Here is a 72,089-nt window from a genome sequence, read left to right as displayed (position 1 = left end):
ACTCAAAAGAGATTGATCCCAAGAAACTAGCAAAAGCTGCTGCCTCGTGGGTTGCCAACAGGGCTACTCACAAGGGTTCTGGGGCCACTCACAAAAAGGATGAGGGGAAACAGCACAAGAAAGATGACAACGAGAATTCAAAAAACTCCCATCCAAAAGAGGACAACAGACATAAGAAGGGTAAGTCATTTGGGAAAACAGGTGAGAATAGTGAAACGTCTGATGGCAAACCAGAGAGAGGTCAGCAGAAGCCCCCATTTGTCAAAACATTTGGAAAATGTTATGCTTGTGGGTCAACTGACCATGTGAAAGGGGATCCCAGATGCAAGGGTAAATCTTCAGGGGTCCACACTGCCTCCTTAGCCTTCATCCCTGAGGGAGAAGTACGTATGGCTAGTGGAAACTTTCAACTGTTGGCTGAAGAGACCATTGGAGTCTCTGTCAGTGTTTCTTTAGTGCCCCTGGATCTGTGGGAACAGCAGAATGTAGATGTGTATAACTCTATACCTGATAACACAAAAGAACAGTGTCCTTGTGAATGGTCAGGAGACCCCTGCCGTTAGAGACACTGGGGCCAGCATTACAGTGGTGGATGAAACTTTTTTCAAACCTGGGGATGTTGCTAAGGCACCCAAAGGCCTGCTGGGCAATGACTTAAACATTCTTCTAGTTGTATCAAGCACCCCCAGGCCTCCCAGTAAAGGAAGCAGGAGCAGACTAGGAGACCAGAGAGCTCACTTTAAATGACTCTCAATGGTTTGTTACAGAGGAAATTCTAACACCCAGTCCACAGGAAGAACAAACTTCTATTTCCAGGAGGAAAGAGACAAAGGGGAAACCCAAAGTCTCAGGAAACAAGAAAGATGGCCCTCCTGTGCATCAAACCTGGACATCCATGAGAGGACAGTCCAGAGGCACACCTATGACTACTCCACCAGCTGAGGCTGTGTGTGAGGTCCAACCAGAAGAGGTTTAATCAGGTATTGATGACACAGAGCTGGAAGAAGACCTTCCTCCTTTTGGAGATCCGAATCCTAAAGACCATCCTGAACTGCAGACTTTGCTTGGAGAAGATGGCCCTGTAGGGCAGTCTTCAGCAGACGTCAAAGAGAGTGTCCTACAGCTGGAAGGGCTAGAGCCAGGGAAGCACAGGGTGTACTGTAAGGATGGCCTCCTCTACAGTGAACCTATTGAGTCTACCCCAGGAGACTACAGAAGACTTGTAGTGCCCCAGGAGGTGAGACCTCAGTTCTTACAGTTAGCCCATGAGATTCCTTTAGCTGGTCACTTTGCTTTAAGAAGACAAAGGAAAGGATTTCTCTTTATTTCTACTGGCCTAAAATGGGGTCTGATGTAGATACGTTCTGTAGAAGCTGTCACAGTTGTCAGACTTCTGGCAAGAGTGGGGCCAAGAATGTGGCACCATTGGTGCCTCTCCCAGTGGTGGAAGTCCCTTTTGAGAGGGTAGCAATCAATATTGTTGGTCCCTTAGATGCTCCCACATCTTCAGGCAACTGATTTATATTGGTTGTGGTAGACCATGCTACCAGGTATCCTGAAGCCATACCTATGAGGACTGTTACTCCTCAGGCAGTGGCTAATGCCCTACTTGGTATTTGTACCAGATTAGGTTTTCCTAAGGAGGTTATCTCTGACAGGGAATCCAAATTTATGTCCCTGTACATGCAAACCATGTGGAAAATCTGTGAGTGAACTACACATTCTCAACAGACTACCATAACCAAACCAATGGGTTGGTGAAGAGGTATAACATAACTGTGAAGAGCACGATAGGTGCTTTAGAAGAACCCCTTAAAAGAAAGTGGAACTTTATACTCTTAGCTACTTACTTACTTACTTCTTCAGTCTCAAGCCTCCCATCCTCGTCAGATTTTTCAAACTCTTTCCCGCCTTCTCTCTCCTCCTACTCCTGATCCCTCATCCAATTCCACACTTTCTCCCTCTGACCTTGCCAACTTCTTTTCCTCCAAAATCATCACACTCAGACAAAAAATTAACTCCCTCTCTGACACCCTCTCTCCTCCTCCCCCCTCTCCCCCCTCTTCCATTATGTCTGTCTTCTCATCTGTTTCCCCTTCTGATGTCTCCTCCCTTCTATCCAAAGCCCACCCCACATCCGCCCCTGCTGACCCTCTCCCCTGCGTTCTCATCCCTAAGATCTATCCTCTTCTTATCCCTTACCTTACCACTTTCTTCAACTCCTGCCTCTCCTCATCTACCTTTCCCTCTGCTTTCAAACATGCAACGATTATTCCTATTCTTAAGAAACCCTCTGCTGATCCACTGCTCACTGCTAACTACAGACCTATCTCTCTTCTGCCTTTCCTTTCTAAACTCCTTGAACGCCTTGCCTACTCTCAACTCTCTTCCTTTGTCCCTACTTCCTCTCTCCTTCCTCCTTTCCAATCTGGCTTCCGTCCCAAACATTCCATTGAAACTGCTCTCACCTCTATTCTCAACTCGCTCCTCTCTGCTCGTCATGCCAAGCAATCCTCGATCCTTATCCTCCTTGATCTCTCTGCAGCTTTTGACATTGTCGATCACCCACTCCTGCTCCACACTCTCTCCTCCTTCAGGTTCAAAGGCCTTGTTCTAAAATGGCTATCTTCTTACCTTTCCTCCCGTTCCTTTGCTGTTTCATGGGGAAGCCAGACCTCTCCTTCCTTCCCTCTTACTTACGGTGTTCCTCAAGGCTCTGTACTTGGTCCTTTCCTCTTCTCTCTCTACACCTCCCTCGCTGCCCCTGTGATCTCCTCCTTTGGCATCTCCCATCATTTCTATGCAGACGATACTCAACTCTTTCTCTCTTTCTCCTCCTTCACACCTGACCTCCACCTTAAACTCTCCTCTTGTCTCACAGCCATCAAGAACTGGATGTCCTCTCGCTTTCTCTCTCTTAACACTGATAAAACCGAAGTCCTTTTCTTCCCCTCTAATACTATTCCCCCTCCCCCTCCTCCCCCTTTCATCCACTTTCCTCCCTCCAATCTCCCTATCTCCACCCATGCTCGCAATCTAGGCGTTCTATTTGACTCCTCTCTCACCTTCTCGCAACACATTTCACTCACCTCCCGCTCCTTCCGATACCACCTCTACAATATTCGCAAAATCTGTCCCTCCCTCACATTCCAAGCTACCAAACTCTTAATCTCCTCTCTCATCTTTTCCCGCCTCTTCTACTGCTCCTCTCTAATCTTCGGACTTCCCGCATCTCAGCTTGCCCCTCTTAAATCCAAATACCACTCTGCTATTCGTACCCTTTGTCTCCTTACCTCCCGTGACTCCATCTCCTCCTCGCTCTTTCACCTTTGCTGGCTACCTTTCCACTTACAACTAAAATTCCACTTTCTCTGCCTTGTTTTCAAATCCCTCCGTGATCTTGCTCCTCCTTATCTCTCCTCCATTCTCTCCTTCTACTCCCACTCTCGCTCCCTTCGTTCCGCTGACCACTTCATTCTCACTGTACCTCCTTCCCCCTGCGCTTCCTCCAGGTTCCGCTCCTTCCAACTACTTGCTCCTCTGCACTGGAACACACTCCCCCTCTCAATCCGCTCTTCCACTACCCTCACCCCATTTCGCACTTCCCTTAAATCCCTCCTCCTCCATCCCCCACCTTAAAGACCCCCCTACCCTCTCTAGTCCCCCCTGTTTTCCCCTCTTCTAATTCCTCTCTCCCCTCTCCCACTACACCTCTCTCCCTTCCTTTTACACTCATTCAATCCTTCTCCTGCCTCCCTCAACACTCCTATTCCCACTCCACTTCCCCCCTCTCAGTTAATTGCTCTTTGCACTGTTTTGTTGAATGATTCAAGTTGTAATTTTTCTCCCAATGTTATTTGTTGCTATTACTCTGTATTTTGTTGTTCCATTGTACAGCGCCTTGGTGTAAAGCGCTCTATAAATAAACAAATCAATCAATCAATACTGCCATGCCTTCTCTTTGCTTAAAGAAAAGTCCCTGAAGAAGGGGTTGGATTCAGTCCCTTTGAGCTTCTCTATGGTCATCCGGTTAGAGGTCCCCTGGCCCTAATCAAGGAGGGGTTGGAGAGTACTCCTTCCCACAAGCCAGTGAGAGTAACTGACTATGTGTTAGGTCTCCAAAGGAGAATGACACACATGATGACAGAAGCTTCAGGTAACTTGAAAGCAGGTCAGGCTCTGGTGAACAATTGGCATGACCAGAAGGCCAACATGGTTCAGTTTACTCAAGACCAGCTAGTTCTAGTTATGGTACCTAAAAGGCAGAGGGCCTTACAGGACACATGGATTGGACCCTTCAAGGTGGTGGGAAAACTTGGAGAGGTCAAATATTTGGTGGACTTAGGCAATCCTAAGGAAGCACCTAAAGGTCTATGTCTTTAGACCAGAACTGCGAGCTTTGCTTTTAGCCTCTGCTCAAGAGGAGGAGGAGAGTGAACCTCTACCTGACCTCCTCAGGGGACAACCTTTAGATGGAAAGATAGAAGGAGTCGATCTCTCTTCTGATCTGACACTGGAACAACAGGAGGACTGCAAAATTCTGTTAAATCAGTTTGCCCCTCTGTTTTCACTATCACCAGGCTTGACCCCTTGGGGCCAGCATGTGATTCTCACTGGTGACTGTTTACCTGTTAAATGCAGAGGTTACCGGATGTCAGACCATGTAAGAACCCACATAAAGGAAGAGGTCAACAAGATGCTTGATCTCGGGGTAATAGAGCCATCTACAAGTCAATGGTCTAGTCCAGTTGTGCTAGTACCAAAGGCAGGATCTAAGGAGTTGAGATTCTATGTGGACTATAGAGCACTTAATGCAGTCACCACGACTGATGCTCATCCTTTACCTATGAATGATGAGCCGGTGGACAAGCTTGGTTCAGCCAAGTACCTCAGTACATTTGACCTAACATCAGGCTATTGGCAAATAGCTCTGACAGTCCATTCCAAGGAGAAAACTGCATTTTCAACCCCTGGAGGCCTCTCCCAGTTTAAGGGTATGCCTTTTGGACTAAAGAATGCCCCTGCTACATTCCAAAGGATGGTGAATCATGTTCTGAATGTGATGGGGGACTTCTGCATGGCATACTTGGATGACTTCCAGTGTTCAGCCCTACTTGGAAGGAACATATTGACCACTTAGGATATGTATTGCATGCTCTTGAGCAGGCCAATCGGCCATAAAAGCAAGTGCATGTCAGATTGGTCAGAGTAAAGTGGTCTACCTTGGACATGAGGTAGGAGGATGTGAAATAAGGTCATTGCCTAGCAAGGTACACACTGTACAGGACTGGGCCACCCCAACCACTCAAACCCAAGTGAGAGCCTTTTTAGGTCTCACAGGTTACTATAGGAACTTCATTGAGAACTATGGAACCATAGCTTCTGCCTTGAATGTGATCTCCTCACCCAAATCCCCCAAGAAGGTCAGATGAAATAAGGAGTGCACTAAGGCATTTGAAGGACTTGAAAGCCCTTTGTCAAGCTCCAGTCCTAAGAGCTCCTGACTACAACCAATCCTTTATTGTACAAACAGATGCTTCCAATGTTTGCTTATGTTTATGAATTTATAGAGCGCACCTGGTACCCAAAGGTTTACGGGCGCTAACATACATACATTGATGTCGGGAATAGGGTTTGGGGCATCAAAAGACTCTGAATCGGGAGAAAGTAGTATTGGAACTACAATTCCCAGCAGCCTCTGGGCCTGGAGTAGTTTAGGAGCTCGCGCAGTATCAGCAGTGTGTGAGAGTCTGGGCTATTAATGACTGTTGGCCACCCCTGCTCAGGTGCGGATAATTGAAGATTCAGCACGGGCGGTCACGGTGTGTGTTACGTGAAGCTCTGGTGGGTTACGATGCAGAAGGAATGCTTAAAACTATGCCCGGGCGGCGGTGGTGACCCAAAGCAGCAGCAGTTCTTGTAATCTCCGGGTTGGAGAGTTATGAGGCTTTTTCCCAGGCCGTGGCGGGGAGCAGCATTGGTCCTGTCCGCGATAAGGAGCCAGTTCTACAGCACCTGAGTGTCATTACGAGGCACTCAGGCAAGCAGATAAGTGAGTTGTTAATGCTTGTGATCACAGTTTATTTGTACGCTCAGTCTGTTATGAGGAAAAACCGGCAATGTAGCTTTTTGGATCGAGAACTTATGGCAGTACTCACGCATCAAGGAGTTTATAATCCTACCATGCCTTTATGCTTTTGATGTCAAAACTGGGAATAGTATATGTTCCCCCATGATTTGAGAACCCAGACAGCAAGTGGATGGATGCATGTATCGCCTAATCAGAACCTGCTGAATAGGGGTGTTTCCTCTTGGGGAGTGTGTCAGGAAACGCTGCTAAAGGTTTTGTTCTATGGTGTTTTGTTGCTAGCCCCGTGGGCCTGGTGTACTGTCTTTTCATGACAGGGAGCTTCCCTTGTATGTATCATTTTGCTTACAGTTCCACATGTGTTTTTTTGTTGTGCATGTTATCAGTTATACGTTGGGCAACCTATGGCACTCTGTGCCCAAGAGTCAAAGTCATGGTATATGTGCATTTATGTTTGAACACTCTAGAGCAAGGATGCAATATGAGTAGGGGTGATATCAGGTGATGGGTTTAGTGTTGCAGGCAGATTACTAGGTGTAGGAAGGTTTTGGTATAGGATTACAGGTTAACAAGTAGCCTGTTTAGTATATGGTGATATGTATGTACTTGATGTTTTGTCCTCACCTTTCCGTTATTGGTCCACACCCTTTCCCTAACTTCCTTCTTCCCCCTTTGGCTGCCGCGTGGTGACCTGTGATATATATATTCGGGTGCCTGTGCCAACCACAGTGGGAGGGTCGAACTATTTTACTTCTGTGGTTCGGGAGAGGGGGTTGACACCCCTTGATCCCTTTAAGATTTGACAATTGAACTGAACAAAACACATACGTCTGAGAGAGGCGGGGATCACAAGGGCAAAATAATAATCTCAGTGGGGGGCTAAAAGAGGTTCATCAGGGGGGAAGGTCTTAAGAGAAAAGTACTGTCTTAAGCTTTTTCTTGTAAACCTCTGTCGAGGATATAGTTCTTAGTGAGGGCATTATAGCGTTCCATGCCAAGGGGGCCGCTAAACCAAAGGCACCATTCCTTGCCTTCTTGGTCTTACACCGAGTGGTGGTGAGAATATTATAATCATCTTATCTGAGGGATCTGGAGCTATGTTTTTATTATAACGGCTTCCTTGAGGTAGGCGGGCATTTGGCCCTGCACGCATTTGTGGGTCATAAGAAGCCACCCGAAGGAAACACTGGGCTGGATTGGGAGCCAGTGGAGACTTCTTCTAGCTTCTGATACATGATCTCTTTTCTTAAGACATTTAACTACCCTCACTGCTCCATTTTGGATTACCTGCAGACAGTGGAAGTTAGATAGGGGAATGCCCACCAAAAGGCCACAACAATAGTCCAATTTGGATCCTATTATGGCTCTGGCTAGTGTCTCTGAGTTTTTTTTTGGAGATAAAGGGTCGTAGATGGCAAAACAGTTTGATAAAATAAGAGGAGGAAGAAATAAAACTGTTAACCTAGGCTTTCATATTCAGATTTTTGTCTAAATAGATGCCCAGGGTCTTCACCTTACTCATGACCTCAATATTGCAATTGTCTATATTGAAGTTGTTGTATGTCGGTCCCAGTTTCTCAAGTTTAGCCTCTGACCCGACTAATAGAAGCTTGGTTTTTGAGCTGTTGATGGCCAAACCATTTGCCACCATCCAGTGTTGAATCTTTTGACAGACTTTATTAAAGAGTATTTCATCCTCCTGGTGTGAACCTGACATAGGTATGACGCATTGTGTGTTGTCAGCGTAATTCGCAAAATATGATCTCTTCCTATTCAAGCATGTGAAAGAACGGGATCATAAAAATATTATAGATGCATGGCGAAACACATGCTCCTTGCAGGACTCCATACATGAGGGTTGTGGGATTGGCTTTTGCGAGGTCTCGTGCGACTCTTACTTGCCTACCCTTCAAAAAATAGGAGATCCATTTGGTCACCTGCAGAAAAAACTTGGCATTGTTCCTTAACCTGGTGGACAGAATGGTATGGTCCACCAGGTCAAAGGCCGATGAGAGGTCAAGAATCATAAGTAGGGAGATTTGCCCCTTGTCCATACTCTGAAAGAGATGGGATTTTAAGGGTAGGAGAGCCATCTCGGTTCCGTGATTAATTTGAAAGCCTGATTGATAGTTATGAAGGATATGATTCTGCTCTAAAAATATTGAGATTTGATTGTAAGCCACTCGGTCCAAGATTTTCAACAGAAAGGTGGTATTTGTAATAGGTCTGTAATTAGATGGTGTTAGTGGACAGAGATTGGGCTTCTTCAAGAGTGGTGTAATCCAGATATTTTTTATGTTGTCTGGAACCCTATTTAGAGCGAAAGAGGCATTAACGAATTTGTTCAATGCTGAAATGAGAATAGGGGAGCACTCCTTTATCATAATGGAGGAGCAGGGGTCACCCTTGCAGCTCGTGCTTTTGAGTTGGGCGATGGTTTTGGACAAATCTTCTTCCGAGATGGGCAAGAAGTTGAAAATAGGCTGTTATAGGTATAGGTGAAGTTCTGAGTCAGCTGGATGAAAAAGGCAGGGAACACCCAATCTAATTCATCAGTACAAAACTGAAGGACCTTGAAACAATGTGGGCAACCATAGAACATGAATGTGTTGCCATTTTGTGGTCTTTGAAGAAGTTTAGAACATACTTGTATGGATCTTCTTTTGTGATTCAAACAGACTACCAACTCTTGAGATGGTTAATGCAGATGATGGGGGGGGGGAGGGAATCCTAAATTGTTAAGATGGTCAAGGAGCCTACAGGGGTTTGATTTTACCATTGAACACAGGTCAGGGAGTAATCGCCAAAATGTTGATGGTCTCTCCAGAAAGTATGACCGACTGTAGTAAGGAGATTCATCCAGGGGTGGATTCAATCCTACTGTACCTTAGTCTGGGGGGGGACGAGTATTAGGGCGAATTCTCAAAAATGTGCTAATTCCCTCTACCTTAGAGACCCCGGGCAACTTTGCTGGATATTGAGGACTTTATTTTTTATACCTATAGAGAGTGAGACCCTTTTTTCCCACTCTCTCATGTATTTTAATGTGATTTCTGAACTTTGTGTTTCTTTAGGTTATGGAGCCTGACAAAACTCCATAGGCATCATCTTTTACATTGTGTCACACAGCACCTTCAGTGCAGTGGCACATGGAAGTATTTCAAATTTCCCAAAGGTTTAAATACCTTCTCTGGGATAAACTACTGTTTCCCAGACCAGTAAAGTGAAATTGGCTTTACTTACATGTGTAACTTTCTTGACCCAGCACACACTATCTTAAAATAGGGGGCTGGAGGGGTTACCTAGTATCCCCTTTGTCTAGCTTCTCATGTAACATTTGTAATGTTACCCTTTCCTCACTGAATGGCTGGTGGCAGTGGTTTACTTTTAACTACCGTAGTGTGCATTTACTGCGGCCTGCGTTCGCAGCTGCACTAAAGCACCCAAGGGTACCATTTTTGTCAAAATGGCCCCAGTCTTCTTTTTTCGCCATTTCTTTGTGCAAAGGTCTTTCTTGAGATTTACTCTGCATGCCAAACCCGGTTTGGTCCCTTTGTTCACTTTGCCTTTGGCGGGATTCACGAGTGAAGCCTGCCTATGGCTCCAGGGTGTCTGGGGTGGGTAGGAAGTGAGGGAGGTGCCCAAAACTCTCTGTGCTTAGTCTCCTAGGAGACCCAAATGCACTATGTAATGATTGGCTGGCTGACCAATCAACTCCAACGTAAGCCACCTGGTCATTCTCTCAGAGCTGGTTGATTTTCCACAGAGTTGCTGCTGGAAACCGAAACACCAGGGAGAGGAACACAAGATTGTGTGCGTTGCTTTTTAGCTGGCCAAGAGCTCCAGGACGATCCTCTGGACTCCCAGGAAGCACGACTGACTGACCCTGAGCCCCCTCAACAGAGTGTGGGACGCCAGAAGCAAGGAAAGCCTATCTCGACAGCCAGGAACCGCAGTGTTGCTATTTGCGGTAGACACAAGGGGCTGAAATACTGAACAGCCACTTGTTTGAAGATTGCCGGTTGCGAGCGGTGACCATCCCATTGCAGTGCAGGATTCCCCAGAAGTCCTCCCTCTTGTCCCCACGTCTGAGGGCCAGGAACAGTGAGATCTGCATAGCTGCTCAGGAACAGAAGTCATCTGCTGCACTTTTTTTTCAATACAAAGGTACTGTAAAAGTCTGAGAGGACGTACCTCTTGCTGTAGAGTTGCTTGCATCTTCTACTACTCCAAGTTTAACAGCTTGTGGCCCTACATTGATTCTTCTTTTTCTTCAAAGACGTTTAAAACATTATGCAAATACTTTTCTTACTTTGCTGCAAAGAAGTACTTCAGCTCAGATCGACTTTTGCCCATTGACTTTGGCTTAACCTGTTCTAATGGATGACTCTTATTGGGGATCTGAAAGTATTTGCCTTCTTAAGAATATTTGTGGTGGACTGCAAATGCGCGCGCGACGCATGCGGACCTAACCGCACCAGCTCCTGGCGGCCGCGGCAAATATCCTACAATTTATCCCTCTTTTGCCAGAAAGGAACACCCCAGCGGCACATAGGAGGCGGCAGACACAACAGGGAAGCAGTCGCCACATCCCGAGGCGAATCGGTGCAGGGGATGCGAGAATCGACCTAAATTCGTCAGGCGGCGATCCGCAGCCATTGTGGAGCGGGTGAAGCGACCGCCCACCCCTCCCCCACTCCGCGGCACGGCGGACACTAGTGATTCCGAAAGCGGGGACGAGGGCACATGCTCGGCTGGGCTGACTGCAGGGCCCGGCAGTTACCCAACGACACAGTCGGAGAGCCAACAGCGGTTCCCTGCATCTAACCCCGGTGAAATCTGCAGAGGATGTGAACCGTAGCAACTGAGGCCATCTGAGACATCACCTTTCCCACCTCCGAAAGCACTGCGAGCGAGCGGACCCAGGAAGCAGCGTTAAGAGGCGGGCGGAATAACGCGCCATACTCCCTCCACGAACTTGGACGCCAACCTGCCTGTTGACCCGTGCCCCCCGGAGATCCGACCTCCCCCCATCAGCGAGATGGCAATGCGTGGGGTCGAGCTGCAGCACCACAGGAAGGACCGTGTGCTGGGCTCCCCTGTGGATGGAAGTTACGCTGCACACGTGCCCAGCAGTAACCAGGTACGAGAGTGAATGAGGTGGGGGAATCACCATATCTCCCCCCCCTGGCCCCTTATACACTTGGGACAACAATAATACGGCTCTCCCCACGTGGCCTACGTACAGCGGAGCCGTACTTGAAGTGTGGCGGCGGGAGGCACCTCTCCCCATGAACAACAGAGCCACCTGCCCACGGTGGGCCCCCTCAGACTCTTCTCCCTTGCGGTGCAACGACCGCAACTAGGGTAGACATGCAGCAGAACGACCCCCACGGGGCACCAACAACACGGGGCTGAGTCCCGCCCACGCTGCCCCACCCTCCTCCCCACACATCTGGCAGCTTTCGTGGAAAGGCCCATACCCACAGAGACTACGCTCCTTCCCACAGGGGAGCAACCACGAACACCCCCCCCCCAACGGACTCCTGTTCCTCCAACAGGCGCACCAGACCAGCCAGAACAGGGGATCGACAAACACCGATCCACATAGCCCCGCTGAGGCCCGGGGCCGAAGACAAAGTGGTGGAAGATAGACGCCCGGCAAGCCCACCTCACCCTGGTTTCCACGTCAATCCCCGTGGGGCACCCACACGACCCACCCGGGCCCAAATCCTCATACTAATTACCGACTCGACCATGGGCAAGGACAAGACCAAGAGGCAAACCCTGCAGAGTAAAATGGGCCTGTACACAGTGGAGGCCCCCCCTCGCCAGGAGACACAAAGCTTGGCAGAAGCAAGTGTCGGAGTTGAAACTCAGGACCCCAACTCTCCTTGAATGACCTAATGAAGGCAATTGGGGACTCGAGAACATCGCTAGAACTCAAGATAGGTGTAGTCTCCACGGAAGTATCTCTCCTACGCCAGGATCTCCGCAACCTATCGTCTAGGGTCGGAGAAGTGGAACAAAGAATGTCGGACACAGAAGATAACGTCCGCCAGTTGGAACAACAACTCGCCATAATTGCCCATAAAGTTCAACCAACTCGAATACCGAGCCGAAGACAGTGATGGCAGGGCATGACGCAATAACCTCAGGATTCTCGGGATCCCGGAGAAATAGGACGGCCCCAGTGTGAAACTTTTCCTAAAAGACTGGCTGACTCACATCTTTGCCCCCAAGAAACTGTCGAAATTCTTCTCTATTGAAAGAGCACATAGGGTACCCACTGGGCGACCTACCCCAGGAGCCCTGCCCAGAACTATAATTGCACGCCTCCTTAATTACCGGGACCGAGACGCCATCCTCCAGATGGCACGGGCCTCCGGCCCAATGACATACAACGGCTACAAAGTGGGGTTCTACCCGGACTATACTAAAGAGGTCCAGAAGGCCCGCCAGTCGTTTGACTCTGTTAAGAGGAAACTTCACTCTCTGTCAATTAAGTTCGCACTCTTCTTCCCGGCGTTGCTCAAGGTCCACCATGAGGGTACGACACAGTTATTCCACAACCCCAAAGAAGCATGGAATTGGCTCGAAACACAGATCCTCAATGGGCCTGCGGCCCGACGCTCGCCCTCTGGACCGTCCGCTCGCAAACCCGGGCCCGGGCAGAACTCGCCACCTATCACTCCGACAGACCCCGAAACAGAATCACCAAGGCGTCCCTCCAGGAATACCACAGAGAACCGATGAGGCCTGGGCATCACAGCACTGAATTCCCTACGGGACACCATTGAAACTACATCACTCCGGCCGCCACCGCCTGGGCATCGCAGTTTCAGGCACAGTCCAGGTAACTCCACTGGAGCTACCACCCTAGGTCGGATCATCCGGACGAAGTTTAAGTTCACCAAGTTATAAGTTCAATGTTTGGGCGACAGGTGCTCCCAGTTGGGGGGGAAGTACAGGGTGGGGGGAGTTTTGGGGATTCGAGGAAACAGAATCACGAGAAAAGAAAGCTGGAAACCGACGAGAGCAGGCAAGACAAACAAACACTGTTTTGGGCCAGGACCAGAGACACAAGTATCAGCCAGTCTTCAGGCACTCCAGTGCGAGGCAGCCCCCGGATGTCCCCCCCTGAGAGGAAAATGACATACGCCCCCGGGAAAAATGCAACGGCCACTAATCCTCCCAGATATCCCAACAAATAGACTCACGCAGACAGGATGAACTCCAATAAGGTGACAATACTGTCCTAGAACGTCAATGGCCTCGGCTCCAGCATAAAGTGGAGACTGGTGCTCCAGTACCTAAACCGACATTCACCGGACATTGTCCTCTTAAATGAAATGCACTTGATAGGCACAAACACCAACTTTTTCAAAAGATCTAATTACTCGAATGTCTACCATGCCGGATTCACGAAAGGAGCTAGGGGCACAATGATACTTGTCCACAAGAGAGTCCCTCTTCAGGTTAGGAAGATCAGGGCGGACCCCCGGGGCAGCTATGTACTGATGCTGGCGGACATCTGGGGCGAGACATGGGGCCTGGCAGCAATCTATGCCCCCCCACGCTGAGGAAAGAACTGCTCGCCGAGCTACAGAGCTTGCTTCTGGAGGAGGAGGCTGTTATGTGGGTGCTCAGAGGGGACTTTAACGAAGTAATGGACATCACAGTCGACAGAACCTATAGGAGAGCTGGAACACGCCCCACCTTCAAGCCGCTCGCCACGTTCGCCGAGACCTCAGGAATGGTGGACGCATGGCGCACACTTCATGGAGACGAGGCAGGGTTCTCCTTCTACTCGGGTGTCCACAAATCATTCTCCAGGATCGATTACACCTTCATCCCCCGCAACATAACCCACAGGCTTCTCGATGCTGCATTCCTCGCAAGAAGAATTTCGGACCACTCCCCGCTTCTTTTAACTCTCAAGAACCCCTCCTGCCGCCCGGATCGTAATTGGCACCTAAATACATACCATCTCCGTCTTCCTGAAATTGCGGAGGAGCTAGAAAAGAGGACAACAGAATATTTTGAACTTAATGAGGGCTCGGTGGACTGCCCGATTTCGATCTGGGAGGCATACAAAAAAGTCCTACGAGGGGAGGTTATTTCCACGGTTTCCGCCTACCAACAACGCCAAGTCCAGAAGGTCAGGGAAGCAGAAGCACGCGTCTTGGAGTGTGAGCGACAAATCCTTATACAAAACACCCAAGAAGCAAAGGAAGCGATGCTCACGGCGCAAGACGCCCTCAGTAACCTGTCCCTAGACAATGCACAAACTGCTCACCAATTAGTCCGAAGCCAAATATATGAAAGGGGCGACAAAGCTAACAAGACCTTGGCCTGGTTGGAGAGACGCGTGCAAAGCAGGGGACACGTAAGGGCAATCAGATCTCCGGATGGGACATTATTGACAGAAGACTCGGATATTGTCGAGGCATTCGCCACCTATTACAAAAATCTCTATACCCCACCCATTGGGAACCCATCAGTCGAACCCTCTCGATACCTCGACCACATCGAGATTCCGATACTCCTGCAGCACCAATCGGATCTCCTGAATGCTGACATCACTGACACCGAGGTGCAAGATGCACTGGTACAACTCCAACCCGGGAAAACTCCGGGCCCCAATGGATTCCCAACAGAAACGTGGAAATGCCTCGGTAGCACGCTACCTACCCACATGCACCGCATGTTTCTACGCCGCAGGGAACTAGCAGTACTCCCCCCAGACCTCAGGAAGGCATGCATAGTTGTCACACATATGCCCGGGAAACCCCCTGGAGGAATGCGCCTCCTATCGTCCAATATCCTTGATCAATGGCGAAGCGAAGGTTCTCGCCAAAACACACACTAACAGACTATTGCAAGTGATTGAGACCCTCGTCCACCCAGACCAATGTGGTTTTATGCCCAATAAATCAACTCGGATGAACTTACGCAGAGTCCAATTGGCGCTGTCCAGGGCAAAGGAAATACCAGCCCCACTCGCCCTCCTGGCGGTGGACTTCGAAAATGTGTTTGACTCTGTGGGGTGGGATGCCTTGTGGGAGATCATGGCTAGGATGAACCTGGGGCAGACATTTATATCCTGGGTAAAACTTCTATATGCAGCCCCGGAGACCACGGTGAGGGTGAACGGCAGGTCCTCCAAATCATTCCCCCTGGGCCGGGGCACGAGACAGAGATGCCCGCTGTCTCCACTCCTCTTCCTCCTGGCCATCGAGCCACTAGCGATTGAGCTTAGAGCTAACACCAACTGGACCGGTTTCGTCTGGCCGGGAGGAGGAGAAGACCGCCTTTCGCTCTATGCGGATGACCTGCTCATATACCTCAGTAACCCGAGTATCTTGTGCCCGGTGGTCTCCCTCATACTCAGGGAATATCAGCACTTTGCAAGCCTAAAGGTTAATGATGCCAAAACCATTTTCTTCCCGATTCAGGGTGGCGAGTCTGCGATCCCGGAGACCTGTCCATATCACGTCTCTATCAGGGAACTCAAATACCTGGGTATACGGCTCGACCCGACGCTTGATGGGTTCCCCCGACTTAATATACAACCAGTAATAGAGCGGTTTAACAGAGACACCCCCCATTGGCAATCTCTTCCCCTATCACTAATGGGCCGGGCCGCACTATTCAAAATGATGACCCTTCCCAGACTGTTGTATGTCCTCCAGAACGCCCCATTCCCCATCCCCCGAGAAACCTTTGCACTCATTGACAAGAACCTGCGCACACTGCTATGGGGCGGGAAACAATCCAGGATCGCCCTTGACACGCTCCAGAGATCGGTGTGGGAGGGAGGCATCGGTTTACCCTGCATACGCACCTATTACCTGGCCACACAGATAGGAGTAGTGAATGACTGGATGCACGCAGACCCCACACTGCCACACAACCGTAGAGAGCTAGAGACCATGTCCCGCTAACACCGCTCCAAATCCTCTATGCCACCCACGATCAACTCCCGGTGCTGCCCAAAATGACCCACCACATCTGGCACGCTTGGCGGGCCGCACACAAACTAATCGGCTGGGAAGGACAGCCAACACTTTCGTAACCCATATGGCATGATGCGCTCCTCCCGGAACTAGTAGAAATGGGCTCCTTCGGTCACTGGCTGGCAAAGGGAATACACACATTGGCACACATGATACAAGAGGGTCGCCTCCTGAGCTTTGAGACCATGCGCGAACAATTCGACCTGGCACCCATCGAAGGTTTCGGCATGCGCAACTGTCCCACGCCATCCGCACCCAATTCCCCGACACGACGGTCATACCCCCCTGCTCTCCCATCGAGACCAATATTCTCCCGCAGCACATCCCTTCTAGGGTCACTTCCACTCTCTATCAGGCCCTTAACTCATTCGGGGCTGCACAACTCGACGGGCTAAAGGCAAAGTGGGAAAGGGATCTGGGCCCCTTGGAACCTGAAGATTGGGTGGAGGCGTTAATGTCCCCAGGAGAAATCGGTATAGAATCCAAGCTCAGACTAATACAGCTGAGGATCCTCCATCGTTCATACCACTCACGCACGGCAATGGCCAGATGGGGCAGAATAGCAGACGGGACATGTGTTCGATGCAAAACTGAACCCGCCACCTTCTACCATATGATCTGGGACTGTCAGGCGATACAGGCCTTCTGGGTGGACTGTGTCAACACAATCTCAGCCGCTCTGGCGACACCAATCCCTAGGGACCCCGAGATGGTACTCTTGGGCATTGGGGGTGAAGTAGACCTGTCCAAATATGAGAAAATGTTTTTGGCAATTGCGTTGGGGGCAGGCCAATTGGGGATCTGCCGATCCACTGAGCCTGAACCAGTGGAGTAATGAGCTGGACAGGTGCGCAACCTTAGAGCGCCGGATCTATAATGCAAGGGGGTAAATGGCTGGATGCTCAATGAGCCCTGCGGGCGGGGGTACATCGGTAACGCTGCTAGCATTGTTTGCCTGCCTTGGCCTATTGATGTCTTACGGTCCTTGGCCCCGCGGGCCCTGTTGTTATGGTTAATTGCCTTCAAAATGTGTACCGCTGATCCATGTCTTATTCATGTGCGTTTCTTTATGTTATGTTGTTTAAAACAATAAACACAGTTATAAAAAAAATATATATATTTGTGGTCTCTTGGATGTTCTAATAACCTTTTCCGTTTACTTACTCCTAAATGATTCTAAATGCAACAGTGATATATTAATGTCCCCAGCACCCTAGCTACTGAAGTCACCTGAGGGTGTAGGTTGTGTCTGTGGGCCATCCCAAAAGGGTACTCACTGCTTTAGAGATATTAAGAGTGTGTATTTTGTGAAGTATATTTGAGAGTTACTGTTATATTGCCCCCTTCTGAAGAAGGCTTATTCTAACTGACTGATAAATAAATTCATATTTTTTTATTTATTTTTATTTTTACTAACCACACCATCACACTTCACCTTATCTACAGGCCTCCGGGACCTATATCTACATTTGCAGAAGACATCTCTTACATCCTCGCTGACAATACAAAAACTAAATCGCAAATTATCATATTAGGTGATTTTATCCTTGGTTTCCAAGATCCTAATGATGCCACATCACGAGATATCACTAATTCGCTCTCAAACCTAGGCTTTACTCAACGTATCAGGGAACTTACACACATCAAGGGAAGAACTCTTGACTGGTTAGTAGACTTAAATTGCGAAATCAATATTGAATCTAACCAACCGTGTGCCTGGACTGATCACCACTTAATTACTTTCAACATCCTAGCTAACAACATCTGTGCTACGCAGGACATCGCACCTGCAATTTGCACAAGAAATAAGAGAGACATAACATGCAAAAAATTGCTCCGACTTCTCCTCCCAGCTCTCAACGAACTCTCCTCCTCATGCACCAATCCAACTGTTTTGGTAGACACGTTTAACAAGACTATGCTGAAAGCTCTCAACCTTATTGCACCTATTAAATCTAAGAAACCCAAACACGTGCTCACCTCAACTCTTGGTTTACACCGCAGTTGAGAGTCCTACGTAAAGAAAAATGTAATTTAGAAGCGCGATGGAAAAGCAATCCTACGGAAATGAATAAAGCTAGCCTGGCCTTCGCCTCCTTGAACTATAAAGACGCCATCCTCCAGGCCAAAAAAGACACATACAAACAGCGAGTCCTACAAGCTGAATCAAACATTAAGAAATTGTTCAAGATTCTAAAAGAATTGGAATCCCCTTCAGTCCCTTTGGATACATGTATTAAAGATAGTAAATGGTGCACCAATATACAGAAAGCACTCCTTGGTAAAATAGCCACACTCCAAGCCAAAATTAACGATCAAAAAATGTGCCTCCAAATTTACCCTCAATGCAATTCCCAGCATGACAGATCCAAACCTAGCACTCACGCACATAAACCATTCCGTTTTACACATCTCTCGACTACTCAGGTTGAAAATATCACCAATTATCTAAAACCCTCCAATTGCTAGGGTGATTCTTGCCCAGCCCCCATTATCAAGGAGACATCACACAAACTAGCCCCCTTCATTACCGCCTTTATAAACTCCTCATTTAACACTGGTATTGTCCCAGATAACTTAAAGGATGCTTGGGTTATCCCACTTCTTAAAAAACCCACACTGGATGCAAGCATACCTACTAACTATAGGCCTATCACTACTGTGCCTTTCCTGCTTAAAGTTTTGGATCGTGCAGCCTACCTGCAGATCCAAGACTACCTGGAAACTAACAAACTCCTAGGCCTTAGACAATCGTGCTTTTGACCCCGTCACTGAACCAAAACTGCCCTTCTCGACCTTAAAACCCAAATTGAAGACTTGAAAGGCAAGGGGAAGCTGGCCCTATTACTCCTTCTAGATTTATCGGCAGCTTTCGACTTGGTAAACCACCAAATCCTTTGTCGACACCTTAAATTAGCTGCACATTTCTCAGACAAAGCTACCTCATGGATCAGCTAATTCTTGGATGACAGATCCATGAGGGTCTTCTCGCCCACTGCTGCCGCTGAACCCTCACCAGTTCCCTGTGGAGTACCCGAAGGATCGTGCGTCCCCCCCCACACTCTACAATGTGTTTACAAAAGTATGTCTGTGTCTCTCTTCAATCCTTTGTGATGTCGGGTAACACTTGTCTCCAGCCAGGCAGCTCCCAGAAGGAACCTCCTGACAAACACAATTCAAAGGGAGGTGAGCCTGCTAAGGAAAACCCTTCATAGGAGGTCTGGAAAAGCGGGACCTCACTGGGAGTGACTCGTGTAAGGGAAGCATGGTATCTAAAGCAAGACAGACACAAAAGATACAATTGGAAAACATTCATTGTTCTAAAGAAAAAGGGGGTGGAAGAATGCCTATCTTGGCCTACGTCTAGGATGGGAGCACACTTGACCATCAAATAATAAATAACACAGTCCTAGTGGAGTCTGTCAAAATGAGATGGCCTATGCTAACACAACCTAATGCCAGCCTTCACTCTAATGTTACAAAATTTGTGTTGAAAAAAATGTGTGTGCAAAATTATAAAAAATCAAGGTGGCTGAGTCAGCTCTCCTCCCCATGTTGGACGGCAAGGGGAAAGGCGGTCCCCTTAGAGAGGATGACACACTCTGGCTCAGGTTCTTAGTACAATAAACAGTTCCAAAATGTGGATTGAGGCCCGCCTGGCCTTCCACGCTAAGGTCCGCTTTCCATCTTCAATATATCATTTTTAAAAAAGGTTCACACCAGTCTACCTCAGTCGGGCTCAGACCGTTTCAAAATACAAAGTTCAGATAGGTCTCTCTCAGTCGGGCACAGACCTTTCAAAGTACAAAGTTCACATGAATTCCCCTCTGTCGGGCTCAGACCCCTTCAACAACAAAAAAATCAACATTGTTCCCCCTCTGCCAGGCTCAGACCTATCACAGTTCAACAACACTAAGCGGGGCTCCCTTCCCCAAGATTTTTACACTTCGGTTCTCCCTCAATCGGGCTCAGACCGCTTTTGTGTGTCGAAGACTTTCAAATGTGTGTGGCTTCTTTACAGACCACTTCAGGACCACTTTGACTCAGAATTCAATGTTCAGCTTTTCCTCTCCCCTTCTCTCAGGATTAACTTTGTTCACTGTTCACTTTTACAGTTCATTCACTTTTATCACTACAAACAATGTGCTTTTCATAAAGACTTTCGAGTAGGCTACTTCTCTTCGACGGACAAATCTGTTACCCAGTATCGCTGATACCACAGCTTTCCTTGCCTTAAAGTTCACTCATATGTATGCCTTTCCTCACGTCTCATCCTCACGCATGCAGCCTTCACTTGCAATATATTGTTGAAAACTTCAATCTTTCTTAGCTCACCAGCTGTGTGCTTCTTCCCGCTTGTTTCTGCAGTTTTCCACAAGTCAAGTGAATCACCACTCGCCTCTCCAACTCTGCCATTCACGCGGGAGGGTCACTGGCGTCCTTGAAAGCCAATGCAGTTTCCTTGTTTTCGCCAGGAGTCTCCCTCAATCAGGCTCAGACCCCCTGCTTAAAGTTCACAGATGGGTCTCCTTCACGCTTCACTGTTCACTTTTACAGTTCATTCACTTTTATCGCTACAAACAATGTGCTTTTCATAAAGACTTTCGAGTAGGCTACTTCTCTTCGACGGACAAATCTGTTACCCAGTATCGCTGATACCACAGCTTTCCTTGCCTTAAAGTTCACTCATATGTATGCCTTTCCTCACGTCTCATCCTCACGCATGCAGCCTTCACTTGCAATATATTGTTGAAAACTTCAATCTTTCTTAGCTCACCAGCTGTGTGCTTCTTCCCGCTTGTTTCTGCAGTTTTCCACAAGTCAAGTGTATCACCACTCGCCTCTCCAACTCTGCCATTCACGCGGGAGGGTCACTGGCGTCCTTGAAAGCCAATGCAGTTTCCTTGTTTTCGCCAGGAGTCTCCCTCAATCAGGCTCAGACCCCCTGCTTAAAGTTCACAGATGGGTCTCCTTCACGCTTCACTGTTCACTTTTACAGTTCATTCACTTTTATCGCTACAAACAATGTGCTTTTCATAAAGACTTTCGAGTAGGCTACTTCTCTTCGACGGACAAATCTGTTACCCAGTATCGCTGATACCACAGCTTTCCTTGCCTTAAAGTTCACTCATATGTATGCCTTTCCTCACGTCTCATCCTCACGCATGCAACCTTCACTTGCAATATATTGTTGAAAACTTCAATCTTTCTTAGCTCACCAGCTGTGTGCTTCTTCCCGCTTGTTTCTGCAGTTTTCCACAAGTCAAGTGTATCACCACTCGCCTCTCCAACTCTGCCATTCACACGGGAGGGTCACTGGCGTCCTTGAAAGCCAATGCAGTTTCCTTGTTTTCGCCAGGGGTCTCCCTCAATCAGGCTCAGACCCCCTGCTTAAAGTTCACAGATGGGTCTCCTTCAGTCGGGCTCGGACCTCTTTAACAGTTCACAGATGGGTCTCCCTCAGTCGGGCTGGGACCCCTCTTAAAGTTCACTAAATAAATGTCCTTGGATTTCCAGTCCCAAAATCCTTCATTCATATTTTGCTCCCACTTTTGGCACTCTGGTGATTTTGGAAGCTGTAGGAGTTTATGGGGATTCATGTTGAGGTCAGGGTCTCTCCACCTACCCCTCAAAGGCCTTGGCTTGCCTGTTTTGCCCAGGGGAGGAGATCTGGTGTGGGCACTGCCAGGTAACCACAACTGCTTTTGATTTGGCTTCCTGGTGGTACAGTTTCCTTTCCACACTGCAGCCTCCCCTGTACTCAGAGGCCCAGCAATCAGGCAGTCCTTCCTCCTCCAGGCCTTCCATGGTCTCTGCAGCTCCAGTTTTCTCCCTCTGGCTTTTATGTACCATCCAGCATCCCCAGCTTGCTCAGAGTGTGCATGTGTGCTCTGCCTTTTATAGTGAGGGGAGGCTTAATAGGTCTCATGGGATACTGATTGTCAAGGGAGGCCTGACCGTGCCTGTCCTTGTTAGGGGGACAGTCTGTTGTTAAAAGGGAAGAGTCTGTCTTCTGTGGCTGAGTGTGTTTCTTCTCAGTAATCTTCATTCTCTCAATCCCTCTATTGTTCGTCTCAGTGTTTGTATAGAAAAGTGGGGGTGGGGGGGTAGTTGGGATGTCATAGTGTTTTCTGGAAAATTGGGTTTAACATATCCTGTGTATACAGTGTGTCAAAAGGTGGGGGGGATACTGCGTCTCTCCCGAGGGCATTCCTCCTGCAGTCTCCAAGGACCCCTTGCCCAGGTGATCCTCCCGCACTGGTCCACCCCCACGGTCTGGCTCCAAAGGTGATGGCCGTGCCCTGGTCACCTGAACAAAAGATCCTGAGGGTCTATCCATGAGAATACCCTCAGGTTTCTCACACTCCCCTCTTGTGGACAAGGTCTCCCATTCTGATAAAGCATTACCAGTCCAACGTACAGTATCTGCCTATATGGGAACTGGAAAGACTGTTTTACTTCTGTTTTGAAACCAGAAAACAGTGACACTTCTTCTGTCTCTTTGGCTTCAGGCAATTCTGGATCTCACCAGAACTCCACAGTCAAAGAGCATCAGCATAACCCTCTTACCTGTGATATTATTCTGGATTCACTGATTAGTGATGTTTCCTCAAACTCTTTGACTTCAGGCAATGCTGGAACTCACCTGAATGCCACAGTCAAAGGACACACTCTTTTTGTTTGTGATGGTCTATATAAAAGCACAAAGAACTTTGAATCAGAGAGAAACTGCTATGCATGGAGAGTCACTGCTAGGCAGAAATGAGCCTCTGATGAGAAGACGTCCTATAGAGGTGGAGCCATGCTAGACCGCTGAGCCAGCAGTGGGATGCAGAGTGAGCAAATCACAAGCCGGATGCTGGAAGGTTGTCGTCCTTACCGACCAGGAAGCCAAGGTCGGGAAAGAGACAGAGACAGAGAAGCAACCATCTCATCTGGTGGCGCAACCACAGTGGAGCATGGTAGGTCTGGAGCCCAGTAAATGATGCAGAGAGCAGACTGCTGGACGGAGCCCGGATCCCCGAGCTCGGCACGAGAGGTGCATTTGAAGCTGAGGAGAGCGACCGATGGGAAGCGAAAGCTCCCGAGGATGGAATTCAATTGAGAAGTACGAACACTGATAATCAAGGCTGGGGAAGTCAACAAGGTTAGGTCATCCTGATCAACCGGCGCAGAAAGAATGCAAGCCTAGCAGAGGGGCATAGGGCTTCAGAGATCGCCGACAGACTAAGAGACTTTCAGGACTGGGGAAGCCGATAAGGTTATGAGAGCCTGACAAACCCAAGCAGAAAGAGAGGAAGCCTTACAGAGGGCCATCGAACTTCGAATCTCCCTGAGAAACTAAGAGACTGTTATGGCTGGGGAAACCAGCATGGTTACGGGTGCGTCATAAAACTGAGGGGGCAGGGACCCTATTTAAACTAGATTGCAACCAGGCTAATAGAAGGCCATAGGACTTTGGGGAGTCCTGGCAAACAAATAGATTGTAACATTTGAGGCTGGGATACCCATCAGAGTTGCGAGAACTGAGCAAACCCGAACAGGCTGAGGACCCACCGAGAAAGTGAAAGAATGACAGCAGAACCTAAAGAGAGGTTATGAACTGTATTTTGGAACATTGACTTTGCCGAACTTTGAACTGTGTTTTGACACATTGACAATCGTTGTACTTGAGGAAAAGAGATGCAAGGGAATGTGCCAGGCAGAAGCCAAAGATGAAGGCCATTACTCCAGCCTCCTTCTTTCTGTTGTTTATCCTAAGTGGTAGGGCCAGCTCCCTTCTAGGATTTGGATTCAGGACTACGTATTTTGGACATTGACGAGTATTCTTAGCTTTTATTTATTCATCTTTATTGTGTTGCGGTTTCATGTAAAAACCTTTCACACATATTACAATAAAATAGAAAAAACTAATATCACATAACACAATGTTTAAACAACAATCATAAACATTAAAAGAGAAAAACACATTTTTTTAATTTGTAAGACGGAACACTCAAATCATTAATATATGTAAAATAGATATTATTAGATTAAAAGCCTATACTCAACAATCACAGAAGCTCAGAAGTTCCTTTGAAAGAGCAGAAATATCGCCAAGAGGTTCAGAAATCTCAGTTAAAAAAGCAAATAAGGCAATACAATAAGATACATTCTTAGTGCTCATCAACCTACACCGCAGATTCACAGGAAAAACTGTATCAGTGAAATTAAAATATTCTCCTAAGCCACAGTACCTCCCATTTTAGAATCAAATGGTGCAGAGATTCTATCTCCTTGGATTTACAAATCCTACAGGTCATACTGGGATAAGGCAAGCCATTTCGGGACCCCAACAGCTCTAGGGTATTTTAACAATTCAGCCGAAATCTTAAAAGCGTAGATCTAAACCAACGGGATGGTGCCTTAAGTATAAATGGTTGTGTCGAATAATCAAAAATTATCCTTCATACTATTAACATATATCTTGTACAACTTTACTTGTCTTAAATGGTCCAAGGTTTCAATTCATTCAGTCCCAAACGCTTAATGTTTTCTTTATGGATGGAGAATCCCACTGAAGTGGTATGTCTTCCTCAGTGAGAAACTGTCGACAAGTCATCATGAAATCTAACAAGGCCTTATCTGACTTTACCTTAAAGGCATTCCCTAGTTTTGAAAATAATGTATGGACTCCATCTTCATTAATTTTAGAATAAAGGCATAATTTTTTCCATTAATATAGGGACCAGCTCGATCAAAGACCCAATTCCAACTGAATTGCCTAGAAAGGGACAGACGAGGACAGATTCAAAATCTTATGCCAACTTTTACCGTTGTAGATCTTTAGATCCATTTTCTTAAGGAGGGCGGAAGCATTTCAGTTCATTTACAATTGCTGGTGTAACTTTAGCCTTATAAAATGGTATGAATGGGGACAAGGATACAAGCAAAACTTCCTCTGAATCATCCTCATTTGTGTAGTAAAAGCATCAGCTTTAGCATCAAGGTTATCCTTCACATAATTAAAGTGTTTTCAAGAAGCAAAAAGAAACCCCAAGTAAACTAATTTCTCAACCATTTCATTTTTCTTATCATTAATAAACCAGGCTACTGTGTTACTTTTTTGGGAAGAGATAAAACACATAACACACAATTTCTCCAGATTAAAGACAAGGTTGTTATCCTGAAAATAGGCCGCCGTTCTCTCCAATCTTCTTTGCAACCCAATGGGTGCTAAGTCTATTGGAACAAGGTTGTTAGCGTAAGCTAACCAGCCCACTTCTAATGACCCTATTGTAGGAGTACAAAAAGGAGTCAGGTAAAATGCAAGAGGTAAATACAAGATATACAAATTAAATAAAAAAGTGTCTGCACACACCCCTGTCTTAAGCCAGTATCGACCGAAACTTCCCTAGATAAAAGTCTGAGTTAAGACTCACCCTTAGTTTATTATCAGAGTGAAACAAGAGAAGCATATTCAGTAAACCCAATGGGATACGCCACTTTTTAGTTTACACCACAAAGGACCTCAATAAACTTTATCAAAGGCTGAGGACATATAGAGGCCGGCGATAAAAAGTGATTTCTTCCTATCCAAGTTACAATTAGTTTGTAATAGGGATATGTGAGAAACCAAAGGGCGTCTCACCCGTTAGTCCTCGGAGACTTGTCATCCAGGTGGCCTAGACATGGCCATCGCTTTTGGATCCTGTTCCTGGGAGTGGACCAGTGCAGGAGGATCAGCTGGGTGATGGGTCTTCACGGACTGTGGGTGAGAAAGCTGATGGTGACACGTGGTATTCCCCCTTTTTTTGTTAATCTACCCCACGGGTGCACACATACGGCCCGCGGGCCAGTTGCGGCCCGCCATGCTCTTTTGTCCGGCCCGCGAGGCACAAAGACTTTCCTAATGGAGGGCGGCCCGCGGCCGCCCTCCATTAGGAAAGTCTTTGTTGTCTTCCAGGCCGGACAAAACACTGGCCCTCATTGGCTCAGCACACACACGCACCACGTTGCTCCTACGAGCCACGTAATGCGTGTGTGCTGCACCAATGGAGGGCCAGCACTATGGCTGGCGTGGTCCATAAGGCTTGATGCCGGAAGGCATTTCAGCCTTGGACCACGCCAGCCGTAGTACGATTCCAGCTTACCTGCCTGCCTTCCAGCACGTCTCCGGTAAGTGGTCTGTTTGTGTTTGTGTGTCGGGTTTGTTTTGCTTTATGTTTGTGTGTATATGTTGCGATGAGGATGGGGGGGATGCGGGGGTGGGGGGGTGTGTCGGATGTGTATGAATGTTTGGATTTGAATGTATTTTTTGTGTATGTTGAGATGCGGGGGTGGGGGTGTGTGTCGGATGTGTATGAATGTTTGGATTTGCATGTATTTTGTGTGTATGTTGAGATGCGGGGTGGGGGGTGTGTCGGATGTGTTTGAATGTTTGGATTTGAATGTATTTGTGTGTATGTTGAGATGCGGGGGTGGGGGGGTGTGTCGGATGTGTATGAATGTTTGGATTTGAATGTATTTTGTGTGTATGTTGAGATGCGGGGGTGGGGGTGTGTTGGGTGTGTATGAATGTTTGGATTTTAATGTTTTTTGTGTGTATGTTGAGATGCGGTGGGGGGTGTCGGATGTGTATGAATGTTTGGATTTTAATGTGTTTTGTGTGTATGTTGAGATGCGGCGGTGGGGGGGTTGTCGGATGTGCATGAATGTTTTGATTTGAATGTTTTTTGTGTGCTGAGTTGGGGGGTGGGGGTTCTGGTCTGTATGGGTGCATGCTTGAGAGTGTGTGTGCTGGGGTGCGGGGTTTGGAGTTGGAGGGTGGGGAGTTTGGGTCTTTATGGGTGCATGTTTGTGTGTGTGCTGAGTTGGGGGGTGGGGGTTCGGGTCTGTATGGGTGCTTGTTTGAGAGTGTGCTGATTTTTCAGGTCTGTATGGGTGCATGTTTGTGTGTGTGCTGAGTTGGGGGGTGGGGGGTTCAGGTCTGTATGGGTGCATGCTTGAGAGTATGCTGAGTTGGGGGGTTTGGAGTTGGGGGGTGGGGGGTTCGGGTCTTTATGGGTGCATGTTTGTGTGTGTGCTGAGTTGGGGGTGGGGGTTCGGGTCTGTATGAGTGCTTGTTTGAGAGTGTGCTGATTTGGCGGGGTGGGGGGTTCGGGTCTGTATGGGTGCATGTTTGTGTGTGTGCTGAGTTGGGGGGTGGGGGTTCAGGTCTGTATGGGACCATGCTTGAGAGTGTCTGTGCTGAGTTGGGGGGTGGGGATTTGGAGTTGGGGGGGTTCTGGTCTTTATGGGTGTATGTTTGTGTGTGTGCTGAGTTGGGGGGTGGGGGTTTGGGTCTGTATGGGTGCTTGTTTGAGAGTGTGCTGATTTGGGGGGGTGGGGGGTTCGGGTCTGTATGGGTGCATGTTTGTGTGTGTGCTGAGTTGGGGGTGGGGGGTTTGGGTCTATATGGGTGCATGCTTGAGTGTGTGTGCTGAGTTGGGGGGTGGGGGTTTGGAGTTGGGGGCGTGGGGGGTTCGGGTCTTTTTGGGTGCATGTTTGTGTGTGTGCTGAGTTGGGGGGTGGGGGTTCGGGTCTGTATGGGTGCTTGTTTGAGAGTGTGCTGATTTGGAGGGGTGGGGGGTTCGGGTCTGTATGGGTGCATGTTTGTGTGTGTGCTGAGTTGGGGGGTGTGGGGTTCAGGTCTGTATGGGTGCATGCTTGAGAGTGTGTGTGCTGAGTTGGGGGGTGGGGGTTTGGAGTTGGGGGGGCGGGGGGGTTTGGGTCTTTATGGGTGCATGTTTGTGAGTGTGCTGAGTTGGGGGGTGGGGGTTCGGGTCTGTATGGGTGCTTGTTTGAGAGTGTGCTGATTTGGGGGGTGGGGGGTTCGGGTCTGTATGGGTGCATGTTTGTGTGTGTGCTGAGTTGGGGGGTGGGGGGTTTGGAGTTGGGGGCGTGGGGGGTTCGGGTCTGTATTGGTGCTGGTTTGTGTGTGCTGATTTGGGGGGTGGGGGGTTTGGTTGGGGGTGAGGATGCCATGGGGTGGGGGTTTGGTTGGGGGCGAGGGGGGCATGGGGCATAGTGTTTGGTTGGCGGTGAGGGTGCCATGGGGCATAGTGTTTGGTTGGGTGTGAGGGGCCCATGGGGCATAGTGTTTGGTTGGGGGTGAGGGGGCCATGGGGCATTGTGCTTGGTTGGGGGTGAGGGACATGGGGCATAGTGTTTGGTTGGGGGTGAGGGGGCCATAGGGCATAGTGTTTGGTTGGGGGTGAGGGGGCCATAGGGCATTGTGTTTGGTTGGGTGTGAGGGGGCCATGGGTCATAGTGTTTGGTTGGGTGTGAGGGGGCCATGGGGCATAGTGTTTGGTTGGGGCTGAGGGGGCCATAGGGCAGTGTGTTTGGTTGGGTGTAAGGGGCCATGGGGCATAGTGTTTGGTTGGGGGTGAAGGACATGGGGCATAGTGTTTGGTTGGGGCGAGGGGGCCATGTGGCATAGTGTTTGGTTGGGGGTGAGGGGGCCATGGGGCATAGTGTTTGGTTGGGGGTAAAGGGGCCCTGGGGCATAGTGTTTGGTTGGGGGTGAGGGGGCCATGGGGCATAGTGTTTGGTTGGGGGTGAGGGTGCCATGGGGCATAATGTTTGGTTGGGTGTAAGGGGGCCATGGGGCATAGTGTTTGGTTGGGGGTGAGGGACATGGGGCATTGTGTTTGGTTGGGGATGAGGGGGCCATGGGGCATAGTGTTTGGTTGGGGGTGAGGGGGGCATGGGGCATTGTGTTTGGTTGGGGGTGAGGGAGATGGGGCATAGTGTTTGGTTGTGGGTGAGGGGGCCATGGGGCATAGTGTTTGGTTGGGGGTGAGGGGGCCATAGGGCATTGTGTTTGGTTGGGTGTGAGGGGGCCATTGGGCATAGTGTTTGGTTGGGGGTGAGGGGGCCATGGGGTAGTGTTTGGTTGGGGGTGAAGGGGCCATGGGGCATTGTGTTTGGTTGGGGGTGAGGGGGCCATGGGGCATTGTGTTTGGTTGGGGGTGAGAGGGCCATGGGGCATGGTGTTTGGTTGGGGGTGAGTGGGCCATGGGGCATAGTGTTTGGTTGGGGGTGAGGGACATGGGGCATAGTGTTTGGTTGGGGGTGAGGGGGCCATGGGGCATAGTGTTTGGTTGGGGGTGAGGGACATGGGGCATAGTGTTTGGTTGGGGGTGAGGGGGCCATGGGGCATAGTGTTGCACTCCAAGAGTGAACCCAATAATAAAGCTAAAACAGGCACAGTTAGGAGATGTTCATCTTTGGCTTTTTGAGGAAACCTGACTCAACGAAGGCCATACTCCTCTTGGGCAACCCAAATAGCAAACTGTAGCAGTCCAAAATGACAGCATGTACAATCTAGGGTCAATAAAATATATATATAAGTTAATTAAACAGGCGAGATACAATAACTAAATAGAAATAAATTATAACAATGGAAAATGTGTAGTACAAAATGTAAGTTTGAAATGCAATAAAAATCTTTACCCCTCAAAAACATTCTTTTTCCATGTGTTTAGTACAAATTGGGGGTTTAAAAAGCCTCCTGCCACGCCCCGCCTACCACCACGCCCACATTTACTTTTCGGCCGTCTATAGCCCTCATGTAAGGTACTTTCGGCCCTCTGTCAAAATCAGTTGTGCACCCCTGATCTACCCCATCATATTTTGTAGGATTTTCCGAAGTCTCAACTCCCCCCCTTTACACAAAAACTGGACCAAGGAAGTGGGTGACTGAGAGTAACCAGAATAGCTCCCTCACATCGTACTGGACATGTCCCATTAATCGGGTCAGGCAAAGTCAGGCACTTTACACTAGGGGTGTAACGGTATACCGGTACACCAGTATAATTATGGTGAACTCCTTCATTTAGTTGCAAAAACCGAGACCTTTCTATACCAGTTTACCGTGAATTGTCAATATCTAAGCATAAAGTCTGTTTAGAGGCTGCCGCGATGGCACAGTGGCTTTGACCTTGCAGCTTGAGAGGCAGAACGAATGTGCTCAGATTTCCTTGTCTGGCAGGTGAATATGTGGGAGACAGGAGAGAAGAGTAAAGCATCATCGCCCAGGGCTCCACTCGCAGAGTCATAGTTCTGAACTCTTTACTTTTTGTTCAACTTGCCTGCAGCTGCCCCCACCCTCTAGTACTGATTTGTTATCTTTCAGATGAAAGTTAAAAAAATAAAAATAAACACTTTTCTTGAAAGAAGACTACATGGGCATTGCAAAAAAGGTTGTCACGAGGAGGGATGTACACGGTATGGACAATTCTGTTTGGAGTGGACCAGTGTAAAGAGAACGTTATATTTTTGTGTAATGTTTTCTTCCACAGTAAAGTGAAACAAAATATTATGTGAGAGACATTGGACTCTTAATAACAGCCTGCCCACCGGTGAGTCTATGGACTGCCGACAAACCTAGAAGTGGCTGTTCACCTCCCTTCAACGGACCAGTACGTTGTAGTATAATGTAATGGAGTGGGGAGCTCTGAGCAGGCTGTTAAGAGTTAACACCAATCAGAAAAATCCATTCCTATTGACAAAGGCTTTTTTAACCAACAAACGACAGTTATATGGTAAGTGTCTGTTTTTTTTTACATGGAATGTGTCTGCGTTTCTTTTTTTAATTCCTGAGTTGTTTCTAAACTTACACTCGCGGCATGCATTCTGTCTGCATGATGCTTGGGGATCCATTTCAAAACGTTAGAGCACCCATAGGCTACAGCTTCAAAAACCCACCTGCATATGTCAACAAATATCTAGTCTTAGTTTATGGTTTCAAATGCAAAAGGGCAGTGTTAGTGAATGGTTTTCAAATGCAAAAGAGCAGTGGAAAAAATGTTAAGTATTTTCGTTTTTGGTGCAAGCAGTTTCAGGTGGCGCAGTTTTATATCCCGGAAGGACATACGTGAAGGGTCTGCAAATGGCAGCCCGACTGATGTTTTACTACGACGGTACAACCCCCACCCCTCACCATTGACCTGGCTGACTAAAGCCGATAGGTGTTGTAGTCCAAAACATCTGGAGAGGCAAACGTAAACCCCTAACAGACCTTATCACAAAATCAATAGATTATAAGGAAAAGAAATAAGTCGCTCGGAGCAACAAAGGTAAAGGACTTTTGTGCCTCTGTGTGGTTTGAAAATGATCATGTATCATACTACAGATTGTAATTAATTATAATGGAGAAGGTGTAGCCTAAGGCATATTGAAATGAGCAATATCTGTGGTTTAATCACTGAATTTGCATACTGTGAGCCAAACCTACTCACTGCCCCACCAAACCAAGTAGCTGAAAGCATGGCCAAAATGGTCTGTGATTATTGAGCACCTATGAGAGAGGTCTAAGTTTGGATTAAAAGAAAAAAAGACACATTGTAAGTAACACAGCCTTTAGTTTGTGAAGATAGATGCTTCCTTAGGAAATGCATACCACCGGTCTCCGCTTAGGTCTTGATTCCATACTGTGGAGATAAACAAAGGATATGCTTACTATCATCTGCACTGCAACAAAAAAGGAAGACAGCAATCAGTGGTACAGGGTGGGGAGGGAAGGAGGTCTGCAACCCTAAAGGACCACGTAAGCAACACTAATTCGCTTTCTTTGTCAGAGGAACAGGGCCCTGAAAGGCTCTGAGGACCATTTCTATTGAAAGGGTTAAAGTTTCTGTCCACATTCGCCCAGACTTACTTTTGTCCAGCATGGGTATAGGGCTTCTTTCCTCTTGTGATGTGTGCAGTCACTGTTCACTCTGGAAAGCAAGAAGCATGTTTTCTGAGGGACAAGCTGCCCACTTTTGTTACATGTACTAAAACGCATTTATATAAAAAAGGCAACTTGGTGTCGTTTGTGTATGTAACAATTTGACTTTTCTTAACAAACTATTATTATGTAAGATAATTAAAATGTGTGCTATACTGCGATAACCATGGTATACTGTCATTTGGCAAGAGGGTTATCATACCATCAGAAAATCCATACCATGACATCCCTACTTTACACTAAGTGCATACGCCTGATACCAGTTAGCCCTCCTCACACTGTGGGGTGAAATGAGCCTTAGATGCCATAAACAAAAGGCCAGAGTCAGTGGGGGACATGCCCCTAGGTAAAAGGCCTGCCCTGAACTCATGTGAAAAATGGGGCAAGGAAATCAAAGCGAGAAGGAGTGAAATCAAGCCTCCAAACGTCATAACATTTAAGAATTCCAATTGCCTGGCATAAGGGAAAGACATGAGAATAGGTTTGCCAAAGTTTTGGAGCGCTGAAATAACAGTCTCAGAGCCCACGGTACACAGAACCCTCAAAGGGATGTCAGCATTGAGTGCTGCAGCTGCAGTGGAGCAGATTGCTTCTGTCATGAACATTAAATAAAATGAATCATTCCTTTTTTTTCCCTTTAAACTAAAGTACAGCTTATCAAAATGTCTGCAAGATTTTTAAGATATGAACTCAGTTTCTGTCCATCATGAGCCCATCACAGAGGAAACAACAGTGTACAGAATCCATCAGGTGATGTTGAACTACAGTAGAATGAATGCCTTTCCACGGCTGAAACTAACAGTGACGTTTCGATTGTTGCCTCTAAACTGACACTATGCCCAGCAACACCTAAAGACACACTCTGAGCAAGGCGGAACACAAGTACGAGCAGAACTTCTGGGACAAAGGCACACCCATTGGAGCAGAGCAACGGACCAAGGGACGATAGCAGTGGGCCGAAAACCCCAAGGATTCCCTACTGGAGGTTGTTACCTCCGACAGACTGCGAAAGATAAGTGGAGAAGGCCAGATCTCACAAGTGAGCATTGTATTGTATTTCAAGGATGCCAGAGACCCTCCCGTGGGAACGGCAGAGATGACGAGGCCAGGCCAAGCTTGTGTTACTAACCTTGACTCATGAATTGGAAATAGCAAAACAAGAAAGAAGCGCACACAGCCAGTGAGTTGGCAAGCGACCTGAGAGACCGGTGTGTGTTAAATCAAATGAAGTAGGAACATTATATCACAAGTGAAGGCTGTGACCATGTGGATGAGATGCAAAGAAAGGCAGACCTGTGATCTGACTTTTGAAGTAAATTGCAGCTGTAAGATCAGCGATACTAACTAACTAAGTGGTCCAGTGAAACAAAGAAGTCCATTCAAAAGTCTCTGTGAAAGGTATACTGTTTGAGGTTAGAAAGCCAACTAACAGCAAAAGTGAGTTAGCCGAGAGTAAACGTGAACTTTGAGTCAAAGTGGTCCTGCGGTGGTCAGTAAAGCATAAACCACATTTGAAAGTCTTCGACATCAGAAAGGGGTCCGAGCCGGAGTGAGGAAGACCCGAAGTACAATAGGCTTGGGGCAGGGAATTCCCCGGCAAGTTTGTGTTGAATTGTGACGTGTAAGGTCCGAGCTCGGCATAGGTTGACCTTCGTGAACTGTGTGCTGTAAGGTCTGAGCCTGGCAGAGGGGGAACTTTGTGAACTTTACATTGAAAATACAATTTTGGAATGCAAGAAAAAGACTTTAACGTGAATGCCAGGTGGGCCTCAATCCACGGTTTGGAACTGCTTAAAGTGTTAGAAACCAAGCCAGAGTATATCATCCTGCCTTCAGGGACAGCCTTACGTAACGTGAGGAGGAGAGCTGGTTCAACTACCTTTATTCTTTTGAACACTGATTTTTCCTTTTGCATACATTTCTCCTCTTACACTTTTTGTGCAAGAGATAGGGCAGGCATTAGGTTTTGTTAGCATAGGCCATTTTGATTTGACCGACTCCACTAGGACTGTTTTGCTTATCGTTTGATGGTCGAGACTACTCCCATCTTAGTTATATGGCAAATTAGGAGTTTCTTTGACCCCAGCATTTTTCAATAAAAGTTTTACAAATTGTATCCATTGTGTTAGTGTCATACTTGTGATACCATGCCGCCCCAACAGATAGAATGAGTCCATTCAGGGGGGTACCTAAACCCTTTCTAAAACAATTCTGGAAAATACGTACTCTATCGGACTGCTCAGCCCACTGTACTGTACTAAGTCTTTTAATACGCCAAGACCTTGGAAGATGAATCAATTAGAGAAATTGGGCCTCATTACAGGTCGGGCGTTCCGGAATTAACAGTGGCGGTAAACCCGCCGCCACTGTTAATTCCAGACCGCCCGATCCCGACTCCTGCAGGCGGGAGGTGATGTTCCCGCCAGGTCTGACCTGGCGGGTTTAACACCGCCCGCCTGCAGGCGGACGTGGAAACACCAGTACCATCACAAGATGGTGCCGGTGTTTCCACTTCCCCATTCCCATTGAGTCCTATGGGACTCAATGGGAATGGGGATTAACCGAATTCCGCCTCCGGAATTCCCGGGACACCAGGGTCGTAATGCCCTGGTATTTCCGGGAGTCACGGAGGCGGAATGGTAACGTGTGAGTGAAATAATAATTGCCATATACATTTGCATACATTTGTAAAACTAAACTGCTAGCCTTTTAAGTGTGCAGGAAATTCGAAATTGCTAAGCATTGCATCCATAATTGTTTTCTTTTTTTGTTTATTGGTCAGTTTAATTATTTCTTGAAGTGAAATTTGTAGAATTAAAAGAATTGTAATTTGTGTGATGTATTTGTGTAACAAGAAGATAACTGTGAGCCACAAAGAAGGTGGTGTGTGTTGGTTGTGGTGACTTCTATTACTTCTAATTTAAGTAAATACAAATATATGTCCTATACCCGGCCTGTTTCTTGGGTCACTCTGGGCACGGGGCGGGGGAAGGGCGGAGGGTAGAGAGATGTGTGTGACTCTGAGTTTTGAGTAAGGCCAGCGCTAAAAAACATGAGCGAGTATTGCAGGGATCCTTGATATTGGGGGTGGGAAGGAACTCTGCAGGTTAAGGATGGTCTCAATATAACGTGACAGGTACTCATATTGTCTTAGCCAATAGAATACCCCTAACCAGGTATATAACAGGAGCAGGTCAGAGTTAATAACTTCTTTGTGAATCGAATAGCCCTATCCAGTCCTATGCACGGTATAAGTCAGAGCACTTCTTTGTGACTCAAAACCCTCTCCAAGTTTAAGCCAGGAGTAAGTCAGAGTTACTTATAGTAAAATCCGTTTGAATCTGCCCCATAGGGCGCTCCCCATTTGCAAATGCCCTACAAACAATTACAATAGAGAACTGGTACATAAAGATAGGATTAAAAGCTTTCGATATAAATTGGAGTATAAAATGCCTGGGGGCGAGGTGGGAAGTTTTCACCATGAAGAGCCATGCAGGATATCATTGTGACGGAACCCACTTCGATGTCTGGGGCCAAGGGGTCCAGGTCACAGTTACCTCAGGTAACGTAAACTTTTGTTTCTAATGGAACTAGAATGAGAGGATATTTGATACTGCCTTGCTGGCAATTGGTTGAATTCCTTGGCATGTAAGAACTATCCTGGCAGTGTAGGCTCTGGATTGGCTGTGCAGAGGTAGTGGGAATGATGGCAATCAAACAGCTCTACTCAATTTCCCAAGCACCGTTAATACGCATTGAGTGAAGACTCGTAACTATAATGCAACATGTTCCTCTAAGGCTTTCCCGTTAACCCTGTCACTGCTGGGGCCTCGATGATTTCCTAAGGCAATTAACACGAATATACTGTATATAGGTGACGAATGGCTATGGCAAAGGTGATGTGCAGCTTCTGGGAGAAAAGAAAAGGTTCCGTTTTTATTTTCCATGCAACCGGTGGCCCTGCAACCGAGCCAATGCTACCAATAATGACTGGTGCAAAATAGCATATAAACAAGCATTTTGTTTTTGAAAATGCGTATATTTTAAAATAATTATTTTTGCGTAAGTTCAAATGCTTGGTACCAAAACTGTGCGAGATGGAGTTTTTAGGGTCTTTTTTGATGACTGTGCTCTCGGGCATGCCACCCCAAAGAGGAGGGCAAGCCTTGTAAGTGGGGAGCCCGTTCAGAGCCCGTGAAGGGCGTCACTGCAGCAGTAGCCCGGGCAGAAGCCGCCCCGCGGATCAGCAGGTTTGTGCCAGGGGGTAACTGGCTTTAGCGCCACTGTGACTACTACTTCGACTACTGGGGAAGTGGCACCTTCGTCACCGTCACCTCAGGTAGGTGCAGTTACCGTTTTTCATGTATTCGGAGAATGTTCTTACAGTGTGCGAATATGAGCGACTATTGTAACTTTCAAAAGAAAAGCAGCTGCGAAATGTTACATTTAAAATAAGTTGAATAACGTTGCAGACCATCCCCAGCTCAAAGGAACTATTCTCCATCGGGTGCCCCTGGTCGCATGCTGGCACTTTAAAGCGGAATGGCAGGCCTAAATAGTGATTTCCCCCTAACGGAATGGCGGAGAGTATAGATGGGACAGGTTGTAGTATAATTTGGCACAAGTCATGTTCTCGTACAAACGTGGGCACGTTTTTGACGCGCCGGGTTGCGGTTCAAAACCAGTGTGTATTATGATTACTTCGATGTTTGGGGCCAGGGGACCCAGGTCACCGTCACTGCAGGTGAGGGACTTTTTGATATTTTAATGATGTTTCTTTCTGTTTTATCATAAAGTGTGTTAAATGGTGAACAATCTGTATTTGGCGGTGTGACAAAATTGCCATGGTGTCCTTGATGGCGAATTAACAATGACGAGTTGGTGGGTAACACGAGTGAGGGTAGTTCATATAGCACCTAGAACTTTGATGAACCCGACATGAAGTTCCACGTCGATCACCAAATGATTGAGTGCAGTCCTCGGTCTGTGTTCAGCTTTAGCGAGGTAGGTTTTGTTATATTGCCCAGTCCATATATCAGTATGAAACAAGAGCAACGTGCTAACCCAGATAACAGGTCCCGTGTCTGCAGGGAGACCGCCAGCATAACAGCCCGGCGTACATAGCTAGCCGGGAGGTCTGTGTCCTGCACATGTGAGTGTCCATTCCCAGCCTGTCTAAGGTGTGGGTCTTCCAGAAGTCTAGGGGTAGGCTGGGCTTCACGGGCCATGGTTAAGGGTAAATTACACCGGCTGGATTTGGCAGAGGGGACGAGGGCGAGGGGGGGTCTGAGCACCCAATGTACCCCAGACCTGGCGGTCGGCGAGGAGGGACGGGTGAGGTGTTGGCGCCACTGCCAGTGTGGTCGCTGGCTCGTGTTACCAGAACGATCACTTCTAGATTGCGTGGGTCCGTCTTCTAAGTCATTGATGGGGCGGCTCGCGATCGTTATTGAACGGCGGGAGTGGGGGGATGTAACAGGGTGTAGCGGAGCCTTCGACTACTGGGGACAAGGGACCCTGGTGACCGTCACTTCAGGTACATTTTACTCCTAATTATGATGCATGTGCTGCTTTATGTCTACAATATTTTCGTGGTCTCTGTAATCCGTGCGCACGGAAGCATGAATGAATCAACGTCACGTTGTGTATAGCGCCCAGAGTTAATTTAGTGCGCAGAGTGCGCTATGAATAAATTAACGTTCATTGTTATTCGAACATGAGAAACTCTTAATCGCTCAAGCGCCGAGCAGGTTTGCCTCGTCTTTCAAGGACCCCAAGGCGCTCTGTGCAATGCTAGAGACCCGCAGCTGGTGATGTGCCCAGGGCGGTGCGTGGGGTCACATTCGGATTATGAGGCGCTTGGGGTAAACCATTCCTGCTGCTAAGAGGGTGAATTAGCTCAGGGATGCTGAGCGTGCAGTGGTGAGTTTTAGAACACCGAGGATAAAAGCATGTGCCACAGTGCTTACAGTGCTTTCGATTACTGGGGACCAGGCGTGCTTGTGACAGTGACCGCAGGTAAGAAAACCTTCTTCTTTTAATAAGTATCTCTAAAATGGGGCACTATGCAACACATTGTATTGTTATTTATATAGCACTATTTCCCCATTTCTATGGCCTCAATGCGCTTTATGGGGAATCCTTATGTGGAATGCTATACGTTTTTGGAAGTAACAACTTTCTCCAGAGTAACCAAGTGAGTAATAATAATGATAAAAATCGTGAATAATGAAGTGCCTATTGACCTGGTCCAGCGGCTTCCCGGCGCTATAGATGGACTTGATTTTGGCAGCTCCTGTGCAAATGTACATGCATGATCCATGCATGGTGTATGCGCCTGTGTGGGCTGGTGAGGACAGGGCCATGTTTGTCACCATCTTGTTCCATTAGATTATCTCACTCGCAAAAACACAGCTGCCTCTTGAATCAAAATGTCGCCTGGTTCTGCCTTTGGTGTATTGGGGGCCGGCGGCCCTACTAGAGGGAACACCACCCCCAACTCCTGGTGCCTCCTGCGAAGAGGACACTCCTTGATACAAACTGTAAAAGTACCCCCCTCCCCACCCTCCCACCTAGCATAAAAGCATGAATCCGCGGGTGAACCATAAATGCATTTTTTTGCAATCTACCGGGCTCTCTTTATATTGGGGTTACCTAATTCTCACGAAAAAGGGGGTTCACTTATAATTCGGCCACACGGTTCCCTTTGTTTTCACCTATGATTGTCCAGATTTGCCATTCCAATACATTAAAAAAAAGTGGCTTGTCCAACACAGCTGGTTCCCAAACCACGAAGGGTGACATAACGTGACCCTGGGGTGCTTTGGTCGCCTGGGGGCGTCATTGCCGGCCTGTGGCAGAGAGGACGCGCGTCCCACTGCAGCAGGGGCCGCTGCCCGCGGCAGCAGGAGCGGCGGGCCGGGTTTTTGTAGTGCAGGGGCCCCGCAGAAGGCATTGTGCTAATTACGGATTCGACTACTGGGGACAAGGCACCTACGTCGAAGTCACTTCAGGTAAAAGCGATTTTATTGTCTTCCCCTACTGCCGTGTTATGTCCCCCCATCGACACCACACCCGACCCCCTGACCCCTCCACCCCATGGTGACCCCTTGGTTATTGTACGACAAGGTCGGGCTTTTAAAACGTGGTGATTATTATGGCCTCGATTACTGGGGACAAGGGACTCTGGTAACTGTCACGGCAGGTAAGAAATACCTTTTCCTCTCTCCAATCTTCCCTTTTTAAAATGTATTTTTTAAAGTGTTCCCTTTGATTTGAGCTGTCAGAAAAACCGCTGGCAATTTTAAATATGTTTTTAAAAAATGTAAGAATAGTTAAAAGACAGCCTTTGATATGTTCCGGTAATCATACCATATGCCCTTTGCAGACAAATGTGACGATTTAATTTTCCCTTAAATATAGTATAAATGTATAATTGCCATAGAATAAATTGTTGGTCGTTTGCAAGCTGATGAACACACAATGTAATCAGAGTTAAAAGTCACTTCCAATCATGATGTGTGTGTTATCTATATATATATCTTCATGTACATATATTTATATATATATTGCAGTTAAGTTTGATATGAATATATAAGTACAGACAGGTCAAGGGGCGGGGGCGGGGGGTAGCTTGTGTAGGACTGCCGCTATTTAACAGCACATCTCGCATTCCGGTCGATCTAGGCACTTGTGCGCCGCGAGGAGCTAGAACGTGCCGCTGAACGGCAACACAAGAGTGATATGAGTGATGGATTCTCAGACCTGTCCTTCTGAATGGGGGCCCTCAAGGGCAGCAGGGCCGCCATAGCATGAAATGATGCAGAGTGGCCCATGTGTATTGTGAGGGTGAAGGAGTGGGTTCTTGTAGGGGGCAAAGGTGGCGGCGGTGGGTCGAGGCCTCTAGGGACCTGCCGTCGACGCTATGGTGGCCATGCCCCAAGGTACAACCATCCTCTTCATCACCCCACTTACTGGCCTTGGTCTCTGAGTGCCTGTCAGGGGGTGGGAGGGTTCTTGCGCGGATCGTTTTTGAAAACGAGTGGCAGTGCCTATGGAGCTGCCTTCGACTACTGGGGGCCAGGATCCATGGTGACCGTCACTTCAGGTAAAACAAAGCGCCGTGTTATTTTGTTTTGGTGAAATTGAAAAATGTGCCCATTGTTTTCCAGTGAAGCGCCGTCCAGTTGCGGGGGATTCACTCGTAGAGACGGGCGGCACGATTGACATTTAAAGGGAGACGAGGTTCATGTAGAGAGAGAGGGGGGAGGTAAACGGGTGTGACTCTGGAGTTTTCGACTACTGGGGGCCCGGGACCCTGGTCACCGTCACTTCAGGTAAAACACGGTCTTTCTTTTGTGATGAATTATAATCTAAGCCAAAAGATTTATTTCCATGTAAATAATTGTCATTTACTGCACGAACCCTAAATGTATTCATTTTCATTAGAGCGCCTATAATAGAATAGACATAAGCTGTGCACTTTAGTGAGTAATGTTGGGTGGCCCCTCCAAAGTAGGGGACCCCGCATTGCATATTTTACAAAAAAACAGCCAGTCTAAGATCCGAATTAGGTGGAAGTCTATAATGAGCCACTGATACATTTCGGTCTCTGGCCTAAAATCAAGAACAATTAGCAAGCCTAAATATGTTACATTTTTTTACAACTGATTTGTTAAAATCCAATATATGATTTAAACAAACCAACATTGCAAGGTGTTAATTTTCTAATTGCCACACTAGAAACAGTGCTATAACTAATTCACCAAAACGTATACACATGCCAGCCATTGAAGGAGTAAATATACGTTTTCATGTTTATTGTTGCCACTGTGTTTGAAACAGATCTATATATGTTGACAACTTCTTAATGGATTTCAATGTTTTTTTTTAAATTAGTGTTTTGGTTTGCATTTAAACCTTTTCACTATTAAAAAAGATTAAAAACACACAATCATATCTCCATTACATAGATGTAAAAACAAACAAAAGAAAAAAATCGGTCTTAAAAGGAAAGTGTGCAGAATGACAAACATGTCGCATTACAGTCTAACACTCAGCCCTTTAAAGACGTCTAGGATCATCCAGTGTAGGGGCGGGGGGGCACTTTTCCTACACTAGAGTCTGGGCGACTACCGTGGGATTACAAACTTGGAGTTAAGTAGGTACTTTAGATGTGTCGTCGTTGCTTCACAGAACAGCACTTGATGCTTAATGGGCTCTTTGCGTCTGGCATTCTTACACAATCTACGCGTTCTCTTCTGTTCCTTTATCGCTAACCTCGGCCCCTTGATTTCCAAGGTAGGCAGTGGGTTCAGCGTGAATCTGATATATATTGCTTGTGCTTTAGCGCAAGGAAATAAAGGAATACATTTTGGAAGAAGCCTTCTCCTCCTCGGGAAGTAACCATGCTCCTTGCATAGGGAATATGGCCCCAAGGCATTAACAGGTAACCACCTACCTAAGGCAAAGCGTGTTCTCTTTATTAATTCTGGGGTTTCCCTTAAGTTGCTTTCTTCCATAGATACGGTTTCGAGTATCGATGCCATCCCTTTCTCAAAACCATATAGAGATGGAATGCGATTTTCATGTATCAGAAGATGTAGGGATCAAAAAGAGAAAGGTTTAAAATGACCAGTGCCAGGAGTGCTATAACTCTCATAAAAAGTGATGTATATTATTGTATGTATGTATTACAATATTTGTATAGCGCTTTTATCCAACAGTAGCTTTAAAAGTAGCATGTCTTGTACTTTACACTTTTTCACGTATTGCAGTCGAAGGGCAAGTCATCAACCTTTTTTAAACGAAATGTTAGACATTGACGTAGCGCTCAGAAACCTTGCACACGCTGTGAAGATAGCAATGAGTTTGATAGTTGTTGACTGAGTTTCTCCCAACGTGGAAACTTGGCCGACTGGGGAAAAGGAACTCAGGTCACTGTTACTGAAGGTAAAACAAACCTAACTTTGATGCCTTCACCTGCATGTATTACTTTTGATAAATTATTATATTTATTTGTAAAAAGGGGATGTATAAAGTGCCAACTCAAGGGTCATTTTTCCATTCAGTGTTAAAAAAAGGTTGTTTTTTATGAGATGCAAGAAAAGGGGAAGCTGTATGTGAAACTAGAAACCAAATGCCATCTATTTAAAATGAGTTTCGTTTGAGAGGTGGCCAGCTGTTGGCGAGTAAACCGTTTAGCCACGTGGCAGGAAGTGGGTGTCGCATGAAAGGAGGCCACCTGTTTGTGAGGGAACTGTTTAGCCACCTGGCAGGAAGTGGGTGTCGCATGAAAGGAGGCCACCTGTTGGTGAGGGAACTGTTTAGCCACCTGGGAGGCAGTTTTTCATTCCCACATCTAATTTTAGATTTCCTGCACATATGGCCTGTTGAATATTTAACTGAAAACATGTTTAAAAAAAAATCCCCTGCTACGCCATCTGGCCTTGTAGTTGTACATGGGGCATACCCCATAATATATCACTTATTTATTCAAACAATGCTGTTTTCCATGTTTATTTTAAAGAGATTAAATCATATATCTACACACACAGACACACACACATACAATGTTATCTCACTAAACTCAAATTATATTTACAATTGTTTCTAAATAAACAATTTAATGGCTTTTAAATAATTTGATAGCTCATTACTCAAACAGACTAGATGTTTTAACATGTTTGGACTCTATACATACTCATCCTCTCTCCACGTGTTATGTATTTCCAGCAATAGTATATGTTTTCCAAGTATATCTGTAAGATGTGCCTCAATATATTTAAAAACAATGCATGATTTTAGTATAGCTATTCATTTAACAAGCTTCTGAATAATTTCTTGCCATTGCATCCAGCATTATTAGAGGAATGACTTCACCATTGAATGGGTCATAATATCTTTTTTTTTGTAGAGTATTATTTTTTTAGGTACATTTTTTAATGGATTTTTGTAGTAGAAGTTTGTAGGCAAGTAACTTTTGATTTGTTTCACTTAATTAATTTGCAACTACCCCAGATGCGTTTTATTCATAGAAGATTACTATACACCATTTTTAGTTAACAGATATAAATGATGTATTAACTTTGTAAGGCATTAACTCAGAAGTGCAAACACAATTCCATGTCATATGTCCATAATTCTGCATTGAAATAAACGTTTTTACTCAATTCAGATGAACTTTACAAATAATGTTAAGGGGTCAATGTTTGTAGAACGCAAACATCGATTACCAAAAAGCATAGAATTATTTTTTAAGAGTTAAGTGAACTGATTTTTGCAGTCACATAATTTATTTAAAAATGAATTGACTATTTACTTATTTTTTACCTACTATTATTACTGACCAAAAAAATAACTGCCCTTTCAAGCAGGAACATGTATTCGCTTGCTTTCCTTATAACTAAGATACATAATTTAATTGCATTATGTTTTATGCCATAATTTATCTAAATAAACACACCCCTTTTAATGTTGTTCACTTACACTATGCAGTTCGTTTTCGCGGATATGCTCCCTAAACCGCATGCCACTAACATGTTTATCTTTATGGTCTAAAGAACATCATAAGCTTGGACAAATGGACATTATTTGAAATATCTGCTAGGTATGATGTTTGGCTGGATAAAAGAAAGGTGTTTTGGGGGGTAAATGGATCTCTGCTGGGGGGGAAGGAACCCAGCTGGCTGTAATGCCTGGTAAGACATATGTATACTTCTTTTGTTGGCTGACACTTTACTCTAGTTGTATCATAGCATGCCTTTCTTTAGTTACATCACTTTACATCTATGTCTACATCGTATACAATAGTGAGCACATAGTATTGTCTGATGTAGATTGGTTTGCTATTAATTGGTATTATAAATCAATAGGAAGGCCGGCGCAGCTCAATAGTGATAGATATTTATGGCATTTTAAGAAGAAATTTAGTAGGAGACGTGTTGATAGTATAGATATTCTCCAAATATACCCATTTCATTAAGACTTTAATGTATTTACATATTTCTTAGTTGTTTATTGTGTAATACAGATTAATATTTTTACTTAATTTTTTTATAAAATTGTATTATTTTTAAATTACACATTTCTTGACATTTATTTATTTGTATGCATTATACATGCATGCATTTCATTTTTCTTTTGCTTTTTAAAATACTCTATGATTGTATACCTCCCTTCACTGTTTGCATCTTTTTTTTAATCCAAAGGGAGAGAGCTAAACACTGTAAAGGTCTATTAGAAAGTAATTGCATCGGTGATATGCACCGGGAAAGAAATATGAATGAGTTCATTCATATTTAGAAAGACGTCGGCTTCCTTAGATTCATGCGAGTTGCCTTTGTATTGGAGATGTCCTCTTGTATTATGTGAGGCCGACTTTGTGAATCATTGCCGTTTAGCAATCACTTGTGTTACCACAAAGTGGCCGGATATTTTCTCTCCCTTTAGTTCACTTATCTTTCAAGCTTTGTCAGGAGAAACATTGCTTATTTCTCAAAGAACTTAAACATATCATACGAAGTAGGGATGCGTTCAAAAAAGTTCTGTTGACTTAGTTTAATAGAAAATCTATTCTTATAAAGAAGGGAAACACAGTTAGAAAGGTTTGGTCGGGTGGATAAAATGCAGAACGACATAAGCTATATTAAAAAGACACAATATTCCACATTGCTCCATTTAATTTGCATTATCATATTTAATATCAGGCTAGAAATCAAGTACAGATTTACGCAGCATTTTTTGTAAAATACAGGCGTGCGTGCGAGCTGAAAATGTACTTATAGTTAGTGTTAATATTATTGTCAGATGATACAAACTACTAATATATTAAACTTGGAACACCCATGATTTACTGTTGAATTACATATTCCTATATACTGGGGTATTACATATGTATATTTATATCAAATTACAGTGCCTATAAAGTAAACTGTTAGTATTAGGTTTTGACCATTAGTCTTTGTAGGCAATGCCATACTGTCACATATTTGAAAGTATTTTTTCACTAATTTGTCTACGATATTTCAGCTATATCTCCCATATGTGTGGATATGTAGATAGGTATATAGATACAATGCCACCTAAATGCTACTTAGATTTTAAATTGTTGATGCTACGCAATCCTTTTATTTTAGATACATTCCTTCTATTTAATATGCCATTTTATCACATCATTACCATTTGATGATTGCAGGATACGTTATTAATATGAATGCATACATGCACATTGCATATCAGATTACAGTAGGGAATTACATAATGAATGATGTATCATCACATTTAGTTCCTACTAATAAAACAACGACTCATATATGAATGCACATATACAATGAAACATCCCACTTTAGGGTTGAGTGCCGGTATAATTCACATCTTACTTCACTGCTATTGTCTATGCTCATTGACTAATATGTAAGTATACTATAATTATCGTATGTTAAATATGAACCATATAATAATATTAATTCACCTCCGTGTAAAATGCTACATTATGCACCTACAGTGCACGTGCACGGTTACTGCTATTTAATTTCAATGTTAATTGAAAAGCATGCAATATATACTCATTCTCACACAGTTCTAATAAATACTGTATTTTATATGTATTATTCTATACACATTGTGTATTTGCTTATTTATATAGTGTTCTTTCTTCATTTGTATGGCCTTAATGCCCTCAGACACATTTTTAGTGTGTGTTGGGGCTTTATATTGTGATGAATGTAAAATATAATTTTAAAGGGCAAACGACCTGCGTTATTTGTGTGCATTGTTAGTCACTGGTTGGTGAATCATGCTCATTTTTTCATTCACTAATCAGTGTACAATGCTGATTTCTACCCTGATTAGTTTGCACTTGTTCAATTTAAACGTTATGACATTTTATTTGGATTGATGAATAACGTTAGTGTAATTTAATGTACAATGTCTTCTTTGTATTGTTATGCTAGTGCATTATATAGCACAGCCGGGGTCCAGTATAGAGATCTACAGCCTGCAGCTGTAGGCTATGATTCTGCAATATATAGCCCAGCCGGGGTCCGGTATAGGGATCTACAGCCTGCAGCTGTAGGCTATGATTCTGCAATATATAGCCCAGCCGGGGTCCGGTATAGAGATGTACAGCCTGCAGCTGTAGGCTATGATTCTGCAATATATAGCCCAGCCGGGGTCCGGTATAGAGATGTACAGCCTGCAGCTGGAGGCTATGATTCTGCAATATATAGCCCAGCCGGGGTCCGGTATAGAGATGTACAGCCTGCAGCTGGAGGCTATGATTCTGCAATATATAGCCCAGCCGGGGTCCAGTATAGGGATCTACAGCCTGCAGCTGGAGGTTATGCTAGTGCATTATATAGCCCAGCCGGGGTCCAGTATAGGGATCTACAGCCTGCAGCTGGAGGTTATGATTCTGCAATATATAGCCCAGCCGGGGTCCGGTATAGGGATCTACAGCCTCCAGCTGTAGGTTATGCTAGTGCATTATATAGCCCAGCCGGGGTCCAGTATAGGGATCTACAGCCTCCAGCTGTAGGTTATGCTAGTGCATTATATAGCACAGCCGGGGTCCAGTATAGGGATCTACAGCCTGCAGCTGGAGGCTATGATTCTGCATTATATAGCCCAGCCGGGGTCCGGTATAGAGATGTACAGCCTGCAGCTGGAGGCTATGATTCTGCATTATATAGCACAGCCGGGGTCCGGTATAGGGATCTACAGCCTGCAGCTGTAGGCTATGATTCTGCAATATATAGCCCAGCAGGGGTCCAGAGTAGAGATGTACAGCCTGCAGCTGTAGGCTGTGATTCTGCAATATATAGCACAGCCGGGGTCCAGTATAGGGATCTACAGCCTGCAGCCGTCGGCAATAATTCTGCATTATATAGCACAGCAGGGGTCCGGTATAGAGATCTACAGCCTGCAGCTGTAGGCCATGATTCTGCATTATATGGCACAGCCGGGGTCCAGTAAAGAGATCTATAGCCTGCAGCCGCCAGCTATGATTCTGCATTATATAGCACAGCCGGGGTCCAGTATAGATTGTACAGCCTGCAGCCACTGGCTATGATTCTGCATTATATAGCACAGGCGGGGTCCAGTATAGATTGTACAGCCTGCAGCCGCTGGCTATGATTCTGCATTATATAGCACAGCCGGGGTCCAGTATAGATTGTACAGCCTGCAGCCACTGGCTATGATTCTGCATTATATAGCACAGGCGGGGTCCAGTATAGATTGTACAGCCTGCAGCCGCTGGCTATGATTCTGCATTATATAGCACAGCCGGGGTCCAGCATAGGGATCTACAGCCTGCAGCTGTAGGCTATGATTCTGCATTATATAGCACAGCCGGGGTCCAGTATAGAGATGTACAGCCTGCAGCCGCTGGCTATGATTCTGCAATATATAGCCCAGCCGGGGTCCAGTATAGAGGTGTACAGCCTGCAGCTGTAGGCTATGATTCTGCATTATATAGCACAGCCGGGGTCCAGTATAGAGATGTACAGCCTGCAGCTGTAGGCTATGATTCTGCATTATATAGCACAGCCGGGGTCCAGTATAGAGATGTACAGCCTGCAGCTGTAGGCTATAATTCTGCATTATATAGCCCAGCCGGGGTCCGGTATAGATTGTACAGCCTGCAGCCGCTGGCTATGATTCTGCATTATATAGCACAGCCGGGGTCCAGTATAGATTGTACAGCCTGCAGCCGCTGACTATGATTCTGCATTATATAGCACAGCCGGGGTCCAGTATAGGGATGTACAGCCTGCAGCTGTAGGCTATAATTCTGCATTATATAGCCCAGCCGGGGTCCAGTATAGATTGTACAGCCTGCAGCCGCTGGCTATGATTCTGCATTATATAGCCCAGCCGGGGTCCAGTATAGATTGTACAGCCTGCAGCCGCTGGCTATGATTCTGCATTATATAGCACAGCCGGGGTCCAGTATAGATTGTACAGCCTGCAGCCGCTGGCTATGATTCTGCATTATATAGCACAGCCGGGGTCCAGTATAGATTGTACAGCCTGCAGCCGCTGGCTATGATTCTGCATTATATAGCACAGCCGGGGTCCAGTATAGGGATCTACAGCCTGCAGCCGCCGGCTATGATTCTACAATATATAGCACAGCCAGGGTCCAGTATAGATTGTACAGCCTGTAGCCGCTGGCTATGATTCTGCATTATATAGCCCAGCTGGGGTCCAGTATAGGGATCTATAGCCTGCAGCCGCCGGCTATGATTCTGTATTATATAGCCCAGCCCGGGTCCAGTATAGGAATATACAGCCTGCAGCCGCCGGCTATGATTCTACAATATATAGCACAGCCAGGGTCCAGTATAGTTGTACAGCCTGCAGCCGCTGGCTATGATTCTGCATTATATAGCCCAGCTGGGGTCCAGTATAGGGATCTATAGCCTGCAGCCGCCGGCTATGATTCTGCATTATATAGCCCAGCCCGGGTCCAGTATAGGGATATACAGCCTGCAGCCGCCGCTATGATGCTGCATTTCATAGCACACCCGGGTCCAGTGCAGGGATTTGCGGCCTGTGTGATATGAGTATCCAACATGTAGCACAGGTGGGGTCCAGTTTAGGGGAGTAGGTTCACACCATGCCGCTGTGAGCTATAATTCTGCAATATATAGCATAGCTGGGGTCCAGAGTAGAGATGTACAGCCTGCAGCTGTAGGCTATGATTCCGCAATATATTGCCCAGCCGAGGTTCCAGTATAGAGATGTACAGCCTGCAGCTGTAGGCTATGATTCTGCAATATATAGCACAGCCGGGGTCCAGTATAGGGATCTATAGCCTGCAGCCGCCAGCTATGATTCTGCATTATATAGCCCAGCCGGGGTCCAGCAAGGGTTTGTACAGCTTGCAGCTGTAGGCTTTGATTCTGTAATATATAGCCCAGCTAGGGCCCGGTATATGGACGTAGAGCCTGCAGCTGTAGGCTTTGATTTTGCAACAAAATAGCACAGATGAGATCCAGCGTGATTTGTACAGCCTACTTCTGTGGTCTTTGATTCTGCTATGTATAGCAACGTCCAGATCCAGTTTCTTCATATATAGCCCAGCCAGGGTCCAGTATAGAGAAACAAAGCCTCCAGCTGTAGGCTATGATTCTGCAATATATAGCACAGCCGGGGTCCAGTATAGGGATCTACAGCCTGCAGCAGCTGGCTATGATTGCACAATATATAGCCCAGCTGGGGTCCAGTATAGGGGAGGATAGATGCATGCAGCGGTGGCTATGATTCTGGAATGTGTATACCACAGACTGGTTCCAGTATAGAGATGTACAGCCTCTGCAATGTATAGCACAGCCTTGGTCCAGTATGTATGTACAGCCTACACCGGTGCACTGTGATTATTCATTACACAACACTTCCGGGTCCAATATAGGGATCTACAGCCTGCAGCTGTAGGCTATGATTCTGCATTATATAGCACAGCCGGGGTCCAGTATAGGGATGTACAGCCTGCAGCCGCCGCTATGATGCTGCATTATATAGCCCAGCCAGGGTCCAGTGCGGGGATTTGCAGCCTGTGTGATATGAGTCTCCAACATGTAGCACAGCTGGGGTCCAGTGTAGGGGTGTAGGTGTACACCCTGCCGCTGCGAGCTATAATTCTGCAATATATAGCATAGCTGGGTTTCAGAGTAGGGATGTACAGCCTGCAGCTGCGAGCTATAATTCTGCAATATATAGCCCAGCCGGGGTCCAGTATAGAGATGTACAGCCTGCAGCTGTAGGCTATGATTCTGCAATATATAGCCCAGCCGGGGTCCAGTATAGAGGTGTACAGCCTGCAGCTGTAGGCTATGATTCTGCAATATATAGCCCAGCCGGGGTCCAGTATAGAGATGTACAGCCTGCAGCTGTAGGCTATGATTCTGCAATATATAGCCCAGCCGGGGTCCAGTATAGAGGTGTACAGCCTGCAGCTGTAGGCTATAATTCTGCATTATATAGCACAGCCGGGGTCCGGTATAGATTGTACAGCCTGCAGCCGCTGGCTATGATTCTGCATTATATAGCACAGCCGGGGTCCAGTATAGAGATGTACAGCCTGCAGCTGTAGGCTATGATTCTGCAATATATAGCCCAGCCGGGGTCCAGTATAGAGATGTACAGCCTGCAGCTGTAGGCTATAATTCTGCATTATATAGCACAGCCGGGGTCCGGTATAGATTGTACAGCCTGCAGCCGCTGGCTATGATTCTGCATTATATAGCACAGCCGGGGTCCAGTATAGAGATGTACAGCCTGCAGCTGTAGGCTATGATTCTGCAATATATAGCCCAGCCGGGGTCCAGTATAGAGGTGTACAGCCTGCAGCTGTAGGCTATGATTCTGCAATATATAGCCCAGCCGGGGTCCAATATAGGGATCTATAGCCTGCAGCCGCCGGCTATGATTCTGCATTATATAGCCCAGCCCGGGTCCAGTATAGGGATGTACAGCCTGCAGCCGCCGCTATGATGCTGCATTTTATAGCCCAGCCGGGTCCAGTGCGGGGATTTGCAGCCTGTGTGATATGAGTCTCCAACATGTAACACAGCTGGGGTCCAGTGTAGGGGTGTAGGTGTGTAGGTGTACACCCTGCTGCTGCGAGCTATAATTCTGCAATATTTAGCACAACTGGGGTTCAGAGTAGAGATGTACACTCTGCAGCTGTAGGCTATGATTCTGCAATATATAGCCCAGCCGGGGTCCAGTATAGAGGTGTACAGCCTGCAGCTGTAGGCTATGATTCTGCAATATATAGCACAGCTGGGGTCCAGTATAGGGATCCACAGCCTGCAGCTGGAGGCTATGATTCTGCATTATATAGCCCAGCCGGGGTCCAGTATAGGGATCCACAGCCTGCAGCTGGAGGCTATGATTCTGCATTATATAGCACAGCCGGGGTCCGGTATAGATTGTACAGCCTGCAGCCGCTGGCTATGATTCTGCATTATATAGCACAGCCGGGGTCCAGTATAGAGATGTACAGCCTGCAGCTGTAGGCTATGATTTTGCAATATATAGCCCAGCCGGGGTCCAGTATAGAGGTGTACAGCCTGCAGCTGTAGGCTATGATTCTGCAATATATAGCCCAGCCGGGGTCCAGTATAGGGATCCACAGCCTCCAGCTGGAGGCTATGATTCTGCATTATATAGCACAGCCGGGGTCCAGTATAGAGGTGTACACGCTGCAGCTGTAGGTTATGATTTTGCAATATATAGCCCAGCCGGGGTCCAGTATAGAGGTGTACAGGCTGCAGCTGTAGGTTATGATTTTGCAATATATAGCCCAGCCGGGGTCCAGTATAGAGGTGTACAGGCTGCAGCTGTGTGTTATGATCAGCGCTTTAAACGGAAAAAAGGAAGTGCAGGTACTCACCAAGCCACGAAGCCGGCGCAGCGTTTTCCGCGCCGGCCGTTTCGGAGGGGCACCGTGGGCACAGGTCCCTTTTAGGCACACCCTGTTTGCAGGCAATGCGCAGTCAGATTAAATAATATGCCATGGATAACACACCTTGGTAAAGCAGTGTGTCGCAGGTCCTTTCACGCAAGCTTCCAGTTTGTTGTTATGCATTGTGTTAAGTAAATTTGAATATTATTAAATGAGACTTTCTTTTTTTAACATCAATCTAGCAGATGTCATAGCTGTAAACTAAGTGTTAGAAGGGCAGTTTTATTATTGCTCGCTTTCATTGCAAAATAAGGAATTCGCTCGCTAACTCGGAGCTGTGTGCGAGTTTTCAGTTGAAAACGTTCCATCACAACTTCAGTGACTTAAACTTGTACATATTAGAATAAGCACTGCCAATAATAAAGAAGCATCTTAAAAAGAAATGTGTCATGCCTTCCAAATCCATGCTCTATCAAGGTTTGTCACGGGAGGATAGCTCAGCGGCAATGTGCTCACCTTGGAAGCAAGAAGACATGTAACAACACAGGTTCCATCCCCGGGTCCGCGCTTAGAAATCTCTGGGTATTAAACACCTTATAAATAGCATATCACATCCAAGGACGCCAATGCACACAGATGAATCCCATTTAGCAAAACGCTGTCCCGTGCCTAGTCAGATGCGTGCTTCTCTGCGGGTGGTGGAGAGAGGAGGGAGTGTAGTGCAGGGTGGGCCCTGAAGGAGACATTAGGGCAGGGTGGGCCCCCTGAAGGAGACATTATGGTCACTGCGGGTGGTGGAGAGAGGAGGGAGTGTAGGGCAGGGTGGGCCCCCTGAAGGAGACATTATGGTCACTGCGGGTGGTGGAGAGAGGAGGGAGTGTAGGGCAGGGTGGGCCCCCTGAAGGAGACATTATGGTCACTGCGGGTGGTGGAGAGAGGAGGGAGTGTAGGGCAGGGTGGGCCCCCTGAAGGAGACATTATGGTCACTGCGGGTGGTGGAGAGAGGAGGGAGTGTAGGGCAGGGTGGGCCCCCTGAAGGAGACATTATGGTCACTGCGGGTGGTGGAGAGAGGAGGGAGTGTAGTGCAGGGTGGGCCCTGAAGGAGACATTATGGTCACTGCGGGTGGTGGAGAGAGGAGGGAGTGTAGTGCAGGGTGGGCCCTGAAGGAGACATTAGGGCAGGGTGGGCCCCCTGAAGGAGACATTATGGTCACTGCGGGTGGTGGAGAGAGGAGGGAGTGTAGGGCAGGGTGGGCCCCCTGAAGGAGACATTATGGTCACTGCGGGTGGTGGAGAGAGGAGGGAGTGTAGTGCAGGGTGGGCCCTGAAGGAGACATTATGGTCACTGCGGGTGGTGGAGAGAGGAGGGAGTGTAGTGCAGGGTGGGCCCTGAAGGAGACATTAGGGCAGGGTGGGCCCCCTGAAGGAGACATTATGGTCACTGCGGGTGGTGGAGAGAGGAGGGAGTGTAGGGCAGGGTGGGCCCCCTGAAGGAGACATTATGGTCACTGCGGGTGGTGGAGAGTTGAGGGAGTGTAGTGCAGGGTGGGCCCTGAAGGAGACATTATGGTCACTGCGGGTGGTGGAGAGAGGAGGGAGTGTAGGGCAGGGTGGGCCCCCTGAAGGAGACATTATGGTCACTGCGGGTGGTGGAGAGAGGAGGGAGTGTAGGGCAGGGTGGGCCCCCTGAAGGAGACATTATGGTCACTGCGGGTGGTGGAGAGAGGAGGGAGTGTAGTGCAGGGTGGGCCCTGAAGGAGATATTATGGTCAATGCGGGTGGTGGAGAGAGGAGGGAGTGTAGTGCAGGGTGGGCCCTGAAGGAGACATTATGGTCACTGCGGGTGGTGGAGAGAGGAGGGAGAGGGCGACACTTTCCCAGCAAAGGCTGCAGAAGCGTAGTCCTTTAAGTTGCGATAAAATAAAATGAAAAGCCTTCATTTTCACATCGCAAAATAGTTGAGTACCAGTACTCTCTTTCAGGCGTTGGGAAGTGCAGGTACTCAAATGGCAAAAAATAAGAAGTGCGGGTACCGAGGGCCGGCCCATTTAAAGCACAGGGAACAGCTTTGTCCTGTACAGAAATTTACAGCCGGCGGACATGGGCTATAATTCTACAACATATACAGCCCGTGCTATAGGTTGCAAATCTGCATTCTATAGCACAAGCCGGGGTCGATTATGGCGATATACAGCCTGGAGATTTGGGGTGTGATCCTGCAATGTTTGGCAGGTATATTACGCATGAAGCCATAGGCTCTGATTCTGCGATAGCACTGCCGGGGACCAGCATAGAGATGTACAGCAGGCGATTGGGCTCCGATTGTGCAACAAATAGCACAACACAGCCAACATACAGAGAAATATATCCTGGAGCTGTTTTGTAGTATACAGCTCAGCTTAAGTATAGGGAACTATATCCTGGAGCTATGGTTTATCGCATTGCAGTATATTGCACAGCTCAAGTGTCGGGAACTATATCCTGGCTTCGATGGATTGTTGCATTGTAGTATATAGCAGAGCTCCAGTGTAGGGAACTATATCCTGGCTTCAACGGATTGTTGCATTGTAGTATATAGCACAGCTCAAGTGTAGGGAACTATATCCTGGAGCTATGGTTTATCGCATTGCAGTATATTGCACAGCTCAAGTGTCGGGAACTATATCCTGGCTTCAATGGATTGTTGCATTGTAGTATATAGCACAGCTCAAGTGTAGGGAACTATATCCTGGAGCTATGGTTTATCGCATTGCAGTATATTGCACAGCTCAAGTGTCGGGAACTATATCCTGGCTTTGATGGATTGTTGCATTGTAGTATATAGCAGAGCTCCAGTGTAGGGAACTATATCCTGGCTTCAATGGATTGTTGCATTGTAGTATATAGCACAGCACAAGTGTAGGGAACTATACCCTGGAGCTATGGTTTATCGCATTGCAGTATATTGCACAGCTCCAGTGTAGGGGACTATATCCTGGCTTCGATGGATTGTTGCATTGTAGTATATAGCAGAGCTCCAGTGTAGGGAACTATATCCTGGCTTCAATGGATTGTTGCATTGTAGTATATAGCACAGCTCCAGTGTAGGGAACTGTATCCTGGCTTGAATGGATTGTTGCATTGTAGTGTATAGCAGAGCTCCAGTGTAGGGAACTATATCCTGGCCTCAATGTATTGTATTGCTGCATCGTAGTATATAGCACAGCTCAAGTATAAGGAACTATATCCTGTAGCTATGGATTGTTGCATTGCTGTATATAGCACAGCTCGAGTCCAGTATAGGAATGTTCTCTAGAGCCGGGGCTATAGGTTGTGATACTGCAAAGTATAGCACAGCTTGTGTCCAGTATAAGCAAAAAGCAGCTTGCCTCTATGTGTTAGAATTCTGCAATACATAGCACAGCCTAGGTTCTACTATAGCCATATACAGGCTGGAACTATGGGCTCTGATTGTGAAATGTATACCACAGCCCAGTTCAGTACAGCAAAAGTAGCCGGGAGCTACTGACTGTGTTACTATTGTACGTAGCATAGCTCAGGTCCAGGAAAGGGAGATATAACGTTTAGCCGTAGGCTGTTATACTGCAATATGGCTCAGGGCGTAACGCGTGAAGAAACAGAGTCTGATTTTTAAAATCCCTTTTGCAATGGCTCAATCCCGTTGAAAAAGGCACTGTAAATCAGGCCCATAGGCTGCAATATTTCGATATGTAGCACAGCCTAGTGTCCGAGAAAGGCTTAACGCCTGGGGTTATACTGCTCTGCATTGCACAGCCTGGCTCCCGTTTGACACATCCTGCTGAAAGCTGCAGGGTGTGATTCTGAAATGTGAGAGAGAGAGTAGGGACGTGCAGCCTGCAGCCGTGGGCTGTCACATTGCATATACAGCACAGATCAGGTCTGGTACGCGAATGTACTGTGCAGTCTGAGGCTGTAGGGAATGTATTGCACAGTCCGAGGGCCAGTGGAGTAACTTAGCTGAAAAGGTTGGAGGGGAGGGGGCATGACAACCGAAGAAAAGGTGCCCCAGCCAAATGAATGAGGACAAAATGGTGTGCCAAAGAAAGTTGGGGGGGGGGCAAACACCCCTGCCCCCCCTAAAATTACGGCCATGCCGGGGGCCATTATGTGAAGGTGCGGTCTGAAGCTAGTTGCCAAACAATGCACAGCCCGTGTCCAGTATGCCACGTGCAGCCTACAGACTTGGATAGAGGTGGGATGTATCCCACAGAACGAGGCCAGTTTAGGGGTGCAGCCGGGCCCCCCTCCAGCTGTGAGATTTACTTCTGCAATGTAGAGCACAGCGCACGGTCCAGTTTAGAGGCATCCATCCTGGGCCTAAGCTGTCGGCTATGATTCTGCCCTGTTTAGAGCAGCTCGGGTCCAGTATAGGAACATACAGCCTGGAGCTTTGGAGTGTGGGTCTGCAACATATAGCTCAATCCAGGCCCAGTATGGAAACCTCCAGCCTCTAAACTGGAGGACAGAGGGCAGTCCCGGCCACCCTGAATCTATGGTCTGTGCTATTGCAATACAGAGCACAGCCCGCTCCGACCTAGGCATGTCCAGGCTGGAGCCGTAGACTGTGAATCTGACACTATGCAGTATGGGGGTCTACAGCCTAGAGAGCAATGGGTCGTAATACTGCCATGCATAGCACATACTGGTTCCAGTATGCAACATGCAGCCGGAAGTTTGAATCTGCATAGCACGGTGTATGGTCCGGTTTAGGGATGTCTAGACTGAAGTTTTGTGTAGTGCATAGCTTGGCCGCTATGCTATGTGTATGTACAGCCCGGTGCATCCGTCTGCATGACACAGAGCTGCGTCCAGAGCTGTTGACTGTAATCATTCAAAATGTACACAATATCCCGGTCCGGGATGTAGTCTGGAGTTTGAAATGTGATTCTAAAATGTATTTGACTGCTCGGGTGCATATTAGAAATACATAGCCAAGAGTGATGGGTGTAGTCCAACAATACAGAGCACAGCCCGGTGCCAGCACAGGGATGTCAGAAGTGGAGCTTTGGGCAGTGATTCTGACATGTGTTGAAGGTCCCGGTCCAGTATAGGGAAGTACTGCCCGGAGGTTCATGATGAACACAGCATTGCATAGCACAGCCGTGGCCTAGTACGGGGATGTAGAGCCGGGAGCTGGAGGCTGTGATACTACAGGGCATAGCAACAGCCCTGGTCCAGAATACGGATGTTTAGCCTGGGGCTAAGGGTTTTATTTCTGTATGTATTAAGGTTTGTATCATGGCGTCCAATTTCGGCAAGCCACGTTCATTATGGTACCACCACACACAGCTGGCCGTAACAGGGGATGGGGTGGGTGTGGGGTACGGGAACAGCTTAATCATACGCGGCATTACCACGTGCGGTAGTACGTACTTGTTCCTGGGATAATGCAAGATGTAGCACATGCTGGGTCTTGCATGGGACCATACAGCCTGCGCGTGGATCCTGTTTATGGGCGGGTGTATATAGAGCCGGTGCCTTCAGCTATGAGGGCCAGGATGCCACGGTGTTTAGTGTGGCCTCGGTACAGCCTAGATATTCTGCAGGGTCTGTATAATGGTCCGCGATGCTGCCACACATGGCGCGGCCCCTTGCAATGTCAGGTTCTGATATCGTGCTTCACGCTAGATTTCGGCCCCTTCTAAAAGCTGCCGTTATTATCCTATGCAAATGTACTCAATTGGCGGACCTCGGGAGGATGAAAGGTCGAGTCCGCCCTGCTTTGATTGGAACATGTCTAGGCCAGGGCTTAAATCGCGATCCAGCAAAGTGCAGCGCCCGCACTGTGATGTAGTACAGCTCCTTACATGCTTTCTGGGGTTGGGTGAGTTCTTGGTGAATCGTGTGTGGTTGAATGTTTTGGAAGGCTATTGGTATTTTATTCCGTGAATTGGTCTGGATGTGTAATTCAGAGTTTTTTTCAAACAATAGCGCTCAGTCCCCTTTAATGAGAACGGAAGCAGCTGCATTCTCGGCCCCCGAGCCTATCACCCCATGTGCTGCTCGATGGCAACACGGAAGTTGTCGGTGACTTTAGTCTAACGTTCAATACCACAGGCTTGTGTGCGAGTGTGATTCCGACATTGGCCACTAGGCTGCCACATTGCCAGAGCAACGTGCAAGCAAGAATATGAAGCTGCGCGCTCCTCCGTGACGTCAACGCGCATGAGAAAAAAATGCCACTCTATAATGAATGCCTCGCGAAAGACGGCTGCTCCGATGTATGCCATATAGGGATCTTTGAAGGGAGAACTCTGAAACGTGTGTGTGAGGGGGGAGGTGGGTGGGAGGGTGACCAAAGTAATGAGTTCAAAGGTGTTCTTAATATACTTGAATCATGCACTTTATCACCTAGTCATATATGAGGCTAAAGACAAAATCGTCTTTCAACTGGTTTTCGGGAGATGGTGGTGGAGGAGTTGGAGGTGGTGGGGGGTGGGGGGTGTGCAGTCCCATTAAATATGGTCCACAGGTCCTCCAGACTGCAAGGCAACTAAGTTAGCCTTTTCATGCCCCCCTCCATGTATGTGATTTATTTAATTTTATTGTTCATTTGTAAGGTGCATATACATCAAGAAATTGTGTTTCAAAGCGCCCTCAATGTTGTGGCACAATGTGCTATATTTGTCAGTAGTGAATTCACTGGTCAAGGTTTAATCAAGTAAGTGTGTGTTGTCCTGCTTAATGATCAAGTGAGGCAGTCGAGCCATTTCTGACGTTCAAACATGAGGTGCTCTCTCCTCTACAGAGGATGCATAGCATGGCACGTGTCTCCTCTACAGAGGATGCATAGCATGGCACGTGTCTCCTCTACAGAGGATGCATAGCATGGCACGTGTCTCCTCTACAGAGGATGCATAGCATGGCACGTGTCTCCTCTACAGAGGATGCATAGCCTAGCATAGCACCGTACATTGTGGTCCAGTAATTGTTGCTGAGATGAGCCTTTTACTTCGTATTGTACAGAGCTGTTAAAGCTACACAATAGTGTTTCATCAATGGGTACTGGCTTTTTGTATTGGCTTAGATTTTGTAGCTAGAAGATATCGTTTTGCCATTGGATCCTGGGGTTGTATATGCTTAGATCTTACAGATAAAATATCTTATTTCACCGTTAGGTCCTTAAGGTACTATATTGGCTTAGCCATTGTAACTAAAATATCCTGGCCCATCAATAAGTACAGGAGCCTTGTTTTGGTTTACCTGTTGTATTTTAAAAAGCTTGTTTCACCATTAGGTCAAAAGGTCTTGTATTAGCTTAGTCTTTTTAGCTACAGTATCCTGGTTCATCATTGGGTCCTGCAATCTTTCATTGGCTTAGCCTTTGTATATAAAAGACTTCGTTTCATCACTGGGTCCTGCAGTCTTATATTGGCTTTGCCGTTGTATCTAGAAGATCTTGTTTCATCATTGGGTCCTGGGGTCTTATATTGACTTAGCCGTTTGCAATTAGAAGGACTTGTGTCATCACTGGGTCCTGGGGCCTTTTATTGGCGTACCTGTTATGTCTAGAAGATGTGGGATGATCAATGGGTCACAGAGTCTTGAAAGGGCTTAACCATTGTAGCTAGACGATCCTGTATCCTCATTGGGTCCTGGGGTCTTGTATTGGCCTAGCCATTTTAGCTGGAAGGTCTTGCGTCATCACTGGGCCCGGGAGTCTTGTATTGGCCTATCAGTTGTTTCTAGGAGATCTTGATTCATCATTGGGTGCTGGTGTCTTGTGTTAGCTTAGCCATTGTAGCTAGAAGATTATTATTATTATTATTATTACGGTATTCATTGAGTGTGGATCTAGCTTCAGGAAGCAGCAGGAGCGATGTATACTTTACAGGGGGAAGAACATGATGAGGGAAGAAGAGATACAAGGGAGCAGAAGAACTTGCTTCATCACGCAATCCTGGGCTTTTCTGCCGATATTTCCTTATCCTCTAGGTCTGGCAAGAGTTGAATGATTTTGCACTGGTGGCCTTCTTTTCGCTAAGCCATTGCATGTTATGTTTCCAGAAGGTTTTATGTTGTTTACTTTTTGGGACACTGTGATTTTTTGTTTGCTAATCAAAAGCTGATCTATCCCGTGATGGTTCAATCATAGGACTTTGGGTGGCTTTCTTCATCCCAATTTTCTGTCCTTGGGACCCCAGTGGAGAATGATGGTATCCCATTTTCATATATGTTGTATCATTAGGTTTTGTGTTCCTGTAACAGCTGTCCCCTCAGGAGTAATTTGTTCAGCATCTTGTATTGTGGCTTATATAGCACACAGCCTGTAAGGGAGCAGCAAGGCGCTGTACAATGTTAGTTGACTATTACAACCAATGTGCAAGCCGGCTAGAGAGGGAGCATGTTCGGTCTAAGAATCTGGGAGGGTTCCGGCCCATAGTGGTGGTTTCTTTTCTCAGAGGAGGAGTTGGGAGACCTAGGTGTTCCCTATGTACTCACTGAAGAGCAGGGTCTTGAAGACCTTCTTAAACTGTGTTGGGGCTATCCTAATTGTGACTGAGATAGTATTCCATTAGGATGGTGCAATGCAAGACAATGCTTGTTTCCTGTTTTTTCCTGTGTGTGCTTCTGATTTAACTGATGGGTGGCTGCAGTTGGCTTGGCCATTGCATTCGGGGCTCGTGTTTGTATAACTATTGGAGGACTTCTCTGCACTTAGCTATTGTAGCCAGAACATCTTTTGTTGGTTTAATCCCTATGCCCATTGATTCTTCTGCTCACTCAGCTGTTGTATGCAGCAGTCTTTTTGTAGTTTAAGTATTGATACTTGGGGGGAGTGTATTCTCTGTCTTGAAGTATCCAGAAAGGCTTGTGTTAGTTCAATCATCTCTCAAGAGGCAAATTAGTCAATCCATTAGCTCTGGTGTTTTATGCTCATTTACCTGTTGTATCCAGAAGGTCGTGTGTTTATGTAATTGTGTGGTCCCTGGAAAGGCTTCAGTTAAGCTCCTTTAGCAACTGATGTCCACAGAAATTCTAAAACCATGAATCATTAATTAAAAATGCTACAATTATTTGCAAGGCATCTAAAATACCACTTCTATCTTCAGAAACCTCGAAGTATTCTTAAAGTGAAGGTGGAATATCTTTTCTTTACCCCCGGGTAGGTGTATGTGACTTATTTTCAGGTTATATACCATAGCCAACAGAATATGTTGATGTGTTTGGTCATTGCAGTCTAAAATGCCCACATAAAAACATGGCAGCTGAGCTATTTAGTGCCAAATTGAAGCAATGTAGGGTTTCTTCTGTATGCCCCCTTTAAATGATCTCTTAGTTCATGTAAGTCTTGGACTTTTTGTCAAGACATTCATCCGTCACAAGGGCCTGTGTTATTTGAAATAGAAAGTTGTGTGTTAGCTACACCACTCGATCAGGGAGGTGTTAGGTTCTTTGAACCATTGGTCAGAAGGCTGTTCCGTTGCCTCTCCACTGGGCAGTGGGTTCTTCTGCTGATTTAGCCACTGTACCCAGAAAACCTATACACTCTGGCCACAGCGGTTCTCATTACGCTTGCTGAGACTCAGTCTGAACCCTGAGCATTAACCCTTCTGTTCCATACCTCTTGTTTCCTTTTTGTTATTTTTGTTGTTTCTTTTTTGCTTGCACACTTCAGCTGCGGCACAAGCCCCGTCTGTCTATCCTCTCATTTCCTGTGGTGCTTCGCTTGACCCCGTGGTGATTGGTTGCTTGGCAAAAGGCTTCCTCCCTGACTCAGTTACCTTCGACTGGACTGATAAGAACAATGCAAGCTTCAGCGCCGGACTTGCCAAGCTCCCATCCGTGACAACTGGTGGCTTATATAGTGCAAGCACCCGTGTGAAGGTGCCCTCTGAGAGCTGGAAAAACAGGGATCCTTACTACTGCAAAGTCACACACCCTTCCTTGGGACAGCCTCTGACAAAAAAGGTTCAATTTTCAGGTACGTCTTTTCAGGATTTTCAGAAATGTTGGGGATTCTCTGATGTCTTGAATATAAGTAGAATGTAAGAGTGCAGGCTCCCTCGTTATCACAATCCAACCATTTACAGTCATGAAATTCGACCAACACCAAAAAAGAGTTTTAACACGTCCTCAGGGGTCCTGCTGACTGCATGTAGGTTCCAGCACCAACCTTTTGATACTTAAGGGGTGGTCCTATAGCAATATGTTCAGAACAAGGCATAGCTTTAATGAAGGTTTCGTGTGTAGTGGTCCTGCTGAATAGTACTGGTTCTATCCCAATATAATAGATTGTCCCTTCCGAGAGGTACCAGTAAAATGCCCCACTAAAATATCATTGCCATGGTGAGAAGTGCTCTTACTTTTCCATTAAAAAATAGTGGCCTTGCTCTCAGGTGCTGGTACTGTCTCTTAAGAATACAGTGCCACAGAAGACATATACTGTCCAGCAAATAAGAGAGAAATATAGCATGCATTGCTAAGAGATACCTACTCTTAAGTGGGAGAGCAATTAGATTCTAATTGCTTGGTCTTTCATATAATCTTTCAATGGCTGTTGGTTGTGATGGCCTGATATCGACTCTTTTTTTCCTTCTCCCCACACAGTCCAAAGGATCAGCAAGCCCACTGTCACTCTGCACGCTCCAGCTAGGGAAGACATAATCAACAACAATGCCACCATTGTATGCATTTGTCGAGGCTTCCACCCTCAGCCGATCAGCATCAAGTGGATGAAGAATGGGAAGGATGTGACCTCCGGCATCTATACAGAGGAGCCAGTGGCCGATACAGCTGGCAACTTCGACGTCACTAGCCTGCTAAACATCGAACCCATGGACTGGAACATGGACACTGTGTACTCTTGTGTGGTGGACCACACGGCCTCCAAATTCTGGAACACCAGGAACATGAGCAAGTCTATGCTCTGTGATGGTAGGTTTATGGCCAAAGTCTGGAACCAAACCCATACACAAATGGTCAAAAAATTGTTTGTTTTAAAGTCTGAGCATTTTGACAACACAAAACATGCACACCACTCAATGTTTCATAGTTGAGTCAAGTTCACACGAAACACCTTTGCTCCCTGGCGTACTCTGTACAACACAGCTGAATATCCTTTCTATTGCATGTATGCATGTATGTATCTTCTGGGTTGTGTTTAGCACAAACCTATCTAATAAGGGGATACAGTGACAGAAATACAGATACAATTAGAAGCCTAGACTATTAAGGGTACACTTGGAAAGTCACAGAGAGGGGGAAACAGAGTGTTTTAGGCACGGTTGTTACTCCTCAGTCCTCTGTGGTAAAAACATACAACGGCATTCATGTACTTGATGGTGGGTGATGCACTTGACCCTGTAGAGGGAGCAGTTGGGTTCCCCTACCCTAGGGCACAGAATTGTTAGAAGGCAGGAGGATGCTATGGGAAGGAAAATCTTGAGGGTGGACGGTTTGGTAGACAATAAAGAAGAGTCAGGAATGGTGGAATGGTTGGGCATTTGTGTCTGGGAGATGCAACAAATGTGGTGTGGTAGTGTCCGAAAGTGAGACCGGTCAGGAGCAAGGGTAACTTCAGGTCGTGTTAGATGTCAGTCTGGTGACTTGGATGACAAAAAGGGGCAGGAAGCAGCACTAGGCATTGTCATTGAAGCAGAGCAAGTGGGCATGCTCCAAAATTGTTTTTGAATTGGCCTCTCTGAATTGACGATGCAAGGGTTTACATTAACTCAACACTCCTTTCAAATAATAGGACTATCCACCAAAGAATGTCCCAAAACAGAATATGGTCAATTTCTTAATACAAAAAAAAATGGCTCTATAATTTGGCAATCAATTGCACAGTTTAATTGTGAATTCTCTAAATAAAGCAAGACTTATAATGAAATACACATAACGAAGAGCCTAAATCCCCAAGAGCTGGTCAAAATACAGCCTCAAAGCTTGAATATTGAAAGCAACATTACATCTTACACTTATTAAAATCTATATGCCGTAGGAATGTTGCAATGGTTAACGTTACACCCCCACATTGGTTATGTTGATCCTGATATTCTTTGATCCCAGTGTTGATATAAGAACCTGGTGATTTCAGAATGTGCCTCTTAAACCAATTATCAATTAAAATATAGGAAGCTCACTGAGGACCGCGCTGTAAAAAAAGACAACAGGGAAAAGTGATCCTGTGTCTGAATAAAAAAAAGTTGATACACCAAAAATGAAGTAAATAAAAGAGGTCCATGAGGAGCATTGACCACATCAACGGAGAAAAAGGCAGGTAACATAGCCAGAGCTAAATCTTTGCAAAAGCTCACCTATGGGCTGGTGTTCATTTCACAAAGATGGTGTCAGTGCAAAGTACCTAGTCTGCACCACAAATTGAGACGATTTGCATTTATGTCACTTAATAGAGAGCAATGTAGCAAAGGAATACAGTGCAGAAGTTGGTGTACTTTCAGTATAAGAATAAGATTTGACCGGCCAGCACTTATCAGAGGGCAAGAAGCTCGAAACCAGCTAAGATGTGGGACTAGAAAGAACGTTTTGACCAATGGTAATGTGTGTATGGTGAATGTGTGGGGGGAAGTAATGGATGCAAGGGCCAAAGCCAAGCAGGGTCTTAGGCTGATAATATACATGGAAGACAAGAATAGATATATCACTTGCCAATTCAATACTTTATGCAATGATGTGCTCAATAACTATCAATGATATGTTTCTGGTCTATTCTATTCAATTACATCAGCACAAGTGGGACCAGTGAAAGTGACTGCGTTCACGGTCGCCCCCACCTTCGAGGATATGTTCGAGAGCAAGTCGGCGAAGCTCACATGTATCGTCACTAACATGGGAACGATCGAAGGCTTGAACATCACATGGAGCCGGGAAGACACAAACGAAGTGCTAAAGACTGAAATCACAAATCCGATTTTTCATGACAACGCTACGCTCTCAGTCATGGGCATTGCCACTGTGTGTGCCGACCAGTGGGACGCACACCACAAATTTGTCTGCAAAGTCCTACACCAAGATCTTGCTGAACAGAGGGTGCTCTCCCTTCAGAAGCCAAATGGTAAGATGTTATCATTTATTTTAGCTTATAACTTAATTTTTCAAAGGCAGTTCTGTCTCGCTGCAACAGCTGTGTCTGAGGCATTGATAATACATAATCACAAATAAGGGGTAGCGAATGATTGGTGTAGCTGAATAATCTCGCTATGTATGACTCTGAATCCACATAGGATTGCTGTATAATATGCATAAACCAACACATGGATAGTGATGGAGGCCTAGTCTCTTACTTCTGGCTGCTGCCCACGGGGCCTCTGTATTCTATGCACAATCTCATGTAATCCTTCTCTCTATGTCATCTACATAGAAACATTTAAAGCCTGTATGACTTTATACCTGGGCAATTAGTATTTACATATTTCTATACATGTCCAATTCAAATGTTTGCATACAAGATCTTGACACGCGCGCTTTTTGGAGCTTACAGTTTTTAGAATAATTGTGCACCAATTGTTAATCAGAAACCATAACACTCACAAAGATGCATTTTGATCATTAAATAGCGTTTACCTTAGGCAGCCAACATGGATTGGATGCCATTGGCTATTGATCAGTGCTAGGAAAGAAAAGAGTCATGTGAGCATATGCCACTGGTAAGCCTTTGGAAATTAAATGTAATCACAGCTTGTAGGAAGTTCACATGCAGAGGTAATATTTTGTCTGACATTGCCCTGCCTGAATGGAATTGAGTGTCCGATTTTTCCAACAGACCAGTAAAATCTCAAACATTGTGTCAAGTGTGCAAGACAGCAATAGTTTCTTAGCAATGTTGCACACGTCTAGGCTCCCCACACCCTTGAGCCCTGCACGCTTTCATCAATAAACACAACCTATTGGACCGAGATTGTGTGCATGTCTCGAAAGGCTAACTAGATGCATAGAACTGTTTCATGCGAGGTGTCTGACATCTCACCGCCTTCCCTATGGTTTTACCCATGTACTCTTCCCTTCTCTCACACAACACAGGAAATCAACGCAGGAAACCCTCTGTGTACATCTATCCTCCACCTTCAGAAGAACTGGCCTTGAAGGAGACAGCCACCATTGTCTGCCTGATGAGGGGCTACCATCCGTGTGACCTCTTTGTCAGATGGCTGGAGAACTCACAGCAGCTGCAGAAGCAAGACTACGTGAACACCAAGCAGGCTGAGGAGGTAGATCCTACGACAGGACAGAAATCTTGCTTCATGTACAGCATGTTGAAGATCCCCGCTGCACAGTGGACTGCCGGAAACACCTATACCTGCGTGGTCGGCCACGAGGCCCTCCCCCTTCAAATTACTCAGAAAAGCATTGACAAGTCTTTTGGTAAACCCACAAACATCAACGTGTCTCTTGTAATGTCTGACACTGCAAACAACTGTTACTGATCAGCCGTTGCCTTTTCCTCTTCTCTCCAATTGCCCCTTGGGAAGGTCTCAGGGTTCCTGCTGATTCCTGCTTTCCGTAAAAATACAAGCAAGGGATCTTCTGTATTTGTGTATATATTTTGTTGGAATGAACACCAACTGCATGTTTAAAAGAAGCAATAAAAAATGAATTTTTAAAAACCTCCCTGTCCGTCAATCTAAAATTATTAGTGCATGCAATTATTGTAGTGGCTCATTCACATGTAGGTTTATTCTCTTTCTCACTGTCTTTAGCTCTTCATCTCAAATCTTCTGCTTCCCACCTCTTCCTTTCTACCGAGAAAACACACACTGCAGTTGTCCACTTCTGAAACTAAAGTGTTGTCCCAGTTATGTGTTCTAACACACGTGCCGTGTCTGCCGACACGCTTGCGGTGGACTCTTAATTTCCACAGGTGTATATTATATTTATTTATTTCCTTGGGCCAATGATCCCATTGAACCCAAACTAGGTTGCATATATTGGCAGAAAAAAACACAAACAAGCTGGACTGCTCCCTTAGGTATACACATGTTCTGTTCAACACACATGCCTTAAATATGTACACTTGACGTGTGCACTGTATCTAAGTTTGTGGACGTTCCTTGTCAATTGGTACCTAGCTGAACTATTCGATGTAACCTGGTGTTTGTTCAGAAACTGCCTTTTTTCTGAATACGGGAGGAATTCCCACATGTCTGGGGTCCAGGGAAGCCATGTCTGATGTATATCCAATTGGTCAAGAAGATGTCGGCAATGTATTCCGACTCACGCTCCACTAACGGACCGCTTATTATAGCTTCCTCGCAACCAGCAAAAATATACAAAAACATACACAAATGCAGCGATGAGCAAACAAATCAGACACGAAAATGTGCACAGGCATATCCTGATAAAGACATGATGGCTTGCGTGCAGAAAACCAGTCAGAATGATGAAATGCAAAACACATTGGGTACAGGGGTATCAGAGACGCTGCGGTGGATAGGGGACGAGGGGAAGCTCCGGAGGGGTGAGTTAGGGGTGTATTCCGGATTCAATGAGGTGTCGGTGCAAGTAGTGCAGGGCTTGCATTCCACAAGGATACCACCAAACCCATGATTGTAGTCTTAAGATGCTGTCCATCGCCTGGAACTGCACCTCACCCTCTGCTGGAGGAAGCAGCAGCTCATCAAAGAGTATCCCTGCAAACACGTGCCATTGACAAATGGCCTCAGCCAATTTACATTTCCAAAACAGATGCTTTATTCTGGCACAGGGGATTTTTATGTCAACATATTTATGGGGGTGCAGGTAGAAGGAACTTTGCAAGATATGGCGAGGGCTGGGAGCCAACGCACCCAATACTCTGAATGCCCCTTGACTCCTATTTGTTGAGCACGCCAGTGGCACCAGTAGCCAAGGATCCCCAAATGTTTTTCTAAGCCATCACGATATGGGGTATCAGAATGTAGGCACACTGCACTAAGAAAGCAAAATTAGGACCCCTGTATTGCCTGGCCTCTCTTTTGGAGAACAGACATGAAAACGTAGGTATGTCCAAACGTGGTGACGGTTTTTCCCTGCCAGGAAAGGTTGCCTGAAGGCAAAGCTCACGCACCAGTCCTCAGAACAGTCAACATGCTGAGGCAAGGATACGAACCATAGAGCGGAAAGTCTTAACATCGCAACCACCTGTTTTGAACTTAGCAGGTGTGCTTTTCGACGCTGCATTGTCAGCTTAATGGGTGACCCTCTGCGATCTGCAAGGCTTCGTTATTAGTATGAAAGTTATGCCAAACATGTGGAAATCTGACTAATGCCTCTTTTTGTCAAAATATGCCCCACTTATGGCAAGGGGTTGCATTGGATATTTCAGGATTGGGGTGCACAGAATGTTCTGTATTTGGTAAATAGCCCTTAATGTATTTACCCCATGCATTTATTTCTATATATCCAAAGCCGTAAAAAACCCTGAAATCCCAACCTATAGTTTGTTCAAAAGATATTGAATCTATCACGTTGTTATCGTTCCCAGCACCCTCACAATGAGGCCAGCAGAGCCTAGGTTTGCAGTAACTAAAATGCTTAACCAGGACCAAGCCCCTTTATCATGCGTCACCTTTCCACTGTTAAGCTCTTTGCAGCACAGATCATGTCATTGAAAAAAGGGTAGGTGAGGTTGTACCACGGCCTCCAAAGGCAACAGGAAGAAGGAAGGAGGGTTGAACTACACTCCTCTGAGGCAGAGAGCGAAAGGGCTGGCACGGGAAGTGATGGCCACAAGGAAGCAGTGGCGGCGAATAGTGGGAGGGAACGCGGAGGCAACACCGGAGAAGGTGGAAGACAGGGTTGCAAGTGATTGGGGTAATGACAGAGGAAGCCTTCCCGCAGAATGGTGGGCCATGGAAAGGTGCCATCCTATATTAAAATGTTGGACTCTGTACACCTCGTCTGACAAAATGATGTCTATGCTGAATGGGCTCAAGTGTCGGTATTTGGAGGCCATCCTGGCGAAGACCACAAGTGGACCCAGTCATTCTCTTTGGCCCCTCATCAAATGCACATGGAACAGGAGGGCATCCCAGACTGAATGGCAGAGTCCTGTTCTAACTGGCTAATCCCAGCCAACAACCGCAACGCGTTCAAAGACGAATGACCATGAGACTCTCCCAGTTACGGACGAGCAATCCCTGCACGCAGTGGGCTAAATGGGTCTTCTGAATAAGGAAAGGAGCAAAGGCAGGCAGCAGCACATGTGCAACTTTCCAAATGGCATATCGGTGAGTGGTGTCTATTCCTAAGGTAGCAGTCAATTCTCCATATAACAATCACATCTTTCTTGCTGAGTTCATAGGACGAGAAAGATGTCTGCGAATGACAACAGTAAAATAATGTGTCTATTATAGAAAGAACAAATTAGACTTGAACGGCAAGTTTCAGTTGCTCAGGCATATCCTACCAGCAAGTTCGTTTGCACCTCAATCCCGCTCACCTCATTTTTCGTCACACTCACCTGGATTATTTTGATCTCCCCATATAGTAGAAGAAATTTGGAGGCAAGATCGTATGTAAAAGTTCAGTTCGAGCCACATGTCATTTGCCTGGGGAACGGATGCTCCCCATCCCTCGTTTGAATGAATGAATGGAGGCTTGCTAGAAACCACCAGTCATCACATGGGGAAATGCAGCAGCAGTGTTGGCTTCGTTAGAACCTGCTGCCCCACACAATAGAAGCTCACAGAGAACATTTATGTGTACCAATGAGAAATACATTGGTCAGTGTGTTATTCCCCAAATCCCATGCCAAGTTAAACGTTTAAATATGGTGAATGATAGACAGAAGTACACCTGGAAGTGGTGCTTTGCATGGCGAGGAGTATAAGCCTCTCAACCTTATAATCATTTGATGATTCAGCATTCTGATTTGGATGGGAATGTCTTGGATATATTCTTGCACTTCTTTCCATGGTGGCCTCTACACGTTGGGCATTGAGTTAAGAATCCACAATGATAAGGGCTTCCTGGTCATCAGGGGGCAGCAGCCATGCCTCCCGATTTCCCAGTCCAAATTACCATAAAGGGCCGTGAGAATGCCTGCTTTCTCCCCTCAAGCTTCTTCGTCAGGGCGTATTCATCCTCACCCATAGTAAGGTGGCAATTCCCATCTAACCCTTGGTCAGCTTCTTGCTCACCTTGCAGCCTCTCGGGCAAAGCCATGGACAGTGATCCTGTGGGTGGGGTGTTTCAAGTACTGGGAGGGATTCTACTCTACAGTGGATGCTGTATGTTCGATTGCCTCTTGCGAGAAGGACTTAAGTGCAAGTGGCACTTAAGTCCTTCAGACTTCCCTTCTCACAGACCAAGACTCCAATGTAATGAATTCACGGAAGGACTCAGACTTCAAACAGTTGTGGGAAATCTTTGTAAATCGACAGCTCTCTTCAAATTTATTTTCAAGACTCTGTGTTTAATAACACAGGCCTTTTTTTAATAGTATTCTTTTAGTGCAGACCTAGTCCTGTGGAGCAGTGGGGGGACTTCCATAGGAGGGAGGGACACAGAATACAAGATTCAAAACAAACTGCTAAAACCTTTGGATGCAATATATTTATCAGAAAAGGAGGTTAGGGGAGAAGTGACATGTGCGAGAGGAAGGACCTGCTGTGATCTGAGATCTGGTATGGATGGGATGCTAGCGAGCAGGGGGCAGGCTGTGTTGTTTGAAGAGGATAGTTCTTAGTTATCACCCAAACTCCAGGATGGAGGGTATGGGGGAAGATTGCTCAAGATTCTGGGATAACAATAATAAATCACCCACTGACAGGTCTTGTTGTTTTGGGAGTTCGAGGATCTCTTTCGTGCCATCTTCCAGAAATTCAGTGCAATGGTAAACAGGGGCTGGTCCAAGGCACACTGAGATCTTGGCCAAAATGGTTTAACCCAAAGAACGGCTGATAACACCCACGTTTTAAAGGCAATTATACAGCTCCAAAGGCAAAGGAGGACCGCATACCCTGAAAGTGCACCCTATTGAGTTTTCTATGGGTTGCCTTTGACATTATTTAAAAACTATAAACCATACAGCCTGCTTGTTCGCTGCCACTGCAAGCACTCCTTGTAACAGAACCGTGGAACTGGTTCTCACTCATCAACACTCCTCACCATCAGCTATAAAAAAGGAAAGGGCTGTTAATTTCCACACTTTAAGCTTAACTAAGGATCCTGTACAAAAGCCAATCACACAATCAGAACTTGGAATCAAACTGGGTTCCCCTGCAGACCTGCTGCATTATAGCACTACTAAGGGAACTGGATACAGATGGGAATTGCGGTTTGGGAAATCACCCCTGATGCCGACTGTTCATGAGAGTCATGTACTTGTCCATGCACAAGACTTGTGTCTTCAGCATGCATTGGGTAGCATTACAAGTACAGATCTTTGTACAGGGTCCCATAAGAGTAAGGACTATTACCTCAATGTGGCAGAATCATTTACCTATTTGTGACACAAGAAGGAGCAGAAATGTTCTTTACTGAGCATTCTTAAGGGGAATTATGTTTTCACATGCATTTTGCATCAAACATGAAAAACAAAACTGAGTTATAATAAAAAAAAAAAGTCTCACAAGAAACAAGACTTCACGAGGAAGCAAGGAACACCTGGGAGTAAAAACCATGGCAATGTCAATTGAACCAGTATACAGCATATATAGATTTACATGCTAATTAATACAAGATTGTTCTTACACATGGATCAAATTATTGTAAAAAAGAATCGAAAGATAAAACAAAATTGCAAGTTTGTAAGTAAAAGAAACATTTGATATGCAAAAATTAAAGACTCTTTCCCTAAAATGGGATAGTATGTGCATCCTTTGGCAAGCTCACTGGCTCAGATTATCAGAGGTGAAGCCTTCTCAGCTTTTAGTTATTTTATTTTACTTATTTACAGTATTACATAGTTCACAAAAAAGTAACCTTTTAAGACTACCCATTTCCATATGACATAGCAACAGTTCTTTACAAATAAACAAAAGCTTGTAACAGTGCCCTGGCATACTGCAATGGGCCACTAAGACAACGTCATGAAGGCAAGTCGCCAAGCCAAGATGGCTAAAGCCTGTCTGATCTTTCCGTTCGTAGACAGAGGGCTTCAGTGTTGTGGCAACGCAACATGAACACCATCTCTGGCAACCTTTAGGAATCATGACTGGGTTAGGTATGGATTTCCACCGCTGCCTTACAATTGCATCCGGCAGTGACTTGCCAATTTTTCAGAATCTTTGTGGGAGTAAGAACTAAAGCCTGCTCTGTTGTCAGCTGGGGTTCCAAGGGCCCCCCTGTTCCATGCAAATGGACTTGAAGCAGTTGCTATCTCTGATAGTGAATTCAGAACTGCCCTATTTTGTACCAACGGATTTGAACCTGCCCCTTTCTGACTTGATGAGCTAGGATCTACCCACTCCATGTTGGTGGGCTGGGATCCGACCAGTCCTGTTAATGGGTGTGGGCCTGGTCCATGTTGTGCTAGTTAGCTTGGTACTGCTCTGTTTGGTGTTAATGAGCTAGGGTCTGCTAATTGTTGTATGATAAGCTAGCGACTGCTACTGACAAGGGCCTGCACTATTCTGTGTCTTTGTTAGTGAACGTGGACCTCCATTTTCTTGCATTAAAGGGGTAGTGCCTACCCCATTTTGTTTAGTGGGCTAAAACCCATAATTTTCTGCTCCCCCATTCTGCGCCAGTAGCCCAACGCACCCTAGCACAATCTGTTTTAGTAGCCTAGGGCCTGTCCTATTCATCATTTCAGGAGTACACCCCATGTTGTTTTAAATTAGCATTCTAAAGCTTCCTTACATGTTCTGTGTCAGTTGCTTGCTCCTCCAGAACCCACCTCCGGT

The 72,089-nt window shown here is 46.4% G+C and overlaps 1 gene segment (V, D, J or C); it reads left to right on the top strand.

The window, feature by feature from the left end:
* The first annotated feature begins 37,772 nt into the window (after positions 1-37,772).
* On the top strand, positions 37,773-65,869 carry LOC138521211 (Ig mu chain C region secreted form-like). The segment is given in 5 exon segments: positions 37,773-37,882; positions 60,920-61,225; positions 61,852-62,178; positions 63,992-64,318; positions 65,284-65,869. Coding segments are annotated over 5 exon segments (1,431 nt in total).
* The last annotated feature ends 6,220 nt before the right edge of the window (positions 65,870-72,089 follow it).

Source organism: Ambystoma mexicanum, chromosome 13, assembly GCF_040938575.1.
Source record: "Ambystoma mexicanum isolate Mex_15411 chromosome 13, UKY_AmexF1_1, whole genome shotgun sequence".
Classification (NCBI taxonomy): Eukaryota; Metazoa; Chordata; class Amphibia; order Caudata; family Ambystomatidae; genus Ambystoma; species Ambystoma mexicanum.
Note: the sequence above shows the minus strand (reverse complement) of the source record. Positions and strands in the feature narration are given on the sequence as shown.